Genomic DNA, 72,089 nt, shown 5'->3' with positions numbered 1-72,089 from the left:
TCAAGGGAAGGAATTTCGTGCTCACCCCCACCCTCTCCCACATTCCCACTGGCTGTTTGTATCACCTCTTCACAAGCAGAAAAGAAAAGGTCTTCATGTGTGATTCCTGCTCTCATCGCTGTGGGGTTAATCGGGTTCCTAGGTAGCTCCCAGCTCCATCTGCTCATGCTGCCTTCTCCCAGACTGGCGGGGAAACTCATACTGCTTTTCATCCTAACTCAAAGAGAATCTCCTGCAGAAACCTGTGCAGGCAGGGGACAGGGCCTCCTGGGATGTGAGCAGGTAGAAAAGCACAGGACGTCCTCGGGGACACCAGCATCCCCAGCACAGTGCCAGGAGTGCTCAGTAGGATGTAGTTCTCTTCTAGTCTGCTGAATTTGACCCAACTCCAACCCAAACTTCTCCGGAACAAAATGACCATCTCCTTGGTGCCTGAGATTGACCACAGGAAGTATGAGAGCTTTAAGGATACAGCCTCAGCCTGAACTGCCTGTGACTTCCGCTCAGTCCCTGCTGTGTCTCTTCCTCTCTTTCTTCTTGGCTCTTTCCAGTTTTCAGCCCTGTGAAGCGTACTTTTCAGGCCTTGGTTCTGCATTGCTTTCTGGACATCTTGCTGTTCCTGCCTCATTTTCCCTTATTAGCCCTTCGCCCTCTTGCCTCTTGTTTCTCTGGGTTTTCTTCCTCTGTCTTCTTGTCTCCTCTCCATCTTAATGTAAAAGAAGAACCAAAATGGCAAGGCTGGAGTAACGTTCAAGAATGTTAGCAACATGGACCACACAGCTTCTCAGTCACAGAACTACTGGCTGAACTGGGGATAGGGACACAAGGTTCTCTGCTTTTCCGAGTAATAAGGGGTGTGAAGAGAGAGAGAGAGAGAGAGAGAGAGAGAGAGAGAGAGAGAGAGAGAGAGAGAGAGAGAGAGAGAGAGAAGGGCACAAGAGCAGGTGCACGGCAAAGCCCTCAGCAGAGTCATGACTGGGGTTAGTTCATCAGTACAGAAGCCCCGTCTTTCCTTCACTAGTACAGCTCCATAAGACTATGCACACTGAGCGGGACAATAACACAGGCTCTGAAACTGAAGATTAACCTAGGTCTGCAGAAGGGCAGCGTTTCAGGAGCCGGTGCAGCACTCTGAGCTGGCCCTTACTGAACAACCCACAGAACACCAATAACAAAGCAGCCACTCCAGGACAAAGTGAAACTCCATACTTATGCCCGATCATGACAAAAACACAACACTGCCCAAAGCACGAAGATGTCCAAGCACCCCCTGTTGGACCAGCTCCCTCTTCCCGCCAGTTAAAGCCGCCACCTTACTCAGCCTTTCCTCCGTGCAGAGAATTATGGCGTCCAACCACAGGAATCTCCTGCTTCCTGAAAACCTCCAACCCCAGTTCCTCACTCCTTCCCCCAAATTACCATATAAGCCAAAATCCTGCCATAGGCCTGTCTTTCTGCTGCTGTAACTGAAAGCACAGCTATTTATTTGGTTTGTAGTTCTGAGCATGGAGCTAGCACAGCAGCATCTGGTAAGTGTCTTCTCATAAGGCCATGTCATGGCAGAGAGCACACCCTAGGGAGACAGAGAAGATGCTTACTTAAATTGTGTCTCCTTATTTGGGGGCAAGATCTCCCTTGCATCTTAGGGACACTTGGAATTGGCGGATCTGCCTCAGCCTCCTGAGTGCTGGCATTACAGGTGTGCACCACACACAGCTCTTTTCTTATAAAGCCACTAAAGCATCAATCCTAATTATCTCCCTAAGGACCCACCTCCAAGCATGACTTTAAGGATTGTCTTGAACATGTGAATTCTATCGTAGTAAGGTCCTTCCTAACTCCTTTCAACCTCTGCCATTGACCAATCTTCTCCACTTCAACTAGCAATAAAGAACTTGTTCAAACCAAGCTGTGCTCTGTTCTTTGGCTGGAGTTCAATAATAAGCTATGAATTTGTGTCCTCCCCAAAGTCTTGATGTTACTTAAGGGTGGGCAAAGAGGACCTCCCCCTTCAATGAGGAGAGCCAGTCCAGTTCTCCATGAGTAAAGGAATTTCTGTTTTCCATGTGCCCTTTCAGGGCTTTAATCCTAGACAGCTTCCAAGAAGCAAACATAACAAAGAAAGCCACCTCTAGCAACAAAAGAGTAACACTGTGACTTCTGGATCTAGCAAGAGAAACCCTAGCCCCACCTTAAGAAGCCTTCCTTAAGCAGAAAGAAAATCCATGCTTTAGATAAAGATGGATTTTTCTGCACATTAGAGAGATCTTTCTGCCTATTTGGAAGTGGGATGACCTCATACTCATGACCTCCTATTTGGAAGTGGGATGATCTCATAAGACTCTCTGGGAATCCTGGGACAGTTTTAAAGCATCTGCCATTGCTGCTTGCTTCTCTGCCTCAGCCCACCTCCAACCCAGAGCTGGCTGACAAGCTGATTGACACAGGTAGGCTATAGATTCCAGGGTGGGTGGGCAAGTGAGCAAACATGATCCTGTTTACCTCTGCGGCTCATTTTTCAAGTCTGGTTCGGCCTTGGTTCCAGAGTAGCAGCAGGCACTCTGTTCCCTGTCAAGACTGTCTTCAACTAACATGAAAGGAAAAGCTTGGAACCGACAAGAATGTACCAATCCATCAATGTTGGTGTTGGGTGACAGAAACCATGGCTGCCTTTCAGAACAACGTTCCCCTCAGATAATCCAGTTTCAGGAGGCTGACTGTCCATATGATATGCCGAAATCCATGTAATGAGTCTTCTCATATAGTAGTTGTACAACATGCTACTTCAAAAGGATGCATAATTGCTAGACAACAAATTAGTCACAAACCAAAATTGAAGATTGCTCTTAAATTATTCAAGATGCTGGGAAAATACATACACAAAACAGATCAATCAAAGGAATCAAATACATACCCTGCAGTTTTGAGATAATTAGGTGAGACAAATTCTGCAATTGAACACTGGCAAGTTTTCTTCCCACTGAGGGGTATCAGAAAACTTGGAAAAAATTAAATTGTGGCTTCATATCACAAAATGGAAGGCTGTACTGTGAGCATTGGATATCAGTAAACAGAATTACAAAGTTTAATAGAATCATAATGTAAACCTTAGAGAATCACCATCTTGAAAATAAAATAATGGTTATCTCCATATGTCATCTTATGCCTATCGGGGAGCCACTAACTGTTTCAAAGTTCTTACAGGTAGGACCAGCACCTGCAGAGGCTGGGGCAGAGCGGCAGCTTTGGTGTCCCCAATCCCTGTGGTCCACAGTTTAATCTAAGAAAACAGAGCAGCTGGCAGGTGTTGGGATGCAAAAAGAGCATTTTCCCTGTGCTCATTAAAAAGATACATTAATTAGGGTACCTGAGGTGCTTTAACAAACCCCAAATTTCCAGGGGATTACTGAAATGAAGTTTCTCACTTAAATAACAGTGGAAGTGTTGTGACAAGTGGGTAGACTTCTTCTGTCCACTGCAGCAGACTTCTGACTTTGTTGTGTAGAATCATTCTGCCCTGATCAATCCAGATCAATTAAATCATCCCTGGGGATGAGCTCTGAGTGAGGAGTGGCCCACTTGGAGCTCGTGGAACAAGAAAGAGGCAGAAGTATACCAATTCTTCAAAGCCCTGGCCCAGAGGTGGGCCTCCCTGCTCAGGGTCCATGGCCAAGAACTCAGATGCAAGTAGGGGCAGGTAACCACTGACGGCATTACCCCTCCCTGTCATATCCCCACCACACAGAAGCACTGATGAGTGATGTCTTAACAGAGCACATGCAAACGACTAAGGTAGAAATGAAAAAGGAGAAAAAAGACAAGGGTTAGGAGTGACAGAAGTGGAGAGATCCATGACAGTTGAAAAGCTGGGTATCACTCAGGTCCCTCACCTGGCTCCATCACTTACCTAGGAATATGAACTCCAAGGCCTGTACAGCCCTGTACAATTTATTCTTTCCTAGATATATGTCAGTTTTATTTGGTGGTTAGTTTGCATATTGAATATTCTCTCTCTCTCTCTCTCTCTCTCTCTCTCTCTCTCTCTCTCTCTCTCTGTGAGTGTGTGTGTGTGTGTGTGTGTGTGTGTGTGTGTGTCTGTTTATGTGTATGAGGATGCACATTGTGGGGATGCATATACACACATATATGTGTGCATATGAATGTCAAGAGTCAACTTCATTATTCCTCAGATTCTGTTTTTTGAGGCAGGGTCTCTCACTTGGTGATGAACTAAGTAGGGTAGGTTAGCTGAACAGCAAGACACAGGACCCATCTGTCTCCAGCTCTCCAACACTGGAATTACAAGTGCATGCCACCACGGTCAGCTTTTTCTTACATGGGTCCTGGGAATAAGACTCAGGCCCTCATTCTTCATGGCAAGCACTTTACTATCTGAGCTATTTCCTTGGGCCCAGAGGTCAAAATCAAGATCTTACTGAACAAACCATTGTTTCTGGAATTAACATCAAATAGAAAACCAAATACTGGCAGGCATTTGATCTTGCCAACTCACTTGAAGATCATGTTACAGAACCACGCACAACCATTTCCTCTCCCGAGCAAGTGAGAAGCACTGCTTTGGGGAGTCTTTGCTACTCCATACTGAAGCTACATATATGATCAGCAATCAGGGAACTGAGACCTTTAGGCACACACACACACACACACACACACACACACACACACACACACACCGCTGGTGGGCCCACAAACATGATGCCTCTAGTTAAAGCCGAGGAGAAGCTCATCTTTTATTTGTCTTCAATCCAGAATTACTTTTTACCAAATCAAAGTCAAACCAACAGCCTCTTCCCAATGTCATAGTATAGGAGAAAACCCAAAAATAGACCCAAACACAGTGTAGCTGAGTGCAACTGTTCAGGACAGGGTAGGAAAAGAAACCCTTCTGACAACTGAGTTCAGCAGGAAGCAGACAGTTCTGCTAAGCATGTTGAGGGACATCAGCCACCTTTAAATGCCATCAGCTACACTCTGGGCTGAAATGAACTTATAGCAAAAGCAGAGATGGACTGAAAATGTTCTACACATGCTAACAACAGCCAGGAGTGGTTGGATCAAGAACGGCAAAGACCACATGAGAAAAGATCAGCCAGATGAGGACAGTGTGAAGAAGGCCTTCCTCAGACTACAACTGAGACCACCCTTCAGCCACACTTTGCTAAAGGTTTCACCAAAAGGCCAACGATACAGTATGGTACATCGTATGGTAAGATACGATATGGTATGGTTAGTATGGTATGCTGTGGTGTGATACGGCATCAGAGTGATGTTTCTTCCAGAGTAAATGTACCATTGGTAGTACTGGGGGAAAGAGCAGGAGAGACAGCAGAAAAAGAGGGCAAAGAAGAAAAAGGAGAGGACAGAGGGATGGAAAGTGAGGGAACGATGACTGAAAAGGTTCAGTTCTAGGCCTCTGATAAATGTAACAGGCTCAGGCATGAAGAAGGCTTAGTGCAGGCTCTGAAAAAAAGTCATTTCTGTGACCTTGGACAAGTGCCTTATTTGTGGACTGTGTGCCTTCTTGTAAAATCAGAATGTTAGGCTAGAGGATCCTAAGAATCCGGCTCTGTGATAGTCTATTCAAAGCTAGATGTGATTATGAAATAAAATAATCTACAACAATCAACTGGGCATCCTCTAAGGGAGAACTTCTGAATCTCTAGTCATTTCTAAGTGACTGACACAAGGGTCTGGATGGCAGCTTTCTGCTTCACCTGCTCCTTTCCGGTTCTGCTAACCTCAGCCGGTCCTGCTTATCAAAGCTGCAGAGAAAAGAAAATGGGCTAAAATCCCATTATTTGGCTTTCCTTGCTTAATAAAGAGCAAATCTTAAGCAACAACATCTTAGTGTGTGCTACCAGGATCTGACAGCCATAATGTACTTCTCTGTCCTTGACGTGCAAAGAGCAGGCACAGAGTGACCATTTGTCCTTGGTCCCCACTGAGACATGCAAGAATTATACTAGTGATTTCCCAATAACTCAGATTTCATCTCTTGTCTTTTCATTTTCATAAATTTGTAGTTTCATTCTATTTATGCGTCTTCACGGTACACATAAGAAGACAGCACTCACTGTGTGAATGTGGTATCTTCAAACAGCAAGTTCAGTCAGTGTGCTCTGTGGAAGAACTCATCTCCCAGAACTTTATGAGTTCATAGATTTTGGGTATAGCCCCTCTTTTCTTAGGAATATTTCCAGTCCTTGATGTATACTGAGAAGTGGCCCAGAGCAACACAGGACAGCATTAAGCAGAGGCCTGTCCCTCACTACTCAAGTCTCCATTTGGTCATCAGGTGAGTGAGAATCAGCTTAGTAACCCTTGCAAGTAACCACAAAGATGTGGTCGCCTTCTTCACCTGCCATGCGTCTGACAGAGGGGCAGTGAGTCTCTCAATCCACATCCAAGAGCTTCTGTTTGCAGTAGATAGTGATTAACACAAAAAACCACAACTGGCCAAGTAACAGACTGTAGAATGCTCAACCCTAAAGGGAACACTGTACACACACACGCACACACACACACAACTCATTCATCATGGTAGAAGTGAATGTGGAATGAGTGTAAGAGTCAGGTGACCACAAGGACACATCTGGACAGAGCAGGGCAGCCACACATGTGAACTCACAGCAGCTGTGACAGTGTGCACAGCATCTATGCAAGCCGAAGCCAGACCAAATTCCAGCATGGAGGGCACACTGTTTCACTCCTAGCCTTGGAGCAGTTGGCAATAGTTAACTACCAAGAGAGGCAGCGTCAGTTTTCGTTAGTGCCACCCCTGGGGAGCTGACAACGCCCCGTGGAAGACCACACATCCAGGAATATTTTGAGCAGCGCAAATTGGTCTTGAACAGTTTTTAAAAGAAAAAGGACACAAAGTTGGATGGAGCTAGGAACAGGTGGTAGGGGTAAGCAGACTCAAAACACATACAAACTCTCAAAGAACTAATTTTAAAAAGAAAAGAAATTTTTTTTAAAGATTTGGCAGCCTAATGAATAAAAAATTTACTTCTTTCTCCTACAGCAATTGAAGTGCCCACGCTGACAACGCCTCTGCCATTTTCAGAAGACACATGCCAAGGGCTCTCTGGGAAATACGAACAGCTCACTGGGAAAGGAAAGAAACTCAGAGCGACCTACCAGGAAGGTTTTTATGAGATGAGCATAACAGTGTATATATTATTTCCACCCACTTTCCACTGGAGCTAATAACATAAGCATGGCTTACACCTAAATGCACAAAGGTCTCATTGTCCCATCACACCAACACTATTCACTACTCACTACAGAGTGAAAGTCTGCTTGGACATTACACAGTTGTAAGAATATGTCTATATGGCCATAGCAAAAAAGAACTGGGTTTGGGTTCAGCAAATCAGCCTTTACATCCAGTGCCTAGACCATTTCATTCATGCATTCACTGCACAAACATGTACTGAGCGTCTAGCCTGCCTGTGCTAGGCACCACATGAGAGACTGGACACAGAGCACTAAGCAAACAGCAGAAGTCCACAGCTTCACTGTGGGCTGAGAGACTAACAATAAACAGGAAAACAGATGGTGACAGAATATGAGAAACACTGCCTTGACCTCTCAGTGCCTCTACTTTCTCACAAATGGCTGTTGCATAATGCATACCTTAAAGGAATGTGAGCTTGCTTTGTTCTAGACCTAGAGGAAGTGGTATGTGTTCATTCCGCAACAAGTTGCTGAACCCTGGTCTTATGCCTGTGAGCCTACTAAGGCCTTTATTAACAAACCAAACAACCTTGTTACGAAGCGGCCTCACCTGGTGCCACAGATTAAATCATGTCTTCCAGAACAGATGAGTTGAAGTTCTGATCCCAAGAATCTTAAAAGGTGATTTTATGGAGGCAGAGTCTTTGCAGAAATATCCAAGGTGAAGTTAATAGAGCCAGCCCTAATCCTGTCTAGTTTCTCAAGTGGTATTCGTCAGAAAGGAGGAAAATATGGGGACAAACATGCACAAGGGAAGAAAGACATGAAGATGAAGGGAACATCAACAGGGCTGGGCAGATGGCTTAGCCCACTTTAAAAAGCCTGAGTTTAGAGGTGTGCGTTTGGAATCCCAACACTGGGGAGGTAAACGGGGGCAGGGGTCCCCTGGGATTTGCTGGTCAGCTCACCTGGCCTACTTGGCAAGTTCTAAGTCAGTGAAAGACCCTGTCCTCCCTACATACCCCAAAAAGGTGGGTGACACCAGAAAGGCTATCCCCTAGCCTCCACATGAACACACACACACACACACACACACACACACACACACACGATTCACCTATAGATTGGAGAATTGCAAAGACTGCTCTATAAAGCAGAGAGGACTAGGAGGATTAGAGAAGATTGCCCTTCTTCTAAGGTTTACAGAAGGAACAATCCCACCAGGACCTTGATCTCAGGCTTCAAGCCTCAGAAGCTATGAGAAGACAGTCAAGTTTCTACACTTAAGGCACCTGGCATGTGGCACTTGGCTAGGACAGCCTCAGCAATCCAATAGACATGAGAAGCAAGAGCTGGGGACACCACCAAGAATTCAGACAGCTCTGCAGCAGCGCCTCCTTTGATGGATCGACTCTAGGGTCCAAGGCCAACTGCTGAATGGAAAAACTGAAAATGAGGGCCATTTTCCATCCAATTCTCCTCATCTCGTTCTTCTCAGCAGTTGCTGGAAGAGAGAAGTCATAAAGTAGATACGATGCCATTATTAACATCATTATCAACAACTCACTTCTCCAGAGCTCAGTGAGAATTAGACTTTAATGTTCCTCACAGTGAGTGCAGGGTGCTGGCTACACCCAGCTAATGCAGGACGACAAAGCTGGTTAAGCCCTTGTGTGATTTATTTTTGCTCCTATGAGAAGCTGACACTTGATTCATTAAACTCCTCCCTTCACCACATTTCTAAATCATTGCTTTCCACTCTGATTCCATCTAGTTTTCATTTCCGAATTTCAGCTAGAATGGCTTTCATAATGAATTCTTTTTTTACCTGACAAGGCAAGTTAAAGCCTCCCCCTTCTGAGCATTTAAAAGGGAAATTCAGACCCTTTTTGTCAGGCTGTTTATCATAGATTGCAAATCCTCCAATCCATTTGCTTTGGAGAAGTTTGTCTTTCTATGACAGCCATATAAAGGGTTTTATTACAGGCCCTATTCATCGGTGCTGCTCTGCCCAAAGATAAAAAGGAATTCATTTTCTGGGTTTTCCTTGAATGTCAGCTCAATAGTTTGCTTCTATTATCAAAGTTCTTAACCAGAGAAGAATGGAGGGGAGGGAGAATTCAAGCTGGTACACAATATCAAGCTATAGTATGGAGTAACATAAAAATTGAAAATTCTAAAATAAAATCTGAATTTAAATGTAAATAACGTATAAAGACAAAAACACTATGGGTATTTAATAGCTCTTACTGGATTTACTTAAGATGCATAACCATACATGACTCTCCAATATCAAATTAATGTCAGCATTACTCCGTATAAACACCCCAACCTGTCCAGTATGCATTTCCATGAGCATCACCTGGGATTCACATAAGGAGCAGATGCCCTTTGGCAGGTCTAGGCAGAGCCTGCGACTGTACATTTCCAGCCAGATCACTGTGAGGATGCTACAAGTCAAAGACAACACACTGAGTAGCAAGGGGAGTAGCTAAAAAGGCCAGAGTGCATGCTCCCAGCCTTGGAAACACTAGCTTCACTTGAACCCTGAATACCAGTCTGGAAATCACATGAGACGCTGACATCCTGGTATCATACCAACCGTACTCACCCCTTGCATTCACCATGGGCAAAGCATGTTGGAAAGGCTGATGGAGGGTCTCTGGTTCTGACCTCAGCTATCTCCCAGGGCTCATGTAAGAGATGACTACATTTGGAAGGCTCCAGAATAAAGCTAAAGGAACTATATACAGAGAGAAAACCAAGAGATCTGTGCAGGGAAGAAAAGTCATAGCACCAAAGGCACATGTCTTATAGGCAGAAAAGACGGCAGAGGGGACCGGCACCAAGGCCACTGTTACAGTTCGCAATTTGGGACACATTAGGAGACTGTACCAGGTGTTAATGGGCTCTCCTCTCAAACCACAGATATTGACAGCAGAGCACAAACTGGGAACAGGTAGGCCCAGAGGCGCCCAGCAACAACTCAGTGGAAACGTGAACAGGGATGGAGATTATTCATTACACATCCAGAAGCTGAGCAGAGGAACTCCAGTTCCCAATCTGTAAAACTCGGGAGGTTTAAAGAGATTTAGAGCACACATGAGGTGCCGACGGTGAGATACGGATGAGTCATTGCAAGCCCGTCGCTGTGGCCAGGAAACAATGCAAACACAGACAGCTTAAAGTGTGAGTCAGCTTTCAGTCACAGACCCCTGTTCATAAACAAGCAAGGTGGTCAAGCCCCAGGCCCGAAAATCAGGTATTCTATAGAGAAAACAGGAGACGGGAGGGGAGAGCCATCTACTCACTGTCTGTGGCATAAAATCTGAGGAGCATTGTATAAGTTCAAGTCCAATAAACAATAAATAATAGAAATCACCTTCCCTGCTTCTTACCAAGCTAAAGACATATTCAATAATTTTGTTCTGTTTGTTTTTTGAGACAGGGTTTCTCTGTGTAGCCCTGGCTATCCTGTAACTCACTTTGTAGGCCAGGCTGGTCTCAAACTCACAGAGATCCACCTGCCTCTGCCTCCCGAGTGCTGGAATTAAAGGTGTGCCTCACCAAGCCTTTAATTTCTTTACTTTTATTATTGCAATTGTAATTATCTTATTTTTGTATTTTACATAATTTTTCTTTATACTTGAAAATTTCATATATAAAATTATTATTTTTATATCTACCCTCACATTTCTCCTCTCCAACTCTCCCTGTATTTCCTTCAACACATGCCACTTCCAATTTCATGCACACGCGTGCGCGCGCACACACACACACACACACACACACACACACACACACAAATACACATATTCCTGCCTCTATGTCCATAGGTATGTGCCATACACTACAGCATGTGTGTATGACAGACCTTACCTGGAGAGATGCTATACACACATTTATTCACTCCAGATAGGGAGCCCACCAAAGTGTAGATGCCACAAAAGTCCAATTTGGTGAACCAATGAGTTTTATTGAGGTTACTTACATGAGCAGAAATGACTCAAAGGCAGCTATATCACCAAAGCCCACCCCAGCATGGTGATGGCTCACAAACCTGAACACCTGACGCACACTGCACAGCCTGGAGGCAGCTCAACAAAGTTGGAGACTTTCTCCAAGTGACTTGGTTGGTCTAAACCTCTTCTAGGCGAAAGGTCTTTGCTTGTTTGAGAGTCACTCGGCAACCTTTATTGATTACTCTTGGGAGTGAATCTGATCAGTTTCAGGGACTTCCTGAAGCTAGCTATTTTGAGTTATTTACTTTCCATCTTTAAGAGCTTCCCTGCAAGATGAAATATTTCAGTCGGGGCGGGGGGGGGGGGGGCGCGGGCACTACACAGCATGGGTAACATACTAGAGGACATACTAGAAGAATGATTCTCCCTCCTCCAGCAACTGGCAACTGGCAACTGGCAATAGCTTCTTTGGAAGGGATGGGGTGGGAGAGTACCTCCCCACCTACACTGCCATTGTGGATGACTTGATCTTGTGCAGGCAACCACAGCTACTGTGAGTTCATGAGCATGATAGCCATGTCACCTCCAGAAAAGATTTCACAGCAGTCCTCTCTACCCTCCACCTTATACTCTTTCCCTGAACTTGGCCACATGGATCCAACATGTGGGCTTCCTTAAAGTCTTGAAGCTTTGCTTCTAGGGACTTATAAATTCCATTGTTTGCTCTTCTTCTTTCTAGATAGAGAACTATACTAGTAACAGAAATTGAGCATTATAGATTGTGATGTTTAATTTTAATTGCATTAGAGAGGCATACCTCTGGGTACTCTATGAGCATTTTTCCAGAGAGGATTAACTGAGTGAAAGTTGTGGGAAGAACTACCCTGAATGGTGGGAATGAATGGAAATAGATTGAGGTTCTAGCTTACATAAAAAGAGAAAAGGGAGAGAGACAACAGAAGACTAGCCTTTATCTCCCTGTTTCCAAATCAAGATATAAGCAGGCAGCTTCATGCTCCTGATGCCACAGTGAGAATCTACTTCCACATCCCTGCCTTCCTCTGATGGTAGATGATACCCTCAAATTCTGAGCCAAATAAGCATTTCCTTCCTTAAGCTGCTTCTCATGAGGTGTTTGGTCACATTAGCAAGATAAGTAACCAATACATTGATAAATCTAAAACCACCTCCTACTTCTTTATTATACTGAACAACCAAATGATCTCACTTGTCTTTCTACATTGCCCACAGTCAACAACTGAAGATTTTGCTATCATAGCTCTGGAGGGCTGTCATTAAGGCAATGATATGTTCAAAGTAGTGACAAGCTGGACCTTGCCAAAGGTGGTGTGGCCAGTAGTTGCATGGAAACTGTTAGGGTCCTGAAGAAATCCCACAAAAGACCATCATCCACGTATGCAACCAGCAAGAATGTTTATTATTTCAAGAAAGTTTACAGCATGCTAGGGTCGATCATCCCACACAAAGGCAAAATGGTAATGACCCTGGGAGAAGCTCACAGCCTCCTTTTAAGCATAGCCAAGGGGAGTTCATAAGGCAGTTAGGTAACTTTATCTACAAATGGCTTAAGCAAGTTGCAGTCACATTAGTACATTCTAATTAGCTAAGGCTGGCCGGGGCTGGTTAAAGCTACAGCTTTTTCATTTGGGGGTTGGCCTAGACAAGTCCCAGGCTTTGTCCTTATTTGGTTATCTACTGACTGTGGTTCGGGCCTGGCCTGGTACTCCATGTGCCAGCCCTCCTCATCCTTGCTGTCAGAGGTGTTTGAGATTGATTGTCCTTTGTTCATGGCTCCCTCAGAAACTGCTTGCTCAGTCTCGGGAAACTGAAATTGAGGTCTGATCTCTAAGAGAAGACTGAGCAGCCTGTTATGGGTTCTGCTCAGTCCTCTCAGAAACAGATCCACAACCTCATGACTACATCAAGATCATCCCTCTGGGTAACGGAACTTACATACTTTTGCATGATCAAAGTATTCCTCTAACCAGTTTGTGATACTCCAGGTTTAGCCTCTCCAAAGCCTGCACACACCCCTCCCTCATGTTTTTAGTCGATGTGGTGGCTCAGGGCCAGTTGCCACTTCACCACAGCCCCACTCCCAGAAACACTATTGTCACTATTGATGTCTGCCTCAACTGACTCATCTGTAAAATAGCTAAAGAAATATATAAATAATACATGAAGATTTAGCTCAATGCTTGGCATGTAGTAAGTGCATGCCTGCCCATACATACACACACAGAGACAGATACACAGGGATGGAGGAGAGGAAGAGGAAGAAGAAGAGAAGAGGAAGAGGGCATTTTTGAAAGCATTATTAACAATACAAAACATTTTTGAGTATCTGGATTTTTCCCCAGCTTCCAGTTCCTTACAGTTTATCTAAAGTATAAAGGCATCTACTTAAGTAAATGAAAAAGAGTTTTCTTTTGGTAGGGGTTGGGGGACTTTTTTTGTTTGACGTGTGCTTGCGTGCATGCTTGTGTGTGTGTGTGTGTGTGTGTGTGTGTGTGTGTGTGTGTGTGTGTGTGTGTGTGTGTATGTGTGTTGACACAAGGTCTCATATGAAGCTCTGGTTTTTCTGGAACTCGCTATCTCGCTATGTAGACCAGACTGCCCTTGACTCACAGAGATCCTCCTGCCTCTGCCTCCCAAGTGCTGGAATTAAAGGCGTGCTCCATCATGCTCAGCCCAAGTAAATGAAAGAGTTTTTTTTTTTAATTTATTTATTAATTGTGTATAGTGTTCTGCCTGCACACCAGAAGAGGGCACCAAATCTCATTACAGATGGTTGTGAGCCACCATGTGGTTGCTGGGAATTGAACTCAGGACCTCTGGCTGAGTAGTCAGTGCTCTTAACCTCTGAGCCATCTCCCCAGGCCCCAACATCTCTCCAGCCCCCAAATGAAAGAGTTTTAATAAGATAATTCCATCTCTTGCTTTTTATATACATAAACAGAAATTCTTTTCCAAAATTACCTAGCAGACTAAAGGCAAGCATTCTTTGAGCTTACCTTCCAGTGGGAAGCTGGCTTCTCATTGAAGGCTCAGTACCTCAATTGGAACATAAAATCATAACCAGAATCAAAGAACAGAAGAATGTCAATAATGAACCAAAAGGCAAGTAGCTGTGATAGAGAAGCAGGAGGAACAGGGTCAGAACATGAGGGATTGTTTCTCTGCTGTTTTAAAGGCAGATAATGTCCCTGACTGTACGGGACTACATAGGTCTGAGCCACAAAGAAAAGACAAAAAAAAAAAAAAGGAAGTTATAAAGGATCTTGAATAAGCCTCACCCATTTCTCAGCTCTGCTCACCTCCTGCACAGTGGTGGTGGGTCCTGAACAGAATAATTAGGTGGATAATCCTCTCCTCCAACTAATTAATTTCCTCCCACTGCCTTATCCACGTCAGCTTCCCCTTTTCCTTCTCTAGCCTGTAAACTTCTGCCTAAATAACCAATATGTGCACTTTTAAAAGGACAGTGACATGGGTATCAGACACTCCAGCAAGATTCTGGGAGACACATTTTGGTGGGAAGGTGGGGCCACTTCAAATCACATTTTGTGACAGTTTGTTTCATTATATATAAGAATGGGTTGGCTGGTTTTATTTTGTTTGTGTCCTTCAGGATACTCAGCATGGTCCCTTCATTTATGCAAATAAGGACTGAGTACCTACCATATGCCAGGCATGGTTAGGCTCCAGAGACCCAAAAAGAAAATCATACTCCAACTTTGAAAGCTGGGTACTGGTAAGCTAACTCAAAGAAGAAGACACAGAGAGAAAGAAAGACAGACAGGGAGACAACAAGAGCGGAGGAGGAAGAAGAGGAGGAGGAGGGGGAGGAGCAGCAGCAGCAGCCCTGATGTGGCAGCATTTGTCAAATTCCTGATGGCTGCCCATGACAAACAGTCCTGAACACACACCACCAGCTCTCACCAGCTTTCACCAGCTCCCACCAGCTCTCACCAGCTCTCACCAGCTCTCTCTCACCAGCTCCCACCAGCTCCCACCAGCTCTCACCAGCTCCCACCAGCTCCCACCAGCTCCCACCAGCTCTCTCTCACCAGCTCCCACCAGCTCCCACCAGCTCCCACCAGCTCCCACCAGTTCCCACCAGCTCCCACCAGCTCTCACCAGCTCTCTCTCACCAGCTCTCACCAGCTCTCACCAGCTCCCACCAGCTCCCACCAGCTCCCACCAGCTCCCACCAGCTCTCACCAGCTCTCACCAGCTCTCACCAGCTGAAGTGCCACGGCTCTGTTCAAACAGACCTCACAGTGTGGCAAGGGAGACAGGTTAACCTCCAGACTCCAGAAGCAAGCATGGAGTGCTACAGGACCACAGCGTGGGAGGCAAAGTCAGCCTTCATAGTGCCAAAGAGAAACCGTAATGTCCACCCACTGGAGCAGCGAGTTTCATTTTTACGATGTCCCTGAACAGAAGGCCATCTGAGGACAGACATTACTGTGTTTTCCTCACCATGTAGTGTTCAGTGGTCGTTCAGTCCACAACACAGATGCACGTTACAGGTCCTACACGGAGATTCTGAAAGACAGGACACTAAGATGAGAGGCTTGTCCCTTATTACTGGTGACTGCATGAGTGGTTCTCAGATTTCACAAGAGGAAACCTTGCCATGGCTAAGTACAGCCTGAAGACTCATTTCATCATTTTGACTTCTGTTTTAATTAACTATACATATGGCTGCTCACTCATTAGGGTCAGGCAGTCCAGCTGGGATGAGTCTTCCTGGCATCTGGGCTGAGTTAGGAAGTGCCTATGGGATTTGGAACTGTGACAAGAGGTCATGAAGGAGAAATTCAGGAAAGGTTACAAACTCAGGTGCCAAAAGCAAATTTGTTGGCTCCTCCAAAGTGAGACTAAAGAACAAACAGCTACAGAGAAATGTTCCAAGGTAACCAACCATCCACCCCAGTCCACAGCAGAGCTTGTGTAAGGGCTGTGTGAGCCGGCTTTAAGACGAGGCAACTGTCAACATAAGAACTCCAAAACAAACCGCTAAAATGCCAGGGACACAAAAGGACCACTGCACAAAGATGCAGTCACCCCGACAACCACTTTCGTTTGTTCAAACCCTAAACCTCATTTTTAATGCAAATTCCAAAAGGCACTCAGTAGAAAACAAGGTCATAACCAGATAGGCCACGTGGCCTTCCAGAAAAGACGCTTTCTTTCCAGTAAGAGTGTGTGCCATGTGCTTATTTAAAATTAAAAACTGAAGACATGCCTGCCAGTGCTCAAGACACCCAGCTTGTCTGGTTATTCTAGCTGTGAAAATCTATCAATTCACAATTAATAGTGTGTAGCCAAACAGGTGAGTCAAACTTCAGCTGACTGCCTGAAGCACCTGGGATGAACACACAGCTGGAAATAGAGGAGCAGGGGGGAGGAAGGGGGGAGGGCAGGAGGAAGGGGGGACAGGAGGAAGGGGGAACATGAGGAAGGGGGACAGGAGGAAGGGGGAACAGGAGGAAGGGGGACAGGAGGAAGGTGGGGGAACAGGAGGAAGGGGGAACAGGAGGAAGGGGAACAGGAGGAAGGGGGACAGGAGGAAGGGGGGACAGGAGGAAGGGGGAACAGGAGGAAGGGGGAACAGGAGGAAGGGGGAACAGGAGGAAGGGGAACAGGAGGAAGAGGGAACAGGAGGAAGGGGGAACAGGAGGAAGGGGAACAGGAGGAAGGGGGAACAGGAGGAAGGTGGGGGAACAGGAGGAAGGGGGACAGGAGGAAGGGGGACAGGAGGAAGGGGGAACAGGAGGAAGGTGGGGGAACAGGAGGAAGGGGAACAGGAGGAAGGGGGGACAGGAGGAAGGGGGAACAGGAGGAAGGGGGAACAGGAGGAAGGGGAACAGGAGGAAGGGGGGACAGGAGGAAGGGGAACAGGAGGAAGGGGGGACAGGAGGAAGGGGGAACAGGAGGAAGGGGGACAGGAGGAAGGGGGAACAAGAGGAAGGGGGAACAGGAGGAAGGGGGGACAGGAGGAAGGGGGGACAGGAGGAAGGGGGGACAGGAGGAAGGGGGGACAGGAGGAAGGGGGAACAGGAGGAAGGGGGGACAGGAGGAAGGGGGAACAGGAGGAAGGGGGAACAGGAGGAAGGGGGAACAGGAGGAAGGGGGAACAGGAGGAAGGGGGAACAGGAGGAAGGGGAACAGGAGGAAGGGGGACAGGAGGAAGGGGGAACAGGAGGAAGGGGGACAGGAGGAAGGGGGAACAAGAGAAAGGGGGAACAGGAGGAAGGGGGGACAGGAGGAAGGGGGGACAGGAGGAAGGGGGGACAGGAGGAAGGGGGAACAGGAGGAAGGGGGACAGGAGGAAGGGGGAACAAGAGAAAGGGGGAACAGGAGGAAGGGGGGACAGGAGGAAGGGGGGACAGGAGGAAGGGGGGACAGGAGGAAGGGGGGACAGGAGGAAGGGGGAACAGGAGGAAGGGGGAACAGGAGGAAGGGGGACAGGAGGAAGGGGGAACAGGAGGAAGGGGGAACAGGAGGAAGGGGGACAGGAGGAAGGGGGAACAGGAGGAAGGGGGACAGGAGGAAGGTGGGGGAACAGGAGGAAGGGGGAACAGGAGGAAGAGGGGACAGGAGGAGGGGGGGACAGGAGGAAGGGGGAACAGGAGGAAGGGGGAACAGGAGGAAGGGGGACAGGAGGAAGGGGGAACAGGAGGAAGGTGGGGGGAACAGGAGGAGGGGGGAACAGGAGGAGGGGGGGAACAGGAGGAAGGGGAACAGGAGGAAGGGGGAACAGGAGGAAGGTGGGGGAACAGGAGGAAGGGGGACAGGAGGAAGGGGGGACAGGAGGAAGGGGGACAGGAGGAAGGGGAACAGGAGGAAGGGGGACAGGAGGAAGGGGGAACAGGAGGAAGAGGGAACAGGAGGAAGGGGAACAGGAGGAAGGTGGGGGAACAGGAGGAAGGGGAACAGGAGGAAGGGGGAACAGGAGGAAGGGGGAACAGGAGGAAGGGGGGACAGGAGGAAGGGGGGACAGGAGGAAGGGGGAACAGGAGGAAGGGGGGACAGGAGGAAGGGGGACAGGAGGAAGGGGGACAGGAGGAAGGGGGAACAGGAGGAAGGGGGAACAGGAGGAAGGGGGACAGGAGGAAGGGGGAACAGGAGGAAGGGGGAACAGGAGGAAGGGGGACAGGAGGAAGGGGAACAGGAGGAAGGGGAACAGGAGGAAGGGGGAACAGGAGGAGGGGGGAACAGGAGGAAGGGGGAACAGGAGGAAGGGGGGACAGGAGGAAGGGGGACAGGAGGAAGGGGGACAGGAGGAAGGTGGGGGGAACAGGAGGAAGGGGGAACAGGAGGAAGGGGGAACAGGAGGAAGGGGAACAGGAGGAAGGGGGGACAGGAGGAAGGGGGAACAGGAGGAAGGGGGACAGGAGGAGGGGGGGACAGGAGGAAGGGGAACAGGAGGAAGGGGGACAGGAGGAAGGTGGGGGGAGGAGGAGGGGGGAACAGGAGGAGGGGGGACAGGAGGAAGGGGGACAGGAGGAAGGGGGAACAGGAGGAAGGGGGAACAGGAGGAAGGGGGAACAGGAGGAGGGGGAACAGGAGGAAGGGGGACAGGAGGAAGGGGGAACAGGAGGAAGGGGGGACGGGAGGAAGGGGGAACGGGAGGAAGGGGGAACAGGAGGAAGGGGGAACAGGAGGAGGGGGAACAGGAGGAAGGGGGGACAGGAGGAGGGGGAACAGGAGGAAGAGGGAACAGGAGGAAGAGGGAACAGGAGGAAGGGGGGACAGGAGGAAGAGGGAACAGGAGGAGGGGGAACAGGAGGAAGGGGGAACAGGAGGAAGGGGGACAGGAGGAAGGGGAACAGGAGGAAGGGGGAACAGGAGGAAGGTGGGGGAACAGGAGGAAGGGGGGAACAGGAGGAAGGGGGAACAGGAGGAAGGGGGACAGGAGGAAGGGGGACAGGAGGAAGGGGAACAGGAGGAAGGGGGAACAGGAGGAAGGTGGGGGAACAGGAGGAAGGGGGGAACAGGAGGAAGGGGGAACAGGAGGAAGGGGGAACATGAGGAAGAGGGACAGGAGGAAGGGGGAACAGGAGGAAGGGGGAACAGGAGGAAGGGGGGACAGGAGGAAGGGGGAACAGGAGGAAGGGGGACAGGAGGAAGGGGGACAGGAGGAAGGTGGGGGGAGGAAGGGGGAACAGGAGGAAGGGGGACAGGAGGAAGGGGGAACAGGAGGAAGGGGGACAGGAGGAAGGTGGGGGGAGGAGGAGGAAAACAGTAGTTGAATTTTTTAATAAATTATGTAAATCAGTAGGGAGGGTCCTCAAAAACCTGCAAATAATAGCCAGGCATGGTGGCATACACCTTTAATTCACAGCACTTGGGAGGCAAAGAGAGACAGATCTCTGAATTCAATGCCAGCTTGGTCTACAGAGTGAGCTCCAGAACAGCTGTGGCTACACAGAAATGATGTCTCAAAAAAAATATATTGAAAAAAAAAGAAAAGAAAACTCTGCAACTAGAGCTAGCTACACCACTTCTGGGAATACATACAAGACTCTAAGTTCACACACGGCAGAGACACCCGCACATCCGTGCTCACTGCTGCAGTATTCACAATAGCCAAGACACGGCACCCACCAGCCTACAGGTCCATCAAGAGATGAGTAAAGAAACGGAGTACATATACATAATGGGATTTTATGCAGACACACGAAAAACGGAATCATGACCTTTATAGGAAAAATGGATGCAATTAGAAACCATTATGTTAAGCAAAATAAACCAGACTAAAAAGATAAATACCACATTTTCTCTTATATGTAATCTAAATTTAAAATGCATGTGTGCATTCATATGTGTGTGTTTATAAGTCACAAAACCATAAAGGGGATGATGAGAGAGGAGAAAAAGATCTTCAAGGAGATGAAAGATAGGGTTATGAATCATAACCTTTTTATGCATCATAAAAAGGCAGAAAGGGGAGCTAACTGGAAGAAGAAGAAGGGAAAATGGCTGGGAGACACACAGGGAAACTCATTACTCTGCAAATCAACCTAAAAAATTAAAAAGTAAGTAAATAAAAAAGAAAATGGCATCCATGTAAGATACTAAACTAAGTTTGGCCTGAAGGGGATTTCATACTTGTGTCCATAACCATTGCAATTTAACTTAAAAAGCAAACTGACTGAACACCAGGAGCAGCGGTTGTGACAGTAACTGAGTTTTAACAGTCCTGGGTGGCCAAGGGAGCAGACGAGATTCCAATAAGGCAAAGACCACACTGCCGGCCAAGGCTTCCCTACAGCCCACGTGGGCTTTCTCACATTTCCTCAAAGCTGCCTGTCAGCTGTACAGGCAGACATTTCCTGAACCCATTCTCGTCCTGGGAGTTGCTCAATCCACAAACATTTCTCTGCTCAATTCAATTCTGCTGAATTTAATTTGTCAAAAGTCTAGTTTAAAACACGTGATTTATAGGTTAATTAGCTTGATAGTGGCAATTATTTCCCAGGATGTACGTCAAAATGCTAAATCATAAACCTGAAACATATACAATTTTTATTTGTCAATATATATTAATATTTATATATCCATAAAGATGAAAGAAGAAGTAAAAGAAATGGACAATACTGAAGAACATAACCTAAAAAATGAGACACAAGAAAAGACTTTAAAAATAACTGTGATTATGGAAGACTAGCTACTATCAAGTTTTTTTTATTCTTTTATTGAAATGAGCAATTCTTCACCAGTGGCTACCTACCCTTCCTCTCTCTTTTCAATAAAAATCTTTGTATAAACCCTTAAATTCCAACCACTATAGCATAAATACGTCATCCAACTGCTGCAGGGGCTGTGAGGGCATGTTCTTAGTGGCAGAAGCTCAGTGGTAACCAGCTATCTGATTTACCACACTCTTTAACATAGATAGTCACTAGCCCGAAGACCTTTGTAACATCCAGAATTTTCCCAAAATCATTAGCATTTTTCCTACTAAGCAATAGCATTAGCAGCGCTTATTGACTCATATTATTGTTTGCAGATAGCTATTTCAAAACATTCTTGAAGTTGTTTAGACAACAGATGCATTACTTTTCACTAAAAATTTTAAGAATAAAAATCAAAAGTATGTATGTAATTGAGAGATTATTATTCCAAAAATCTAGACTAAAGAATGTTATAATTAAGACCTAGATTTAGCCTTAGATTTTTCTAGTGAGAAAATAGAAAAGTTGGTCATTTTTATAAATCTCACTCATTAAAATAGAAACAAAGTTCATTCCCTGTTTGGCACTAAAAATCTTAAAGAAAATTACTGGAGAAACTGATACAAAGAATATTAAGCAATAATAATGATTAACTTTCAAAACCTTTCTAAAGATGCAAACAGGCTCTTTGTGTGAGCATTTCCATATTAAATGTCAAGGTTTCCATATTAAATGTGAAGTCACTTCTTCAGGGAAATGTAAATGATGTCCTCCAGATATGTGGTTTTTCTGTGGGTGGAATTTGATGTGGAGATAGGTTTCAGTCTTGGTACGTGCCTGACCCACATCCAGCAAATGCCTTTGCCAACAGCGTTGCAGCTGTTTTGGAGCCAGTTGGTCCTAACTGAAACATTCTCTGCTAGAGGGAGGAGGGAGGCTCCTAAGAATTAGGAAGTAAAGAAAACTTACAAGGCTCAGGGAGCACCTGAAAGCTACAAGATTCACAAGGCTCCTCCCCAACACTGTATAAACAGTAACAGTTGCTGGGAGGGAGACTCCAAAATCAGCCGAGCTGCCTGCAAGTTCTGAAGGCAGCTCCAGGGACACAGCCGTCCGGGGTTGTCACCTATGCTGGAGGGACCATATTTTGGTGATATGACTATGTGGGACTTACCTAGACTCCTGTATATAACCCCACAAACTCTGCTTTACTAAGCTGCACTTGAGAGGAACTGCTTCCTTTGTCTCTTGTCTGTGCCATATCTAAGGTGGATAAACATTTGCTCACTCTACCCAGGAAAAAGACACACAACCCTGAATGGTCAAAACTAATTGGACTGGAGGCAGTAACTTGACCACAATTAAAAAACTTATTATATAGTTAGAAGAGGAAAAATAGTATTTTTTTTTCTTCACCTAATGCAAGGTTCATAGCAAATTTCATTATTAGAAAAAAATAGATAAGCAAAAGTATACCAATATATCTAACAAGTTTTAACATGAAACAGGAACCTTCAAACACAAGGATCCAAGGAATGAAGAACAGTTTTTTTGGTTTGGTGAAGAGTAGAGAGTTTGGAAAAAATATAATTGGAATGCCAGGCATGGTGTGGTATGCTTGTAATTCTAACACTCAAAAGGCTAAAGTCTCAAGGTCACGAGTTTGAAGCCTGCCTGGAATATATCTTGAGATCCTATCTCAAAAAACACAAAACAACAGGGTCCATGCTGCAGCCGCCGCAGGCCATGTCTAGGTCCATGGTCCTATTGCAGCCTGGGGCTGTGTTGATGCCCATGGCCCATGTTACCACCAAAGGCCATATAGATGTCCCTGGTCTGTACTGCCACCTGAAGCCATGTTGATGGCCATGGGCCATGCTGCTGCCCTGGACCATGTTGATGTGAGTGGCCTGTGCTGGCACCTGAGACCATGTTGATGTCTGTGGTCTATACTGCCCCCAGAGACCATGCTGAGTTCCGTAGCACATAATGATGAGGTCCACTGGAGACCATGCGGATGTCCATGATCCATGCTCCCCCTGATTGTAACAAGCAAGGAAGCTATTTTTGTGGTAGTTTTCATGACTGCAGACTCAGGGTTGAGAAAGAGGGACATGGAAAGCTTCTGTGATAATACTCTACCCCACCCCACCACCCAAAAATAACAGCCTAGACAGAAAGCTGCTAAAAAGAACTCTTAAAAAAAGTTATGATAAGGATGCCGAAGTTAACTCTCCACAATTGATGGCCTCTTGTGAGGTACAGGTGGGGAAGGACTCAGTTTTCTTTAGGGGACTGGCCACTGGGAGTTTGACCATACTCCAATGAGTATGTGGGCAACACAAATTTAACTTAGTTTTTTTTTCTTCTTTTTCTTTTTGGGAGGGGGTCACAAGGGTTTGGGGGGCAGACCTGGGAAGACAAGGAAATGAGTGTGACTGGGTTTCATGATGTGAAATTCCCAAATAATTAATAAAAATATTCTGTAAAAAAAAAAATAAAATAAAATAAAAGGCCACTGTGAGCTTGTGAGTCAGTTCTCCACCGAGCTGCCAAAAGCTTTGTTTTCTGCCGTGCTCTCGATAAAACCCTGGTTCAAGTACAAAGAATGAACTCATAAAACTCATCACCGGAACAGCTTCGCAGTCTTCCTTCTCTTTCCAAATAAAGTACATTTAAAAGTTAAAGCCACACATAAAACAAGCACAAAGCAAAAGACAAGAGAGGACAGAAATACAGCGGGAGGTGGATGGACGCAGTCTAACGGGTGACTGGTGCAGCGGCGTGCCAGGGCCTGTTGTTTGGTCTTCTCCACATCCCTGTGCTTTGTAGATAAGCATACTCCTGCCTGGGGCGGGGGGTGGGGGGGGTGGGGGGGTGGGGGGGGGAGTGCTCTGGATGACCTGCTCCTCAGGAAGATCCGCTAGGTTCATGGCCTTCTTCAGAGGAGATGATAAGACATTAGGCTCTTCTCAAGTGTCAAGCTGCCACATTTGGAGATGGTGTGTCCTGAATCCCATCGTAGACCTTGACTTGAAAACATAAACCTGACCATTCCAGTTCTCTCCCTTCATTATTAAAACCAAGAAACTCTGAGGTGGGGCCAGTCAACTGTTGAAATAATAGAAAGGTCACGGAAAAATAGAACCCAGGATTCAAACTGCTCTGTGTGTAAAACAAAGAACAGAGTGAAAGCTATGAGATGCAGATCTAAGGCAAGCTACATGGAGAGAAAGGAGAGAAAGCTGAGGTCGGGGAGGCCTGCAGGGGGACTGAGCCACATCAGTTCCCAGGCTCAGAAATGAGAGCATGCTGCCACCTCCTGCTCTATGGGTCCTGCCCTTTCTTGTCTGGATCTTTGCTTTTCCCTGCTTCCCTGTATGTCTGTGCCCTTATGACAAATGGTACATTGCCCAAGATCGTTTTCTAAGTCATTCTGTTTATACCCAAAAAGGAAAATTCAAAATATGTCATTTGGGCCTAGGGAGGAAGCTGTCAGTAAGGTGCTTGCCTTTGCAAGCATTCAGAACTGAGTTTGATCCCCATCTTGATGACTCAGTGGTTAAGAGCACTTGTTGCTTTTGCAGAAAACCTGGGTTCAATTCTCAGCACCCACATGGTGGCTTATAGTCACCTATAACTGTAGGTGAAGGGACTCTAACACCCTCCTTGGGCTCTGGCACACATGTGGTGCTTATACACAGGTGCAGGCAAAACACTTATACATATGAAATAAAATAAACACATCTTCTATAAAGAAAGAAAACCCATGGTAGTTGCATTTCTTGTAATCTCAGTGATGGAGAAACGGAGCCAGGTAGTTCCCTGTGGCACACTGGCAATCCAGGCTGGACTACTTGGAAATTTTCAGGCCAATGAGAGACCTTGTCTCAGAAAAACAGAAAGGATGGACAGCACCTTGGAAACAACACCCAAGGTTGTTCTCTGGCCTCCACACACATGCCCACATTCGTACATACACATGTACATGTATACCCATATGAACACACATGCACCATATATAATAGATAATTTGTGTGTGTGATTTTATCCATGGAAAGTGCTTTTTATCTCTATGATAGATTAGTTTCAGGGATACATTTAACCAAATAGCATCCTCTTAGGTACCGGACAAACTAAAATCAATTAAATTCTACCTATTTTGTTGTTGTTGTTGTTGTTGTTGTTGTTGTTTTTGTTTGGTTTTTCATTTTTCGTGACAGGGTTTCTCTGTGTAGCTTTGCGCCTTTCCTGGATCTCCCTCTGTAGATCAATCTGGCCTTGAACTCACAAAGATCCTCCTGCCTCTGCCTCCCAAGGGCTGGGATTAAAGGCGAGCACCGCCACCGCCTGGCAAATTCTACCTATTTTTACCATGAAGTACAGACGAGGTATTTCTGACCTGAGAGAAATGTTAAGAGCAAACATGTGTTTCCAGCCATCCGTCTCTGTGGGGAAAGGAATATACTATACATTTCATGAACACCTACATTTAAGCTGGGTGCTTCTGGGCCAGGCTAGCTGGGATGAGGAGATGCACACGGGTTAGTCTTCAACCAATCAAGACATTTCATAGTGTACTTCATCTGAATATTGAAAACCAACCCCAAAAACATGGTTGTTGTTGTTTTTTAATTTGTGGAATCAATGGAAGAAAAACAGATGATAAAATTGTCTAACATTTTTGGGGAAGACAGACTGGGCTTAGATTTGCCAGCTGAGGAGCCCTGAACAAGCTTCTGTGACTTCGTTTCCTCATCTGTAACATGACATGAAGCAGACCACAGGGGAGGCGTTATTACCATCTCTCCTCCTGATAACGCATTACCATCCCTCCTTCTGATAAAGCATTCCATCCCTCCCTCCGATAACGCATCGCATCCCTCCTTCTGATAACACATTTCTGTCACTTCAGCCACCATCTGAAGACACTGTGCCAAGAGTCATCAAAAGAGAATCAAAAGGCAAAATATATTCACAGAAGTGGTCCACACTGCCATTGTGACTGAGGATATTTGGGTTTAAATTTGTGACTCTGAAAAACTAAAGTCCCAAGGGCTTGTCTCAGAGTAGATCGGCTTTATTTTCACAGTTAGGAGTCCAGTGGCCACTCAAAGGCCCAGCATTCTGTAGAAAAATACTTCTAAATCATATGTTTAAAACACAGCCAGGTGTGCTTAACACACCTCTAATCTCAGCATTCACACGGTAGTAGCAGGAGAATAGGAGTTCAAGGACAACCTGGGACATAGGGCAAGTTCAAGGCTAGGGAGATTACAAGAGGCCCTGACTCAAAAAGAAAAAAGAGAGAGTGAAAAAAGAGGGAGGGAGGGAGGGAGGGAGGGAGGGAGGGAGGGAGGAAAGGAGGGAGAGAGGGAGAAAGGGAGGGAGGGAGGGAGGGAGGGAGGGAGGGAGGGAGGGAGGGAGGGAGGGAGGGAGGGAGGGAGGGAAAGGAGGGTACAGACTACTAAGTGAACTAACAAGGCAATTTTTAAATTTTGGGTTTTATTATTTTTTCATTCATCATTAATACTGCTGCTATCACAAAAGCTTGCCTGATTCGACTGTCTCTAATTTCCCAAAATAAAGCCCCCATTGTGAACACCTGTAGCAGAATATCAACATCCCATCTATTCCTCATCCACCAGCTCATCACCACAGTATCTACAGCTCTGTGACTTCTGGCCTTTTGTAGAGGCCAAAGGCGAGTCCACCCTGTGTGTCAGAACAGAACAGCTGGGAGGAAGAACTCTTGGGAGTAGCTTTCAGCTAGACCGGAAGTCCTCAGGTCCCTCCCTCTCCAGCTACAACTCAAAGGCAAGAATTTTGTCCATCCTCTCAATTTTTTTCCGTGAACACACTCTTAATGGTTACTGAATTAATAATACTTCCTTCTCAGCTGCCTTGTTTTCTGAATACTATCCACTCCTTAGCATTCCCAAGAACACCCAGATAAACCCCTCGTCTGGGGCTGGCTCCCTAATGGGACCCGGATATTTGCAGAAACCTTTTCTCATGGAGCAATCTAAATTTGTTCAAGAGAATGATTAAAGCTCTCAACCAGCCTCTGTGCTGATTTTTCCTCTTCTTCCACACAGATTTGCCAAATTGTCAAGACATCTCCTCTGAGCCCAAGACCTTAAAAGCCTCCAGTGGATCCACAATGAAAACCCCAATGGGCTCCACAAGAGGCAGCTTTGCTTATCACGGGAACTGCACTGTCCTGAGAGACTATGATGGATCTCTGTGGCTGCCTTTCATCTTGGCTCCCTAGTACAAAGTGGCTGGGTCACCTTTGCTGAGGTATCAGTTTCCCATGGTGAACACCACCAGGCAATTAGGTTCTTGCTCTCTCTACAGATTTCAGCGGGGGAACATAAGCTCTATTTTTAACTGTGCAGGAAGGCATTGCCATGGTAACATAACTAACTCCAAGAGCAATTTGACTGATTGATGTTGTTGTGGGATGAGAGGACTGATGTGAGTGACAGGAGGGGGAAATTTCATGCAGCTTGATCACTTTGGGCCAAGTTTATAGATTTTGGTTATTAAACAGTAACAGCATGGAATAGCTACTATCGTATGCAAAGGGAACCATGTACCCCAAAACAAGATGATAAACTAATGAACTGACCACCAAGGAATGAGCTGGTCTCCTGATTTGAGAGATGTGTGTGTGTCATAAATGGAGATGAAAGAGTACATTTTTAGGCAGAGTGGAGCATTCAGACGCTTCACCCAGCAGGCAAGTGATGGCAATCATCCAACTACTCCATGCTCTGAGAACATTTCACTTTAACCCTCGTCTCACTTGAATTAATATCTCTCTTGAATTTCTCTGCCTACAGCCCAGACTCTATGTTCTTGCTCTGAGGAAGGTAAGGGGAAATCCAAGCAGGGAAGAAATGGACTATGATCCAAAGTAGATCCCATCTGACAGCAAAGGCACTTGGAAAGCCCTCTAGTTGCACAAGGAGAAAGTTCTAGAGGAATCATTCTCCAAATGGCCAGGTTCTGCTTTGGTCCCTGTAACCCTTCAAGGGATCTGCAGGTCAAAACTACATGCATAACCCTGCTAAGGTGTTGATGCCTTTTCCATGCTCTCAGAAAAGTACACTGGAGTGTTCTAGTGTCCAAGATCTCAAGAACGTTTGAATGCAAAAGGACACAACTTCTCCCACTAGACACGTGTGCCTAAATAGAGGCCACCTTTTATGACATCAGCTATCAATGAGAATCTCTGGGGGAACATAAAGCAATGCTACTTCTTAAAGTACTTTTTGTTTCAGAAAATCAAACTCTTTCATTTTAAAATATTGTTTTGTTGACATAGAATGAGTTTGTTATTTTTAAATGAATTCATAGATTCTCAAAGTTTTGTTTTTATTTACAACACAGTGAGCAAAATGGATACAACTTGCTAAGCAGAAGCTCTTTAGGATTCTATACAGTAATTTATCAGTGTTTAGAGGCCTGAACTGTTGCATCTCTCATTGCCATAACAAAATGCCTGACAGAGCACCTAAGGGAAGAAGAATTTGTTTTGGCTCACAGTTGGAGAGGGTTCAGTCCATCATTGTGTGGAAGCCAAGGCAAAGGTCCTGCTGGCGGGAGCATGTGGCTGAGACTCTTCGCATCTCAGCAGATCAAGCCCCTGCTGGAAGCAGAGCAATCCCCAAACCCTTCGTTTCACCCTGGTAGCCTAGAATCTGCCAGCAAATCCCCATATCCAAAAGGGTCAACAACCTCCCCACACAGCACCATTGTCTAGAGCAGCAGTTCTCAACCTGTGGGTCATTTTGAGGGGGTTAAATGACCCTTTCACAGGGGTCACCTAAGATTATCAGAAAACACAGATTTTTACATCACAATTCGTAACAGTAGCAAAATTACAGTTATGAGGTAGCAATGATAATAATTTTATGGTTGGAGGTCACCACAACATGAGGAACTGTATTAAAGGGTCACAGCATTAGGAAGATTTAGAGTCACCGCTCTAAAGAATAAGTGTTCAAACACATGAGCCTATGCACACCATTTCACATTCGAACTATAACAGGGTCCTAAGACCAAAATGTTCATACTCCATTTTATTACATTACATTATATTCAGAGTTGCAACTAAAACACATGACAAAGCTCCCTGAGAAAGGATTCAGAACCTAGAGCTCTGCAATGTTTAGCACATCAGCCCAAAGTGGGTTAGGAGGGAATGACACACTCCCCTACCTAACTTGAGGAGTGCCAGGAAGTTCTGTGACCCTCTAGAAGTTTCCAACTTACTCAGTACCATGATCAACTGGTTCAAGAGCAGTAGGGCAGCAGCAGCAGAAGCCAATTCCAAATAGAAAGAGCCAAGCTGACATTTCCATTTCTAGATGCCAATAGTAGCATGGGGTGTGAAGATTTTTTTCAGAAGCCAAAAAACCAGTGTATGAGGCCAAAAGTAAAGATAGTGTGGTGGTTTGAATGAGAATGGCCCCATTGGCTCATATATGTGAATGCTTAGTCATTACTTGAGAAGGATTGGGAGGTGTGGCTTTGTTGGAGGAAGTGTGTCACTGGGGGTGGGCTTTGAGGTTTCATAAGCCCAAGCCAGGCCCAGTATCACTCTCTCCTGCTTCTTCCACATCTGGATGTAGAATTCTCAGCTACTTCTCCAACACCATGCCTACCTGCATGCCGCCATGCTTCCTGTCGTGATGATAACGGACTAAATCTCTGAAGCTGTAAATTCTTTCTTTTATAACAGTTGCTGTGGTCATGATGTCTCTTCCAGCAGTAGAACACTGACTGAGAAAGACAGAAAGAGCAAAAATGAACCTGCAAACTGTAGTGCTCATCCCCCAGGAGGACCAGCTACTCAGCCAGTAACCAGCAACAACAGGGCCAGAGCTTCCCAGCAGGACTTAGAAGTCCTAAGAGACAGACACCCAGTTATGCTTCAGCCTTGTCCAGGCACCACCTTGAAACAGAGGAAGTAAAAGAAAGCACTTCAGAAAGCTCATAGAAGCCCCTTGAGGAAGTGTGAACCTTAAGCCAACTCTGTGGATTTTACTGTATGCTGTGAAAACAGTCTTGTTAGCCTTAAGCACATTTCAGGCATTCTTTTCAGGACAGTTGAAATCATTACTCAGGGTCATATGAGACCAACATCATTTATATACCTGAGCCATAGTGTTCACATTTTTACTTCAACTAAAAGTTCTTTTTTCTCTTATTTCTCTCTTGAAAGATTTTCTTTAGGGCCGGAGGGGTAGCACAGTGGTTAGGAGCACTGGCAATGCCCACAGTGGCTTGGGCCCTCCTTCATCGACCACTGATCAGGAAAATGCCCCCACAGACCCTCCTACTGGCCAGTCTGATGAAGGCATTTTCTTAATTGGGGTTCCCTCTTCTCAGGTGACCCTGGTTTCTGTCAAGCTGGCAAAAATCTAACCAGCACACATGGGTTCCAGGGATCGAACTCAGCGGTCTGGCGGGTGCCTTTACCCACTGAACCATCCTGCCAGCCCCTGAAGCCTTATCTAGTAGACAGCAAGCACATGAGGTGTCATCAAATAGCCTCCTTAGAGCAGAGCCAACCAGTTACGAGCAAGAGCTGTTTTCATCCCAACTCCTGCCCTCTCTCATCTATCCTTTGTAATGCATGCTTCTCCAGTACCCTGTTCTTCATGAGCCAATGACTATCAACAAGAAATGGAAATAATCACATACAACATTTACCTGGATTATCATCTAAGAAAAATGTAAAATGTGGATGTGCATCAATGTGAATGTGACATGTACATGTATGAGCATGCATGTAGGGGCCAGAGTTCACCCTGTTGTTCTCAGGAAGTTTCTGTCTTGTTTTTTGATACAGGGACTCTCACTGAAACTCACCATGTAGGTTAGGCTGCCTGTAAGCAAGCCTCCCCAACAGTGGGATTACACATGTATCATCATTCTTGGCTTTTTTATGCAGACTCTGACCTGAAACTTGGGTGCTGTGTGAGCACTTTACCAGCTGAATTCTCTCCAGACCTGTCTTTAATCAAATAGCCCTTAAGAGATAGTGTGCGGGTGCCTTGTGTGTCAGGCAGGCAAAAGATACCCAAGAAGCAGCCTAAGTCCACAGGCCCTCCTGGGGCCATGAGGTGCCTAGCCAAGGCTGGCCACTGGGTGTCAGTATGATGAGCAAGTGTATGGTGGTGAAGTCGGAGAGAAAGAGAGGTGGAATGGCCCTGTGCTGTGGTAAGAGGAGGTTCTGAAGAAGTGAGGGCTGTGAGGAATGGGCTGATGTTGGCAGCCTGCTTGCCATTCAGGACCTGACTGATATCCGGGTCTGGGCTACTGCCTAAGGCTATATCTGGGTCTGCTAGAGCGGGGGTCGATGTTGACGTCCATGACCCATACTGCCACCAAGGCCACGGGGATGCCCGAAATGTGGGCCACCACCTGTGGCCACTGTGGTGCCAATGGATCAGGCCACCACTGGAGCCATGTTGATCTGAATGGCCTGTGCTGCCACCCCGGGGGACATGATGACATCAGGCCTGGGTTGCTGTCCAGGGTCATGTCTGGGTCCATGCTCCTGCAGCAGCCAGGGTCTGTGTTGATGTCAAAGGCTTCAGTAACCACTGAAGGCCATGCAGATGACTGGGTTCTGGTCAAACACTTGAGTCCATGTTGATCTCCAAGAGTCATGCTTCCATTGGAGCTATGCTAATCCGGATGGCCTACACTGCCACCCAGAGCCACGGTGACCTCCGAGCCTGGGCTGCAGCAAGGGGCCATGCCTGGGCCTAAGGCCCTACCACAGCCAGGGTGGGTCTGAGTTGATGTCCATGGTTCCTGGTACCATTGACAGCCATGCTGATGCCTTGGGTCTGGGCTACCATCTGGGACCATGCTGGTGTCTGAGGGCTGTACTGCCACTGGGGCCATGGTGTCGTCTGGACCAGGACTGATGCCGAGGCAATGTCTGTGGTTCCTGATGCCATCGAAGGCCATGCCGATGCCAGGGGTCTGGGCCGTTGCCTAGGGCCATCCTGGTGTCGAGCAGCCATGCTGCCATGGTGACCATGCCAATCTGGGTGGCCTACACTGTCACCTGGGGCAATGGTGACATCTGAGCCTGGCCTTATGCCTGGGACCATGTCTGGATCCGTGGTCCTATCACAGTCGAGGTCTGAGATGTCCATGCTTGTGGTGCCACCAAAGGCCACACAGATGCCCAGGGTCAAGGCCACATCCTGTGACGATGTTGGTGTCCTAGGACTATGCTGTCACTGGGGCCATGGTGTCATCTGGGCCAGGGCTGCTGCCAAGGGCCATGTCTGGGTCCATGGCCCTACTGCAGCCAAGAATTGTGGTGATGTCCGTGGTTCCTGATACCATCAAAGGCCATGCCAATGCCAGTGGTCTGGGACTCCACCTGTGGTCATGATGGTGTCCAAGAACCTCGCTACCACAGGGGTCAGGCCAATCCCAGTGGCCCGTGAAGCCACATGGGGCCAGTCCCAGGCTGCTGCCATGGGCCATGTCTGAGTCTGTATCCTAATAGCAGCTGGAGTCTGGATTGATGTCAGTGGCTCATGTTGCCACAGGGGATCATAGGAACTGTGTGTGTTGAAATCCAAGGTCTGTGCTGAGCTAGCCCTGTCTCTCACTGGCTGCAGGACAGCTGGCCCTGCCCCTCACTGGACACTATAGCAGGAGAGCTGGCATTTGCCACCCCACCCCATGGGATAGCTGACCCCAGCACTCAGGAGAGATGGCCCCACCCCAATGGTCCAGATCGACCAGCTTAGCAACCACCCAGACCCACATCCCTGGCCTTGGGTTGGACCATGCTAACAGCTGCCCCATCTTTGACCTGCTGGAGTGGGAAAAGGGACTGCTCCTGCAGAATAGTAACCTCAGAGTCTCCCTGACTGGGGCAACAACAAGATATCTGAGAGGAGTTTGGATGAGGGCCCAGCCAGTGATGATGGTGGACCAGAAACCAGAGACCTGGAACCAGACCAAGACTCATTGCAATGAACATTTTGTGGGTGGGGCTGATTGGACAAAAGGGGTACACTGCATGAGACAGCAGCTCCCGATGCCGCTAGGATGAATGAAGAGGGGTTGGAAAGATGGAGGAGAGGTGGGGTTTCTTTCTTGGTTGTTTTGTTTTTAATTAACTTAGGGGCATACTCCAGGGGTGAGGGGTGGATATGGAGGGACTGGGAGGTGAGTGGGATTGGGGTGCACAATGTGAAATTTCCAGAGAATCAATAAAGAATTATGTTTAAAATTTTAAGAAGAGCTAGTGTGCTGATATCATGCTGAAGTCAAATAACTGCCAGAGTTACATTAGCTAGACCTCAGTTATCCTTAACTGAGCATTAGCTACGTACCACGCCACAACTAGGCACTTTTCAGTGTATCATCTCATTCAATTCTTAGCAAGAACCACGCATGACAGATTTTGTTAACTCTCTTTTCCAGATGAGGAGACTGAAACCCTAAGGGTTTAAATATACTTCCTTATGGAGTCACAGCCTGTAAATTGAAACTAACATCTGTTTGATTCTTCTATTCCTTACAAGGATCATATTTCACTGAAACATTACAGTCCCGCTGCTTGCGTGTAATTTGGAATTATTAGATTTTTTTTCATTTTGGTATAAACCTTTTCAGATTCCATTTGTCACCTCAGGCAGAAAACTGCCACATAGAGCTGATGCATCATCCCAGGAATGTGTTTCTTATATCAAAAGTAAAATCAATTTATCTGCTTTTATATTTCATGGGTGTCTTTCCTCCTCTTAAAGCTCTCCTGAGCAATGGGAGCATCTCAAGTGGCATTTTGCGAGCTAGTTTGCTTGGTGACCCAGCTGCTAACTTTGGCCTCTCTTCTCTTTCTTTTTTGTTTTCATTTTCATTTTGTTTTAAGAAAATAGTGAAACAGCTTAGCTATTAAACCATATATTGCTTCCAAGGTGCAAGTAACAGGAGGAATTTTACAGCTGGCTTTGACGGGAGCAGATAAGGGAAAACAAGTGTGCTGGTTTCTGCATTTGCCTGGCAAGCACTCCACTACCAGGCTCCGTATACGGGGACTCCACCACTCCACAGCTGGAGAACAGAAAGCGGTATGGAAGGGAAGAAGGACAAGTCTCTTACCAGGGGGCTGCTATTGTATTGGGGGCTTGGTGCTCTTCGACCCTTTGCCATGGGCTATCAGTGGGTTCACCAGAGACCTCTCCAGGGACCCCTCACACAACTTCCTTGACACCTGATGACCTCCAGTCAGCCACCGACCACCACTCTTGAGGTCCTGTTTCTGGCAGAGTCCTGGTTAGTTTTGTTGTTACTTGTCATACCTAGGAAGAGGAGACTTCAGTTAAGGAATTACCTCCATCATATTGGCCTTTGGACATGTCTGTGGGGCACTTTCTTGGTTGCTAATTGATTGGGTGGTACCATCCTGGACACAAAAGCTAGCTGAGGAAAAGATGGATCAAGATGGTAAGCAGCATTCCTCCTTGGCCTCAGTTTGGTTTCTGTTTCTAGGTTCCTGCTTTGAGTTCCTGTCTTGGCTTCCTATGATGATTAATTGGAACCTGTCAGCTGAAATAAACCTTTTCCTCCTCCAAGTTGCTTTTGATCATACTGTTGTATCATAACACTGTCAAAGCAAACTAAGGACAAGCCATCTCTCAAAAATCACGATATGAGCCAGGCGGTGGTGGCACACGCCTTTAATCCTAGCACTCGGGAGGCAGAGCCAGGTGGATCTCTGTGAGTTCGAGGCCAGCCTGGGCTACCAAGTGAGTCCCAGGAAAGGCACAAAGCTACACAGAGAAACCCTGTCTCGAAAAACCAAAAAAAAAAAAAAAAATCACGATATGATATGAGCCACACTGGTTCTACCGGAAATTAACATCTCTTCCTTCTACGAGCTAGCAGGGCATGCCACTTTTCCTTGTTCTGTTATCAGACCAGCTGGCTATCACAGTCCTCTGGATTACAGATGTTTTCAGGACCTCTAAAGTCCACAGCCCCAGAGCTATGATATCCCCAACTCAAGTCTTCTGTTCTATGAGGCTAATGTTATTAGTTGCTATCTAATAAGGATATTCTTTCAAGGTAGTGTCAGTTAGCCATTGCTATATAACAAATCAAGAGCTGCATGTTTAAATAAAACACCACTACTGAGGGTCACATGTCTATAAGTAAGACTGATTTCTTCACTTTGTCAGCTTGTCTAGGCCAGGTTAACAGACCTCAGCTGCCCTTGTAGATGCACATTCAGCCAAGTGTCAGGTCAGCTGACAGCTGGCTGGTCGAAGCATCCCACTCTCATAGGCAGCAGTGAACTGACACTTGATTGAGGTGGAGATGTGATGAGGCTGCGTGTTTCTCATCACTCAGTAGGCAAGCTGGGGCTTGATCACACAGCAGAAGCAAGAGTCCAAGGAACATGCATACAGGCCCATGAAGCCTCGACCTAACAGGAATGCAGCCATTTCCATCACAGTCTACTCAGAGCAAAGCAAATGCTTGATTCCGAGGATATTCAGAAACAAACTCCACCACTTCTGGGAGTTGCTGCATAGTCAAACTGCAAAAGTGCTTGGAAACAAGAAGGGAGGTGAAGTTGTGGGTACTTTTTTAGGATCAGTCTACTGCCGGTGTGGGCAATTCCCTGGTCTTTGGCTTTATAATTAGCTCTAGTTCACGTGAATTCCACTTAGTCCCAACTCTGTTAAGATATGAAGAGGTTCACATATAAGAAAAGCCCTCACTAACACTAGCCCTGTCTTGTTTCCTCGCCTTGCCCCTGTGCTGCTGAGACGCCTAAACTCACACAGCAGTTTGTTGCCTTCCTAACTCCCAACCACACATACATCCTGTCAAATTCCATCTTGTTATTTCAGAGAGTTTTCTTCATTCCCCTTGAATCCCTCAGAGTTATTGGTCAAACAGCCTGAGAAAACAATTCAAACCATTTCCTGTCAGAAAGTCCAGAAAACCTGGGTCCAGTCAAAACTGGATGTTCTTAAGTCAAACCAACAGTTCTCTTCACACACAGAAGAGCACTCAGATCTACAAGAAGGAATTCAAATCTGCATCCATACTCTTTGCAGTTTGCGGCAGGAACATCATGGTTCTCCTCATGCAGCACAGATGCACCGTGCCAAGTCAATCCTGCAGTCTTCTGCGGTTATATAACCATGAAATAATTCAGAAAGCAAAAAGGAAAGAGGAAAGCAAACAGCATGACAGTGAAAGAATAAATCAAAAGGACAATCCAGGAAAAGGAAAAATTGAAAGAAATTAGCCAGTGGCAAAATTTATTTTGGTGGGGTGTGTGGAACGTTGGAGTATGAGGGGGGAAAGAAGTGGGACAAATCCCTGGTGGATGCCTGGCCCTTTCTTTGGACTGGAAAAGCTATTGCCTATTTGGCAGATCTTTTTTAAAGGACTCTTCATTCCCATGCCAGCAGGGAGAAATTTAAAGGGTAAGGCTGACTGGTCAATTGAGAAGCTAGGCAATAGTTGAAAGCTTCCAGGGAGCCATTTCCACCTCCCTTCAAAGGGAATCAGTTACAATTCTGTCACCACAAAGATGCATCGTAAGACCCACAGCACACCTCACTGAAAGGCTTTTCCCCCAGCTCTGCTTCAAGCCTCCTAAAAACCAAAGCTGCTAGACTGGATCTTGGGGATTGTTCTGGTATACAAATACGAGGCGAGAAATCACATTAGATGTTTGGGAGCCTGGCTGGCTCCTGCTTCCACATCTTCTCCATATGGAAACCACAGTCTCCCATACTGTGTGAGAGCTTCTTTCATTAAAGCGTTCAGACCAAGGAAAGCTTTGTGCTCATAAGTAGGCTGAAGGGTTTTGAAATAAAACACAAAAAGACGAAAAATGAAAGCAAAAATCTGAAGTGTTACACATATGAGAGAATGGTTGATGGGAAAATTGTAATTGTTTCCAAATCTGTGAGATAATTGTGGTCTCAGAATTGCCAAGTAGTGTGAGATCTGATGTTGTTGGTTATTTTTTACTCTTTTGCTTTCTTGCTCTTTCATGTCTTTGTGGGGGGGGGGTACCATCCTGCTCCCAAATAAATCACACACAGATGTGTATTCTCACTTATAAATGCCCGGCCTTGCCTTGGCTTGTTTCTGGCCAGCTTTTCGTAACTTAAATTATTCCATTTACCTTTTGCCTCTGGGCTTTTCCTGTTCTTACTTCTGTATCTCTTATTTTCATGCTTACTCTGTGGGTGGCTGTGTGGCTGTGTGGCTGTGTGGCTGGCCCCTGATGTCCTCCTCCTTCTCTGGCTACTCTTCTTTTCCTCCTATAGTTCTCCTTCTGTTCTCCTCTCTGCCTGCCAGCCATGCCCATCCTTTCTCCTGCCTTGCTATTGGCCATTCAGTTCTTTATTGGACCAGCAGGTGTTCTAGACAGGCACAGTAACACAGCTTCACAGAGTTAAGTGAATGAAACATAAACATCTTTATGTCATTAAACAAATGTTCCACAGCATAAATAAATGTAACACATCTTTAAAAAGTATTCCACAACAATCTGAGGGAAGAGTTGGAGAGTGTGTTCTGGGAGACTTCCAGAATAAATTGCTATGAACTGGTGGCTTAAAATAAGAAAAATTTTTCTCTTCTAGTCCTAAAGACAAAACATCTAAATCAAGAGACTATTGAGTCCATGTTCACTCTGAAACCTTTGACAGGCCTGTCCTCACCTCTTCTAACTTCTAGTTGTTGCCAACAATCCTTAGTGCTCATTGGCTTGTGACAGAGAAACTGTCTCTGGCTGATCTTTGTGTGTCCTTCTTCCATAGATGTCTGTGTCTTTGTGTCCAAACTCCCCTTATTGAAAGTGCATACATTATGTTGAACTGAGAACCCACCCTAATCCAGTATGGTCTTGCCATAAGTTGATCACATTGGCAAAGACCCAATTCCCCAGGCTCCAGATAAATGTGAATTTCTGATGGACAGTATTCAACTTAGTATAGGAGTGAATAGTGTTCCACTAGCCTTTATGATGGGATAGCAGAAGGAAGAGAGGAAAACAGAAAAGGAGAAAGATTTTTTTTTAATATGGTGGTAAAAGATTGGGGTTTTGAACCAATGATATAATATCTCCATTGTACTGGACACTTGAGGAAAAATAAAAGAGGTCATGTTCTCTTTAGTAGTATTCACTGGGCCTGTGGACCTTATGAGAAAGGTTCACAAGTTGATGAGCAAACACCTTGAACAGCTATGTATACATCAGCATTTCTTGTATGTTCAGCTTATGCCTGACATGACAAAAAAAGTGAACAAATCAGACAAAAATCTAGTAGGCAGTAAAGGTAATAACTGAAATGTTTTAAGTAAAATGGAGTGGATCTGGTGAGAACAATACTGTGGATCAAGGAAGCAGGAAAGCAGAGCCCAGAGGGTGACACTTTGAGGTAGGGACATCTGCTGTCAGATCCTCACTGATGAGACAGCAGCTGCTCTGTGGTGACAAGTCCATAATGACACTTAAAAGAAAAGAGATACTCGAGGAATAAGTACCAAGGCTGTGGACAAAATCCATCTTGCCATTTTCCAGAACCAGCAACCAAACCATTATGGACAAAGTGGTAGGAGCTAAGGGTGAGACAGGGGGCAGAAACCAGACTAAGAAGAGCCTTGGGAGCCACCCAGCTGTGTGCCCCGAAAGCTGCAAAAACAACCGACCTGACAAGATATCCCATTGGTGCAACAGTGTCAGAAATGGAGTAACCAACTGCTGTGGGGTGATGCTTCTGCACACTGGTTTAATAAAATGCTGGTTGGCCATTAGCCAGGCAGGAAGTATAGGTGGAGCGAGCAGACTTAAGGAATGCTGGGAAGAGGAAGAACAGAGTCAGGAGTCGCCAGACAGACAGAAAGGAAGTAAGATGTGAAGGCAGAACTGAAAAAAGGTACCTAGCCACATGGCTAAACATAGCTAAGAATAGCATAAGAGCTAATCAGTAACAAGCCTGAGCTAATGGCCAAGTAGTTATAAATAATATTAAGCCTCTGTGTGATTATTTTATAAGCAGCTGTGGGACCTCGGTGCCGGCTGAAACCAGGCAAACTTCCAACTACAACCAACCACTTTCTGATTGCCTCAAAGGTCCACTATGAGATGGCTTGATGGGGAGGAAGAGGCAGAGAAAAAGAAGAGGAGGACTCGAAGCTGGTTGGAGGAAGGTGGAGGGAATCAAGGAGGAGTTGGAGCAAAGGAGATGAATGTATTATTAAAATACATTGTATGAAATTCTCATATAATTACTATGTGTCAGACTTGACTCTGAGTGATGTAATAAGCCACAGGTAGTACTAAGCAGAGTCACATGACCTGACTAGGATTTTAATCAGTTCATGGTGACTTGTATGTTAAGATTATATTTCCCCCTCACCTATCACCACTTGTAACAGATGAGAGAGCTGCCCCTCCCCCTTACCAACTACAGCACTCTGGAAAATGGGCCCTGCACCTCATCTGGACAGCACAATAAAGCTGACCCTGTAGGCAGAGGCACAGTGAGCTGATCCTGAGGGTGTGGATAGCTGGCCACATCCCACTTGTCTGACATGTGGTGGTGAGGGTGAGGGAAAGATTCCCTCCCCTTTCCCCTACCACCTGTGGTGTGCAAGGGAGCTAACACTCCCCCTTACCAGCTGCAGCGCTCTGGAAAATGGACCCTGCTCCTCGCCTGGGCAGCACAGTAGAGCTGACCCTACTAATGGGGGTGCTAGTGAACTGCCCAAGAACATGAGCATGGGAGATATGGCCCCACCATCATCTGTCACATGGTGGTATGGGCAGGAGAGAGACGCCCCACCCCTACCCCTCACCACCTGTGGCAGGTAAGACAGCTGGCCCTGAGGTCATAAGAGTGGGAGAGCTGTCACTGCTCCTCACTAGCTACAGCACTTAGGAGAGTGGCCCCTGCTCCTCGCCTGGGCAGCACAGTGGAGCTGGCCCTGATGGTGTAGGTGCGGGAGAGCTGACCCTGGGGGTGTGAAAGCTGGAGAACTGGCCCTGCCCTTTGCTCATCACTGCAAGGGGTGAAATAGCTGGGGTAATGCAGGAGAGCGCACCCTGGTGGTGAGGACGGGGGAGAGCCGGCCGGCTCACCAACCCTGCCACTACCCAGGCCCAGAACCAAGATTATGAGTTGGCCACCCCAACATCTGATCTGCTGGAGCATGTGAAGGGGCTGGTCCTGCAGACCCAAAGCTGCAGGATGGCCACGACAAAGAGCAACAACAGGATATCCAAGAGGAGTCCCAGTGAGGGCCCAGCATCGATAGTGTAGCAGAAGCCAGAGGCCTTGAACCAGACCAGTGACTCTGCAGTGAACACCTGAAAGTAAAGATGGATGGACAAAAGGGTTTACTGCATGACTCACTGTGCCACACTGCAGCTTCCATAAGGAGATTTTTTTTCCTTTTTTTTTCTTCTTCTTCCACTTTTTTCTCTTAAATTTTACTTTATTTGGGGGGGGGGAGGTTGCATGAGCAGAGGGAAAATACAAAGGGACAGGGAAATGAATGGGATGGAGATACATGATGTGAAGGACATAAAGAATAAATAAAAAGAAAGTTTTTTTTAAAAAAAGGATGTACTGAGGATGTCAGGCAGTGGTGGCGCACGCCTTTAATCCCAGCACTCAGGAGACAGAGACAGTCAGATCTCTGAGTTTGGGACCATTCTGGTCTACAGAGCAAGTCCCAGAACTGCCAAGGATACTAGAAACTCTGTCTCCAAAAACCAAAAGCATATATATGTATATATATGTAATACATGAATGGATGTATACATGTATATATACGTGTGTGTGTGTGTGTGTGTGTGTGTGTGTGTGTGTGTGTAAAGGGGGTGGAGAGAGCTAGAAGTTCATCTTGGTGACACACACCTTTAATCCCAGCACTCAGAAGGCAAAGGCAGGTAAATCTCTGTGAGTTCAATGCCAGTCTGATCTACACAGTGAGTTTTAGGACAGCCAGGACCTTATCTCAAAAAACAAATATTATATTAAGGGCTGTTGAGATGACAGTGAGTAAAAGCACTTGTCATACAAGCTTGATGACATGAGTTCAATCCCAGGTACCAAGAGCAGAAGGAGAGAACTGACTCCTGAATGTCATCTTCTGACTTTCACACATGTACTGTTGTACAAACACACACACACACACACAAAAGAAAAAACTAATTAAACAAATAAAATTACAGTTTGTGCTTGCATTGGAAGCATGTGTATAGAGAAGATTAGCATGGCCTCTGTGTGAGAATAACATCAAAATTTGTGAAGTTTTCCACAATTATCTTTTTAAAAAGGAAAAAAATGAGAATAGCAGAGATAGATGTACATATGCCAGTTAGAAAAATAATCCAAAATGAGAAGCAGATGATAGTGGTTTAATGATGTTAATAGTAAGAACAGTGGTGATAGTGATGATGGTCAAATTCTAGGTGTGTTTTGAAAGTAGAGCCACACAGTTTGCTAACAAATAGAATATGGAGAGAGAGGGGGAGAGAGAGAGGGATGGGGGGAAGGGAGGAATCACAGATTTTTAGACTGAACAATCATTTACTAAAGTGAAAAAAGAGAGACAAAATTAAGAGCCAGGGGAAATTAGAAATTTGATGTTGAATATTAGATTTTTATCAAAGCATAGGTATTAAATGTGTGTGGATCCAAAGTTCAAAGAATGAATCCATTGTCATGAAGAATGGAAAATATTGAAAGCTACAAGACTCATGACATCCACAACCTTGAGTTGCTCAGAATGTACAAAGGACCATTATATTTGCCTTGCAATTTTGTAAGGAAAGTCCTCTACAGCTAGGGACACCTTGATGCACATATAACTTTTTATGGTGGCCCAAGATGAAACTACATAGAATATGAGTACTGACAAAGTACTAAACTCTAGGCACCTCCATTGTTTAGAAGCAAGAAATGAAATGGAATGAACAAAGACTGAGAAGAAGAGGTAAGGTGTGCTGAAAATCAGGAGATTGTGGTAACTGAAGTTAGGAGACTTGGGGCTGCAGAAGCCAAGAGAAGACAGCCTTTCGTTAAAGAAGTAACCGACGGTGTCAATCGCTTCTGAAAAGTCACAGATGAAGAAAGCACAGGTTGATCTGGACAGTCCTGCCGTTACACACAAGGAGGCCGAGGCTCAACGCAGGCTCTATGTCTTAGAGAGCTGTCCTCAAACTTTTCCACAGCCTCCTCCAGGACTTGAAACTAGCATTCATGGACATCATAACAGAAAATGCAGCATTATGAGCCATAACCAACATTCAGTAACATTAAGGAAAAGTAGAATCAAAAATCAGTACTGTTTTACGCAAGTCATGGAGAGCCACAACAAAGCAACTACAGCTTTGCTATCTCTGTCTTGGAATAGGAAATAGGAAATTAGAAGTATCACTTTTAGTAATAAAAACCCTGAAGAGATCTGAATAGGAAGAAAAGGGTAGGTCATGGACACCATTGAGAATCTTTATACTATCAGTAATAATTAAATACATAATCAATTATCTAACTATTATCCTATATGTTCATAAGTAAATAACTAGAGCTCATATGGGCCTATGAATTTTGTGACATATCTTTTTTAAGTTTTTTAACTACATTTTATGTGTGTGTGTGTGTGTGTGTGTGTGTGTGTGTGTGTGTGTGTGTGTGTCACATGCTTGCAGAGATCAGAGGGCAACTTCCTAGAGCTGGTTCTTTCCTTCCATCGTGTGGGTCTCAGGGATCCAGCTCAAGTCATCAGGCTTTGCAGCAAGTATCTTTATACTTAGTCATCTCGCTGGCCTTATGGTACTTTTTTTTTTTTAGACAAGATCTTGCTATGTACCCCTGGCTGGCTTGGAACTCTCTGTGTAGACCAGGTTAGCCTCAAAGTTACAGAGATCCACTTGTTTCTCCCCCATAGGTGCTGGATTGCAAACACATAGCACCATGCCCCAGCCCTATGGTACATCTTTTAACCAAACTTTGAGAGGGGATGGGAACGCTGACAAAAGTGGAGGTGGTTTTCAGGTGGAGTTGGGCAGTTTATCCTTCCAGGAAGGCAAGCAGAGCACATGGACTCAGGTGCAGTGAGGCTGGACACTGTAATTGCTTCTGTTTGCTCAATTAAGATAAGCAACAGCAAGTAAGGGCTGAGGATTGCGGGAAAGGCAAGAACAACATGAAATTCCAAATAGAGAAGTAAAATTTTAAATGGACAAGGAATATACAAAGAGACTGCCAGCAAGAAAAAGACCTGCTTAAGGTTAGTAACCATTGGGATGGAGAGATGGCTCAAAGGTTAAGAGCACTGGCTGCTCTTCCAGAGGTTCTAAGTTCAATTCCCAGCAACCACATGGTGGCTCACAACCATCTGTAATGAGATCTGGTGCACTTTTCTGGCCTTCAGAGATACATTCAGGCAGAACACTCTATACATAATAAATAAATAGATTAAAAAAGAAGACAGGCGGTGGTGGCACATACCTTTAATGCCAGCACTTGAGAGAAAAAGGCAGGCAGATGTCTGTGAGTTCAAGGCCAGCCTGATCTACAGATCAAGTTCCAGGACAGGCTCCAAAGCTACACAGAGAAACCCTGTCTCAAAAAAAAACCAGAAAAAGAAAGAAAAAGTTAGCAACCATGCATTTAAAAGAGCTCTGGTCATGATTACGAGTGTTTTTCTTCAGGCATTTTGAAGTCAGACAGATACTAAACAAGGATTTTTCCAAGAAAGTATTTTGAAGGGAAACAAATAAGGAAACTAAGATGTACTGTATAAACAGGAGCCTGGTATAAATTGGAATGTGGACTCTAAGTAAGGAGGGAGATGAGGACATGGGGTTGGTAGATTATACATGTGGTGGTGCTGAAGATGTTTTGTCACTGAGCAAGAAGAAGGCTGCAAAGAGAATATGAGTGTGACAAGGCACACTTACTAGCAATGGTATGTTGGAGGACGACCTTGAACAGAAGGGTGGAAAACAAGGTCATTGGAGGCACGGAGCCAAGGAACTGCAAGGCAGGGGGTGACAGAACATCATTGATGTAGATATTAAAGACTTCTCAACTACTGCAAAAGGATGCATGCCTTATAGAAGGTATGGCCCATTAATAAATGATGGATAGCAGGAACAGAAGCTAGAAGATAAGAGAAATAGGGACTAAAATCTGGTTGGATTTCAAACATGAGGTTTGCAAAGGGAAGGGGGGGAAATGACCTAAAAGTGGCAACGAAAAATAAAGAGGACGCTAAGCCCATCTGTTGGCCACCATGGACACAGGGCGAGAGAGAGACAAGCAGAGAGGAGACAGAGCAAAAAGTGAAGGGAAATTTATTTCAGAAAAAAAGCTAGAGATACACAGTCATCTAATGGCCATGAGTCCCAGAGGGACAGTAGAAGAGATATGAGAATAGGAGGTGTGAAGGATGGGGACATTAGGTCAGAGAGGATGATACACAGAGCCTCATCAGCCTTCCAATCCTGAGGAACAGGGCTGGACTGAAGATGGAGGGAGGGGGGCTCCAGGGTGGTTCATTCTGAGAGTCTTCAGGCAGGAGCCGAGTCAAAGCTTTCAGTGTTATAGAGTGAGAGATGGGGGAAATCACAGCGTTCTTGGGACGTTCTCCACTGCAGCAGAAATGGTCGTCTGTGTTTCCTGAGCTCTTCCTTTTTCAGAGTTGGAAATCATACGCAATTTCAGTTATAGTTTTTGCTCCGCTGATTCTAAACTTTCTATTATAAAAACACATCCTCTTTATAATATTATTTTCCCTAATCCCAGAAACTTCCCATTCCTTCAGCAACCACATGAGTTTGTCATTTTAAAAATATAGACATTTTCTCCATCTGTTTTTAAAGGCATGAAGGAAGGCTATAGTACTTGCTATGTGACCACTGTAGGAAAGTATCCTATTGCTCATATAAGAGAAGCTCTCATATGTGTGAATCTATATTCTGGAATCATCACCAAGAAATCTAAATCTGAGTCTCCCCATGTAGTTACTGACAATTACTCCTAGAAATAACAGTGTTCCACCTACTTCCTATCTATGTTAAAAAGTTGAAATTCAAGACAGCATGAACCAGCACAAAATCAGAGGAGGCGATATTTTTTTCATTAAATCAATCTCAGAAAGGAGTCTGTAGTATCTATGTATCTATCTAAGTATGCTCAAGCTCTAGCAAAGATTATCCTATTCATTTGTGAGAAACCAGCAAAAGCTTATCCAAATTATCCTTAAAGCATTATGAGGCAGATTGTTAGTAATGTCAGGAGAAGCTAGTGTGCAGCCCCAGCCCTGTTCAACCAGAGAGAACACGATCTTCTCTGCAAATGGCAAGAAGGTGTTCTGTGTTGTCTTGTCCCTTGTGAATTTGTTCCCACCAAGACACCTCAGCAGCACTCCCATAAAATCCATTCCTTTATAACCAGCAGACTAGTCTCCTCTCCGGATTGCAAGAAAGTCTTCAAAATGGGTCATTTAGAGTAAAATGTGTTTCCTGAAAAAGAAATTGGGATGGCTGCATGGAGTGTTGAAAGCTTGCATTTATCCAAGGAACAGGAACTTCTTTTGGAGTTTCTTTCCCATAGAACAGTTGATTTTACTGCTACATTGAAAGAAAGAGAGAGGAGGGAAATGAAGGAGGGAGAAGGGAGGGAGGGAAGGAAGAAGGGAGGGAGGGAGGGAGGGAGGGAGGGAGGGAGGGAGGGAGGGAGGGAGGGAGAAGAAAGGGATTTAGCTTTCACCCAGCCCAGTATTCACTAGCCTTCCTGAGCTAACAGCCATGAACCCTCTATGTGTACCAGCCACCCATGATCCAGCAACAACCTCAGGCTGGGTGCCATCTTTAAAAAGACTAACCTGACCTCCAACCCCTTGTTGACTGTTAACCTAGACTCCTGATCCGTTCTGTTTTGGCGTTATGTCTAATTTGGAAGAACTCTGTTCTCAGTCAAGAGATTATTTTCAATATTTTATCTTTTAGGTTCTCTAAAACTCATAGGCTAACGTAATTAACCAGCAGGAGGATCAATGGGGCAAGAATAGATGCCCATCTGCCTAATGAGATTTGTATACTCAATTTTATCAGCATGTTGATTCCACCCTCACAGCAAGATGCCCCAAGTTCTTTCCATGGTATTTTTCTGTTCTCTTAGTCGGTAAAATTTTAAAGATTCAGAACATGGATCCCAGTGGCTTCCTCAGAAGACATTTCCTTCTCATACTTAAAAAGCTTCTGTTGCTCAGCATGGAGGCAGTCTTCTGGATGTTTCTTTTTGGACATCAGTAAACCATTTAACTCATCCTTGATGTTTATACTTCAGATACTTGTGACCAGCTTGTTATGCCTCCTCTTTGTCCTGTCTGACTCTGTTGTACATACACCTAACCAATTCTTGCCTTGCTTGCGCTGACCCTTACTCAGACCATGACAAATCAGGACCCAACTAGCTGTTACTTTTCTGGATTTTGTCTTTCAAGTTTTCTGGCCCTTAGTGAAGTATAATTGCATGGCTCTTTACTCCTGACCACCATACCTTAGCATCTATGTAGCTTACACATTGATGGGCCACATACAGACAAGGTGTCTTGGTGAGACTGATTCAGCTGGGTTGGCTCTGCTTCTCATAACTGTTACCCTCCTCCTAGGATCAGAGGGCAAGTCAGACACATTCCCCTCACAAGAGTGGCAGAATACCCTCCCAAAAAAACAAGACTCAACAATGATACATTTTTATATTGTGTCTACCTCTTTCTATTGACCAAAGGAAATCATAGCCAAACCCAAAGTCAAGGGACAAGGACATATATGTCCTTCCTCTCTGCCAGGTGAACTATAGAGTTACATGGCAAATGCCATGGATACCAAGCTAACATTTTCCATTTGGGCACTACCAAAACTATACTGTTGGTGTTTTTAGTAGTGCTGCTGATGTTTATCAGAATTTATGAGTCCTTCAAGGTAGCCTATTGAAGTTGACTTACAAAAGCTGTCTAGCAGAATGTATATAGAGCCTGTTTAGGAAAGAAACTTAACCCCTGCCCAACCCCAGAACCTGATCAAGATTGATTATAGAAACACTGAAAGCAACCAATGTCATTCTAAGCTATAGTAACTAAATAATAACTATAGACACTCTATTAGTCTGTTTCCTGTTGTTATAACAAAGTATCCTAGTCTAGGGACTTTATTAAGAAAAGAAGTTTAGTTAGCACACAGTTTAGAGTCTGAAAGTCTAACATTGAGTGGACTCATACACTTAATATCTAGTGCAGTCCTTACCAGGAATAGAATCCCAATGACACAACCATGTATAGGAGAGAAAGACAGAGAAGGAAGAAGAGAGATCACATGGCAAGACAGAACATCAGAGAGATTCAGGTGCCAGCCATGTTCTCATAAAAACGAACTCTCCACAAAATTAGAATTAATCTCACTGGGGTAGCATTCCCAATGACCTTGTCATCCTCGACGTAAGCAGCTAAGGACCTATGACAAATGGAAGGAGATAGAGGACAAGAGAAGCATGATGCTTCTATGAATGCTTCCTGCTGTTTTGAGAAATGTGAGGACCAAAACCAGAAATAAAATTAAATTTTATGATAAATAAATAAATATTTGCCCAAACAAGAATGAGAAGTGGAACAGAAAATGAGATATGCTTCAAGGAATTTATTGTCACTGTCTACAAAGTCATACTCAAAGGGCAGCAGGTGGGAGGGGATATTTGGAAACCCATTGTCACATTATCACATGAACAAGAAAGCTACTGCATAGACATTCTGATCTAGAGTGGTGCTGCCAGGAGAGCACCCAAGCCTTTCATTTGAAAGCTGTCAATGCCATCCCCTGGTACAAGCAGGTCATATGTGCTGGGTCCCAAATGGGACTGACACCCGGTTTGCTACCTGGGATCACTTGGCAGCCCAGGAGATCTTAAAGTCTGTTTCTCCTTCCTACATGTTCCTTTTTACTGGATGCTATCGCTCCTCTAACTATTCACTTCTTGTTACCATTAATTTGAATTATGTCTTTTGAATCAGTCTGTTTTTACCCTTTGCAGATCATGGTTAAACATTATTTAGTATGAGATCTGACTATAAAACAGAGTGAGTATTTTAACACAACATAACTTGTGTATATAAATGAGTGTTTTCACTTCAAAGTAGTCACTTTCTCCTAAGTTTGTATGCCCACAACAATGTAGAAGAGCATGCTCACAACTGCACAGCAGTGTAGATCATGCTCACAACTACACAGCAATGTAGACCATGCTTACAACTGCACAACAGTGTGGACCATGCTCACAACTGCACAGCAATGTAGACCATGTTCACAACTGCACAACAGTGTGGACCATGTTCACAACTGCACAACAATGTAGATCATGCTCACAACTGCACAACAGTGTAGTTCATGTTCACAACTGCACAACAATGTAGATCATGCTCACAACTGCACAACAGTGTAGATCATGTTCACAACTGCACAACAGTGTAGACCATGCTCACAACTGCACAACAGTGTGGACCATGCTCACAACTGCACAACAGTGTGGACCATGCTCACAACTGCACAACAGTGTGGACCATGCTCACAACTACACAACAGTGTGGACCATGCTCACAACTGCACAACAGTGTGGACCATGCTCACAACTGCACAACAGTGTAGATCATGCTCACAACTGTTCCACCGAGTGAAAGCCATGATGGTGCTTATTCTTGACTAGTTCATCCTTTAAAACCCAAATCTGGGCCTTGTCCTTCATGGGCTCTTCTGGTATCTGTTGTTTTCAATCCTGTAGTTTATAATCCAGTAGACTGTTTTCCGAGATGAATGCAAGAGCATTTCTTTCTACATACTGTTTCTTCCATCAACCCAGGGAAGATGTGATGGTTAAATTTCACTGTCAGCTTCACAGAATTTAGAGTTACCATGGAAACACATTTGTGGATGTGTCTCTGAGGGTGCTCCCAGAAAGTTTGATTGAGCAGGTAAGGAAGCCTCACTCTTAGTATGAGAAACACGGTCACATACACTAGAGTCTCAGAGTGAATTAAAAGAAAAAAAAAACTGATCACCAACATTCATCTCTCTCCACTTCACAGCTCTGTGGACCATGAGAAGCTGCCTGATGCTTCTGCTTCTATGAATCAAACCCTCCCTGCCTCGAGGTGCTGGACTCAGGTATTTTGTCATAGCAGTGAGAAAAGTAACTAACACAGCACGTCACTTCAGGATATTAGCACAGGCACAGCTGCTCTGAGAGTGAAGCCCTAATGAATCACTTTTCCCATACAGCCACTCTGGAAATCGGTATGAATGCACCTCAGAAAACAAACAATGTAACTACCAAATGATCCAGATGTACCACTGTGGAATAAATATATCCAAAAGACTGAGTCAAACATCAAGGGGAGGGGGTGGAGAGACGGCTCAGTAGCTGGAGCACTGGTTACCCTTCCAGAGGAGCAGGGTTTGATCACCAGCACCCACATGGTTGTTAACAACCCTCTGTAATTCCAGTTCCAGGGCATCTGATGCCCACCTCTCACCTTTGTTTAACTTTAAAAGGCAGCTAATAGGAGCTGTTTAATCCTTGAATTACTATGGACACTGAACTACTCAGTGCCAAACATCCACAGCTTCTGGAGAAGAAGAAGGGTAATGCAGACGGTAGACTCAAAAGCCAAAAATAAACTGCCAGAACTTAATCAAAGAAGTGACAATAATATGCAACTCCATCTCAAAAATGCTGTGGAATAGTGGCAAATAGCATGCTTCCTAATTTTTCTTCTTCTTCAAAAAAGGATTGTGTGTATGTATGTGTGGGTGCATGTGTGTGTATATATGCATATATATGTATGGTGTGTGTGTGTGTGTGTGTGTGTGTGTGTGTGTGTGTGTGTGTGTGTGTGTGTCTTCAGGTTTGGCCACTGCGCCATCTTACTGGCCAGTCTTTTTCCTTTTGACTGAAGTGTTATTACTGTCACTCGGCCCCCATCCCACGGTTGTCACTAGATGGGGAAGGAGAGATGCAGATAACTTCTTTCAGGTCACCGCCCTTCAGAGGAAATGCACCCAAGAACTGCATGAAAAGCACACCATCCTCACTGGATGTCTCTGGATAGCAGGGTCCCTCCACGGCTGATGCTACAGCTGGATGAGACCTGAGAATCTTAAAGACGGAGAATGCATGGGTTTTGCAAGTTGTAAGAAAGAGAGTTATCACAGCCAGGGGGTGGATTAAAGCAGATTACACTTCCCAATCCCACTGTTCTTATCACCTGACACTCTTCCCTTTGAGAACTAGGTTACGTCCTCTGTCTTTGGATGTGGGATAAACGTGGGTCTTAGATCTGACAGAAATAACTATACTCATAGATACAATTATCATCAGAGAGGCTTCCTCCAGCAGTTGATGGGAGCAGATGTAGAGACCCACAGCCAAACATTAGGTGGAGAGAGAATCCAAATTGGAGATCTCCACTGGGTCCCTCCCCTCAGAGCTTGGGAACCCCACAGAAAAGGGAGAGGAAGAACTGTAAGAGCCAGAGGGGTCAAGGACACCAGGAACATGGCTCACAGAATCAACTAAGCAGGGCCCATAGGGGCTCACAGAGACTGAAGTGGCTATCACGGAGCCTGCATGGATCTGCACCAGGTCCTCGGCAAATATGTTTTGATGCTTGGTGTTCTTGTGCAACTCCTAACAGTGGGTGCCCAGTAGGAGGAAAGGGGTCTCAAGAGCAGACAAAAGAGCCAGAAACTCCCCCACTCCTGACATGAGGGTTTGTGCCTAGTCATTATAACTTGTTATGCCATGTTCAACTGATATCCCTGAAAGGCCTGCTCTTCTATGAAGGGAAATAGAGGAGTGGACCTAGGGGAGAGAAGAAGTGGGGGGAGGGGACTGAACGGAGTGGAGGAAGGGGAAACTGTGGTCAGGATGTATTGTATGAGAGAAGAAAAAAATAACTGGAAGAAACAACACCACATAACTTCCAAAACATGTGACTAAGTTATAAAAGGCTACACACAGCTTCTACCTGGCTCTCAATGAAAACTGTCTCTCAAACCCAAACACCCTGCTATGAGGAAACTCAATCAGCCACAGGCAGAGGCCACGTGTGGGTGCTAGGTAACTAGTCCCAGATGAAATTGCAGCTGGTTGGCTATCATCTACCACAGACATGCAGCAAGTCAGCGCTATACAGATGTTGAGTCACCCCACCCTCAGTCTGCCCTGCTGAGACCCACTCATCCAGGCAAAGGTAAACGACTGTCCTTAGAGTCTTGGTGGATTTACTACCTACACCCCATGTCCACCGGCCTAAAATAAAGTTGTTGTTTCATGTCACTAAGTTTGAGGTGGATTGTTGCACAATCACAAAAACTGAACAACTATGAAATAACTGAAAAGGATGCCGATAAGGCCACAGACTCAAGTGAGCCCAGAGTTCAGTCCCACCTTCAACCTTACCAGCTTTGTGAGTTGAGGCACATCCCCTAGACAATGACGCCTGGTTTGTGAGTTGTTATGAGGAATTAACAGGCAGCATTATAAAGTGCAATGCAGAGCTATGACACACAGCAAACACTTGTTTCTATCTGCTCTGATTATTTTTTCAGCTGTGCCTTTATCACTGCAGTTACTATGGAAATTACATGAATGTGATTATCTCTACCATTAATCCAGGAAGGCCTTGTATCAGGACCTATATCTTGTACATCCACACAGCTTGTGGCCTAGCCCAGGTATTTAGTTCATTGTTTTAAATCTTAGATGAGAACTAGACAGAGAGCTCAGCACTTAGGAGCTCTGACTGCCCTTGCAGAACAGCTTAGTTCCCAGCACCCACATCTGGCATCTCATAACTACCTACAAGTACAGCTCCAAGGAATGTCAAGCCTTCTTCTGGCCTCCACCGGTACTGCACTCACATGATGCACACACCCACACATAAACACATACACACATAATTCAAAATAAACAGTCATTTGAAAGTTACTTTAAATCTCAGATAATAGATCATGCCCAAAATGTTTGGTAAATGACAAGACATTACAAAAGGTTACATATATTTATATCTGATTAACTTCTGATTTGATTCATGGTTACAAAGCAATTACATGGTTAAGAATTTTCATACATGTCAAAAGTCATCTTCTTAGCCACATGGTGAAGTAGTACTTTCATTTTACAAGTAAAGACACTGAGACTCCAGGAAGCTAAGAACAAGCTCCACATCCCTAGCAGGGTTCATCTACCCATGCTAACCCCAAAGGCCCTTCCCATTGCACTAGTAGGTTGAACTTCAAAACATCCCAAACATGAGCAAATTTTCATCAAAAAAGTAAAAAATCATACAGAGATCACATGAGGTCATCTATTTTGGTCATCATAAACTAAAATTGCAGCAGCCTGATTTTCATGTGAATTATAGAAATTCTTCTGGGCTGGAGAGATGGCTCAGAGGTTAAGAACACTGGCTGTTCTTCCAGAGGTCCTGAGTTCAATTCCCAGCACCCATATGGTGGCTCACAACAATCTGTAATGAGATCTGGCCTGCAGGAATATATGCAAACAGAACACTATATACATAATAAATAAATACATCTGAAAAAAAAAGAAAAAAATAAATTCTTCCAAGATAAGAATTTTGGCAATGTTTCTAACAGCGTCAGGTCACATGCACAAAGGGGAGGAGAAACACTTTCAGTGTAACGTGATAGTTGGACATGATGCTTTTACCTTTCAAGTATCTCTTCCATGATGCCTGGCCACAGGAGAGACACTGGACAGCCTATAAGAGCGGCTGAGAAGAAAGGTGTAAGACTCTGAGGACAGGACAGATTGTTGCCTCACTTCATATTCAGAGAGAATAATCATCCCATGAATGGCAAATCCTTCAAGAGAATATCTGAAAAATATTCAAAATTAAATTCTATGTAGGAGAGTAAAGAAAGAGATTCTAGACAATTGAAGCAACTCTTGTTTTTAATCACACACTATTTCCAACTTGAGAACTACTTGTACAATAAGCCTAAATATTTTTTCAGTAGTTTGAAGAAAAACATTATGACTATGTATAAAAAGGCAGGATTTCAATTTTCTAAGAAAATAATCCCTCTTCTCGAATAAAAAGGGTTTTAACAAGAAAACTTCTGTTCATAAAGTATTGGCCTCCAGATAATTGTGAAAAGCTAGAAATAAGTTTTAAGTATAATTTAATCATTATTTATTGACTCACTTGGCACGCATTTAAAGATGCTGAAGACAGGCACAAACCAAACTACTGGGAATGAAAAGCGCCCACTCTGCCAGACACTACTTAGCTCCTGTCTAACTAGGAGACAAATGCAGCAGGAATTGCTGAACATCATAAGGAAGGAAAGGAAATGGGAAGTGGTGGAGGATGTGTGCTAGATCATGTGGGAATGGGTCTGGACGTCTCCAAAGGCAACACTGAACTAAGAGCTGAGGAATGGTGTCCTGACTTCCAAGGGCTACAATCACAAATCATCACAAGTTGGTGATGTGGTGCAACAGATGCCTGTTCTGTAGCAGTTCTGGGAGGTTGGAAGTCAAATGTGAAGGCACTCAACAAGGCCGTTTCTTTGTGAGAGAAAGCTTCTTGCCTCTTTCCAGCTCCCAGGGGTGACTTCCAATCCTTGATGCTCCCTGGCTTGTAACTGTATCACTCCAGCCTCTTCCTTTGATGTTACATGGAGTTCATTCACAATCTGATTCTCTATCCCCATGAGGTGTGCACCTTCTCTCTCTGTCTCTGTCTCTCTGTCTCTGTCTCCGTCTCTCTGTCTCTCTCTGTGTCTCTCTGTCTCTCTCTGTGTCTCTGTGTCTCTCTATCTCTCTCTCTGTCTCTCTCTCTCTCCTTTCTCCTTTCCTCCCTTCCCTTCTCCCTTCCTTCCAATAAAACTTTCCAAGTGGATGCAGTGTCTGCGTGGTGTGAGTAACTTCCCATCATGCCCCCTTGACCACCACCCGCATGGCCTGTCTCCTTGGCTCGAACTTGCCAAGGCCTCTGGCACACCATTCCACAACAACCATATTCCAGGATGATCATGGCTCAATTATTATATCTGCGATGATTCTACTTTTGAAAAAAAAAAAAAAGATATGTGTTTAAGTCCCTACTCCTAGGACTTCAGGTCACCTTCTGAAGTCCTAGGAGTCAGGACTTAAACACATATCTTTTTAGGGGACCCAGTGTAACTCATTAAAGATGATAGGGCGGGATCAGTAAGACGGCTCATGGATAACAAAAGCACTTGCTTTTTTCCTGAGTTCAATCCTGAATCCATATAAATTGGAAGAATAAAACAACTGCACAAGGTTGTCCTCTGACCTCTACACATGTGCCTTGGCACGTATGCTCTCTCTCTCTCTCTTTCATGCGCGCGCACACACACACACACAGAATTGTGATGATGACGTTGACAGCAGTAATGACATTTATGATGGTGATGATGTGGTAGGGCAGAGGGAAAGGGCACAGGCCTTGTGGCAAATACATAGCATATCTGAGGACAACTGACTGTCCTGGGGTCTGCTTTCTTGACTTATCTTGCTGTTCTGATCTTTTATCAGGACAATTATTCAAAAACTATAATGATAGTGACCTTGAACAGAATTGGAGAGCGAGCCATAATGCTGACACTTTCCTGCCTGTTTCTGCAGTCCTCCTGGGTCTAGCCTTGCGGGAAGAACACAGAGATTTGTCTGGACACTATTGCTCTCACCAGCCACAACTGAAACAAAATTTAAAATAGTTTGCCCTTCACTCCTTCACATCCTGGGGGGATTGTGCATGTAGTTTGAAGTCTCAGAATAAATTACTAAACCAAGCCTAATTTTAAAAATTAAGCATAAACAAAAAAGAAAAACACCTTGATAGTCTCTTTTATTGTACAAACCTCCTTCCCAGAAGACTGCATCTCAATGAGCCCATGCCCGGTTTTTTTTTTTTTTTAAGCCAGCTCACATCCTGATGCTGCGGTCATTTGTTTCTTTGACTCCAGATCAACTACAAAACCAATTGTGAAACCACAAATAAAGATGCAAAGCAGAGGTTCCTGTAAACCCTTCTTATGACACTAAGATTGCGACAGATCCCAAAGGGCAGGGAAACTCTACAGTTTATGCTGCGCTGACTGAACAGTGCCAGGATGTTGAAGAAACCGTGCTCCAACTCTGAAGGGCTGGATCCAGTTTGGGACGGTTGACCTGGGAAGAGCAGAAAGGTTGAGGGTGTGTGTTGGGGTCCAGAATAAAGTTTACTTTGTAATAGGTTCTAGGAAACTTCATGGGACCCTGAGAACATCAAGTCTCCCCCCAGGTATCCTGGAATACAAGTTGCTTGAAATCCATCAAGTAAAACACTTGTCTCCGTCCACAAGTTTTATTGGACTTCTGGGAGCCCAGACACCTACGCAGCACCAGGGTTTGTTGTTGATATAAATTGAAAACTAAATTCTCCCCAGTATGTCACCTTGGTTGTACCTCAAAGCCTGGCTAATGCAATATGGAGCAGAAATGATGCACTTACTTCCCTCAAGCATCTCCTAGTCTGTTTATAACTTTCCTGGGAAAAAAAGCTCCTCGCATTATAAACAAGGAAGTTTCTTAGAACTGACTCGCACTATTAAGAGGCCAGTAAAAAATAGCTAGCCAGCAAGGAAGTAAGTGATACAATGCATCCAGGAAAAGCCCCGGGAGCCAAAAGACTTCGATTTCACTGTGGCTGCACTGACCAGGTGTATTTGACTAGGGGAGAGTAACCAGATGTGTTTGGGACTCAGTTTCACTGCCTTCAAATGGGCATATACCCTCTGTTCACGTACTTTACAAGGCTACTGTGAGAATGTGGTGAGTTGTTTGTGGGGAAACACTGAAAATGGGAAAGGGCCGGGAGTATTGAAGGTCTGATCACTGATTCCCCAGCATCTCTCCGAAACCTCTGGCTGCTGGACTCCGCCTCTTCAGTTTCCCAGGCCCAGTAAGCACAGCACCCTGGTCCCCAGGAGGTTACACACTGCCCTGCCCAGCCCCTCTCGCCTGGCCTGCTGTTGTGATAAAGTACTCAGGCCAAGGTAACAGGGAAAAGGGGGTTATTTTGGTTCCAGGACACAGTCCATCTGGGTAGGGAAGGCTTGGCAGCCGGAGTGGAGGCGCACCGTTTCCACAGTCCATCCGGGTAGTGAAGGCTTGGCAGCCAGAGTATGAGGCGCACCATTTCCACAGTCCATCCGGGTAGGGAAGGCTTGGCAGCCGGAGTGGAGGCGCACCGTTTCCACAGTCCATCCGGGTAGGGAAGGCTTGGCAGCCGGAGTGGAGGCGCACCGTTTCCACAGTCAAAAAGCAGAGGGAGAGGAAAGCTGCACTCAGCTCACCTCTTCCATTTTTACAGTCCAAAGTCTTCACCCAGGGAACAAGTTCCGTCCATGGTTAGGATGTGTGTTCCCTCATCAACAACCCATCAGCATAATGCCTCACAGACATTCTCGGGGCTAACCTTACAGCAAAATCTCTCATTGGTGTGCCTAGACGCTTGTATCCTAGATGATTCCAGATCCTCTCAAGCTGACAATCAGAACAACCTGTCACCACGGTGTATCTCAGTCCAGAGCCTGTCAACCTAACTAAACATAAGAATTACCAGAGTGATTTTCCTGTATTATCAATACCTAGGCCCCAGACCAAAAGCTTTCATTCAATTGGCCTGAGCAATCAGTGATTTAAGACTGTGAAAAGCACTGTGGGGACTCTAACTGGCAGCTACAAGTCTTTTCTAAACACTGTCTTGGAGGCTCATAATCTGAAGCCACAGGAATAGCCATGATTGAGCACTGACAGTGTACTACGTGTCCTGATTGGTATTTAACCACCAGCTCACTATGCCACATAGCCATCCTCCAGTGTAAGTGCTTTTACTAACCCATTGCATCAGTGGCTGATAGCCGTGAAGAAACACTGAGAAATCTGGCTTTAACAGAAGCAGGGGGTGATAGAGAAACTGGTCAAGCCAAAAACGCCTCTTAAGACTTGAATGCTTCCTGAGCCAGCACGGCGAGAGTGCCGCTCTTCCTGTAGTGCAAATGTATTGGTGGCCCTGGAATATATTAAAATTTTGGGTTTGATTTAATTTCATATTGTCTTCCATGTCTTATATCACTCTCATGTTTCATAATCAAAAAAAAAAGTATAATATGAAATTTAGAGGCAAGGGGTCTAGGAACTTCCAAATGTCTTTTCCTTCCCTCCCAAAGACCCACGGCAGTATTTACTGAGTTTTTTCTGAACTTGGTTAGAACAGAGTTCGTTCTCATGACTGGCGTGGGTTTTGCAGCTTCCTAACTCTGCTGACAAAGCCCCGGGTTTCCTCTGGGTGGCAGGGAGAACCTGGAGGGAAGAAGAATCAGAGCAGACCTGGGAGCTCTGGGGCCTCTCCATCACCTCTTTGCCAGGACCTTCAGCTTCCTTCTCTTTGTCCTCCTAACTGTATATAAATTTCAGTTTGAAGAATGACTTGTTCTTTTGTTTAAATGAAAGGTTTAGGCTGAGGGCATAATGGTGCATGATAAGTATTTTGAAAAATATCCCCAGTAGTGGGTAACTCTGCTGATGCAATAAGCCAATTCAAGCCAAATTAAAAGTCCAGATTTAATGAGCAAAGCATCCCTGGGTGATCTCAGGGGAAGAAGAGAAACCACGTGGAAGGTCTATGGACCAGACCTTAATAACCTATAGACTCGGTCTTGAGGCGCTCCAAGGGACAAGCCACTGCTTGGAAGGTTTTCTGAGGGTGGGGGTTGAAAGGAGAGGAGTGGGGCTGAGTTCCCAGCTGAACATCTGGGTGGGGTTTGGAATGGGGCCCAAGCCTGAGATTCCCAACAGTGTACACCTATTATGAAGGTAGAATCAGGAATTCAAGGCATCCTTGGCTACATAGAGAATTTAAGGCCAGCCTCAGCTACATGAGACTGTTTCAAAACAAAACAAATATATATATTATATATATTATAAATGCAGAAGTTTGAAAAACACTGCTACAATTAATAAGCTACAAATTAGACCCTACAAAAAATTGCCAACATTGAAGAATAGGGCTGCAACAAAATTTATACTGTTCTGAGTCAATCTGAATGACTCTAAAGGTACCACCGGTGAACTGTGTATGTGCAAAACAAGCCTTCATCATTGCTCTCCGTAGAAACTGCGGTGTTAGCTTAGACGTGGATTTGGAAGGAGTTGTCCAACCTCTGAACACACCCAGTGCTCCGAAGCCTTGCCCAGTCTCATGTCCTGTGCAGCAGGAGCGACAGTTCCCAGGATCCTTGGCCGCAGTGCCACAGGCTGCTCTGAGGAGGGGGAGGGAGCACAGTTTAATGATATCACATGATTTTTACTGTGATGCTTAAGGTGGAACCTTTAGTAGCATTCTAAAATAACATTTATGGCATTTTCTGATTACAAAAGTAATATTTTGATGGGCAACTAACTCTAGCCTACTGTTTGCTGCTCAGATCTCTGAAGCCAAGATTTACAAAGCTTCTTTTGTCAAATGGGAAGAACAGAAAGTTATAAGCAGAAAAACATTAATAAAACCTGTTACTTATAAAACTAATACATGTTGATAAAAGCAGAAGGGGGTGCATAAATTACTATTTCAGCAAAATGCTACTTTGCTATTGTGTACAGGAATGAGACTGAACTGTACAAATGCTACTGTTTTCTAACTTCAATAAGAACTCCCATGTAGACATAGACTCATGTCTACAGCTACATGGAGATATAGGCACACTGTACTTTAATTATTCTCCTACTGTTGACCTTTAAGATTATTTACTCTTTTGAGTTATGCTAACTAGCATGGTGATGGACATCTTTGAATATGAATCTTGGCCTGCACATCAGATCATTCCCTCTGCATAAGTAACAATAAGCATCAATAGCATAGTTCTGACAGCGTATTTTAATGAGATACCCCTTCTCAGTCTCCCCGTACCTCTAGCTATCCCACATTCATGTATTATTGGTGACCTTTCTTTGTTTGGTGCCGTTAGCAATTTCTGGCTATGCCTCTAGGCTTCTGTCCTATTTTGTTGTCAGTGATTCTTCTGAGGATTCTGTTTCCATCCAGTCATGTCAAGTGTGCTGACCATCAGATTAGAGCCCAAACCAGAGCAGCACTCTCCTTGCTGGTGTGTTCTATTAGCCTCTTGCATTCTATTATAATGCTTTAGAAGTCATTCCCCAGGATCTTTGAGGACTTGACTTGACTGTTACTTTCCTCTTCTTCTAATGCCCCTGTGTTCTCAAAGTATGTATTAAAATGAGTAGAAAGCAGCCTTCCTAACACAAGCCTGCACTTTGTGAACTCTGTCTTCTTCCATGGGAAATCCCTTATGCTTAGAGAGTATGGCTTTGTGTAATTCTTTTAAGTCAGAGAGGCTCACTGGGAAATGTGGCTGGAATTTGCACTCATTAGCATCCAAGCTGTAGTCAAAAACCTTTCTATATTCTGTGTTTAAGCAGCATAGGCCCAGAAAAACTATACCAGACATCAACCATGGCTAAATTAAATGGAGACAAATTTTAAAGTCTAGAAACATAAAGTTCTGAGCATGTCCAAGAGTCTTCATTTCTTAGGAATGTAACACTTTGGCACCTTTGACTGAAGATAGTCTGTTTAAGGGCATTTGTTCCAGAGTCTTGGAAAGTCCTGTGGGACTGCCACCACTTCCATTGCCCCAAAGCCACAGCAGCAGAAACGATTTTGTCACATGGGCTCCGTGAACTCTTTCTGTGAGGCAGGTAGTGGAGACGGTTCTGGACGATATCGATGTTTCTCCACTCTGCTATGCAGCCTGCGCAGAGTTCACCCCGATCCCCAACCCCCACTCTCCCACCTTTGTGTATTAAACACATCCGAGAAGGTTACATGAACTATCCCATGTAATAGAAACGGAGTCTATTTATAAGGCAGCCTTTCTCTTCATTCTATACACTCCACAGCATCCATTTTAATTTTAAAGATAATTATTAATGAAACTGACTGAGACTAATTTGTTCCAAATGCACCCAGATGATCAGGGTGACTGTTAAAATATTGAACTGCCACAGTGTCAACTAGTAAAGAACTATGCCTCATACTTAACACCAGACCCCTCTCTAGGAAACCATTCACCCCCAGTATCCAGCAACTAAAGAGTTAACATCCAGCACAGTGGAAGACTCTAGTTCCATAACATAGCATGGCTGGGTCAGGGTCCATTCCAACTGATGCTATATCTCAGAAGTGATAAATATTTTAATATCATCCTTAAATATTTCAGCTAATTTCAAAAAAAACATGGACTATGTGTTTATCATAGCTTTAGTCTCATTCTCTCATTTATTCTTATTTTCAATTCTTCAACAGATATTTATTAGGCTTCTTTCTATTCAGTGGTATTCAGAGAACAGTCATACCTCAAGAAAGATTATAATCTAGGGACAAAAATAACTAACAAAGTGTTTTAATACTGTGTGACGAATACTCCAGTGAGGCAAGTCGGTGTTGTGAGCTCAGAAGTGGAAGTTACAGGAACAGCCAACAGTGAAGAGGAAACTTTAGTGTCCTGTCTTCATAAGGCACATTCATGGTGGACCAGAAGTGTGGTACCAGGTCTGTACAAGCAAAGTCAGCCACCTACAGAACAGTCCAGAAGCCCAACAGAAGCAGTGACTACAGATAGAGTATAAAAAAGGTGAGAAGTTAGCCTTTCATAGCACACAATTGTGTTTAAGCTAAAGATAAGTTGAAGTTGGACATTTTCATTCCTGGGTATCTCAGAGGAACTGTGGTATCAAGCTATGCTTAAACTTGCCACAATTATAATGAAAATTGCATTACCAAGACTGCTCTGGAAGTCTACCAAGATTCCCCAGGCCAGCAGACACATTGGCTGTGAGTAAGGCAATGAGCGGGAAGGAGTCCATAGTCGCTTCCTAGGACAACAGGCCAATGGCTAACATATAATGGCAGGGAATTAGTAAATGTTGGATGAATAGACAGATGGATGGGTGGATGTGTGGATGGATGGGTGGATGGATGGATGGATGGATGGATGGATGGATGGATGGATGGATGGATGGACAGATAGACAGATGGATGGATGGAAGCCTATGAAGTTTGAAGAAGGGTTTAGAAAACATTCCCACCACTTCACATATGTCTCATCCATTGCTTCTTGCATCCTCACCCTGTTGGCTCTTCTGATTCCTGTGGCTGGGGGCCTAGAATTACCAATTCATCCAACTTTCTCCCTTGTGCTTCTGTGATTTTTAGCACTAAACCTGCATCCTCGGACACGGTTCCTCCCACTGCAGTCCCAGCAAACTAGAAAGGTTTGACGTCCTCCTCCTGAGCTTCTGAGAATGGGGAAATTCTGAAGACAACAGAACAGTCAGTTCAGTGGCAGGAAAGCATTTGGGGGCTGAGGTGGGTGTCCCAAAGCCTCATAAACTCTCATAAGTTTTTCAGATAAACAAGTTGGGAAAGGCATTCTAAGAAGGAACAGTGTAGACAAAGGTATGGGAGTAGAGGTCCAGTTGTAAGGTTGGACTTCTCAGAACTGAAAGGCAGGTGTCCTCATGTCCATCTGCAAGTTGAAGCTGCTGAAAAGAAACCCTTTCACCTCCAGTTACAGCGAGCTGGGCACTTGTCTTCCTCTCTGCTCCGGATAATCAAGAATTCCCAGCACTGCCCACTTATTCCAAGGGAGTGTGGTCTGGGTCCTTCTCGTTCTTGTTCTCACCCTACTAGTTCCTACTGCTACTGTGCATAAATAAGAAATTTGATGTGACTCAGCACTGCCACGGGCTGTTCCATGCAGCAAAAGGCTAGTTTGTTTTTGATCTACCGATTGCGTCTAAACACCTGACTCAGACCATGCCACCGTTCCCCTAGGACTCAAGCACTCAGCTGATGAAACACCTGGGTATTGTGGGAATACTGGGTTCATTTCTTCTAGATGCTTCTCTAACTCTGCTCCAAACACATGTTTTCCCTGTGGAAGCAGAAGCTCGCCAGCAGAACAACAGCCCAGTGGTCCTATTCATACATGGATGCTTGATCAGGGTACTTCAGGCAGCGGTATCCACTCACTGTGGCTTCCTTACCTACTCTGACAATCAAGTACTCACACTGTTCCTCTCTGAGTTCCTTTCTGTTAATGGCCCCACTTGAAGTAACTACTTGTCATCCCCAGTGTAGAACACCCTGGCTTTACATAAGAACTGTGATTCATTCCCTACAAAGCACCACCCCTGCCTTAATTCTTAAAAGAGTCACAGTTGTGTTCAGGTGTCACAGATCCAAGTGTCCCAGGGGCAGACCACTCCCCCAGCTAACAGCAATCCAACTAAGGATAACATATTGTGCCTTTGGAATATTTATTTGTTATTTTTCTATTGCTGTGATAAAATACCATAACCAAGGCAACTCACAGAAGGATTTGTTTGGCTTACGGTTCCAGAGGGATGAGGGTCTGTCACGGCAGGGAAGCTCAGCAGCAGTCAGACGTGGTGACTAACGCAGCAACCTAAGCTCGCATCTTAAACCACAAGCAGGAAGCAGAAAGAGCACATCGGGAATGGCACACTCCACTGACACACTTCCTCCAGCAAGGCCCTGCCTCCTGAGCCTCCCCAACAGCACCTCCAGCTGGGAACCAAGCATTCAAATGCCAGGGAAGCATATATCGCTCAAACCATGAGGTTGGTTCAGGCCCAGTATATAAACTAGTGATAGCCAATGAGATGCAAGATGACATCTAGCAGTGTCTCTGTGAACAGAATCGAAGATGTGGATTGTCCTGTATTCTCAGCTCTCGAGGTATTGCTGCAGCCATCTTGCTGTCAGTCTGAAGAATAGCAGAGGAGAGGGAAGAGCACCTGACCAGAATACAAGCCCAACGCTTTCATCCTGAAATAGACTATCTCTAGACACTTAACTGAAGGATGTGGAGAGTTTAAAAGTTTTAGACCTATTTCTTAGAACCAATTCCACTCAGCTAGTTCATTTGTAATCCATAAGAAAAAAGGGGGAAAAAAGTTTTGATAATCTGCCATGGCAAAAAAATACTTTAATAGCAATACTTTAATAGCAATACTTTTCTCTGATATTCTTAAACAATGTTCATTACTGGTATCAGTAAGATTTTTTAAAAAATATAAGAGGAAAAGGAGAACTAGAAATGAGTAAAATGGAAAAGTATAAGAGGTAAAGATCTTTGTGAGTCCTTCTCTCCCATTAAAAGCAGAATTCCTCACTTGAGATCTGTTCCGTAACTGAAAACCAGAGTTGAAAGCAAGAGCTGGCTTGCACAGGAAAAGTGGATACCAAAGAGGACTGAACCAATGAGGGACAGGGATAGTACACGTGGCTGTTGTGTGCAGTTGGTCACATGTTACAGAAACAAAGAAATGGAGCAGAATTATCATGAGTACTAACCACTGATATTGCCCATTAACTGTGGATATTGTTTTAGTTACTCGCTGTTGGATAAAATACCTGATGAAAAGGAACCTAAGTGGGGGAAGGTTTGTTTTGGAGCACAGTTTGAGAGGATGCAGTCCACCGTGGCAGAGAAGACACATGGCGGGAGCAGGAGGCAGCATCCACAGTCAGGAAACGGAGAGAGATGAACGCTGGTGCTCAGCTCGCCTCCCCCTCTTCCCTTTTATTCAGCTTGGGACCCCATCCATGACGTGGGAGTACCAACATTCAGGGTTCTTCCTAAGTTAAGTCACACATCAGTATGTGGTCCCTAAGTCATTCCAAATCCAGTCACGTTGACAATAAATATTGACCATCAGAGCTATTAAGGACCAGGACCATAAGATGTCTTTTGGGTATAAAATGGCAGTCTCATGATTGATAAGACAATTCTTCAAGCTACTTTTTCAGTGTGGTTAAGAATTGCTCTGAACCACCTGCACCCAGTTATCCAGGGCCTCTTTGAAGACAGTTGGCCAAGGAGAGAAGGAAAGTTCTTGAATGTTTCTGGGCTGCTGTTTCCTTGCTTCTAATTAGAGATCATATATCATCCAAAGGTCTCTGAAGACAATGGAAAATGTGGTGCCTGTCTCAAATTTTAAATTCTATTTCCTTTCTTTTTCCCTTCCTGACATGATTGAAAGGACTGCTATTTCCTTAGAATGTATGTGAAGTCTGTCTTCTGGTGAATAATTAGCACCTAAGGATCAGCACCTATTTGAGACTGCTGGGCTCTTCACACGGTGGCTAGGGGCACAGCTGAGATTCAGCTCAAGTCCCGCCAGCTCTTCAGAGCCAATGTTCCCCAAAGATGCCCATTTACAGCCTTAGAAACTATTCATCACATGAAAAGCAGCCAGTCTATATAGCAAGTTCCAGACAAGCTGGGATTACATAATAAGACACTATTTGATGAAAGGAAGAAAGAAAGATTGGTGAGAATGAGATTCATTTAAACAATATATTTTTAGGTAGATACTATAATAGGCATGAAACATTATCAGGTCAATATATAATCAATATGAGACCAAGAGCACTCTTAATTTATAATCTGACTTAGAAAATACATCATCCTACACTCCAGATTCTGCACCTAAAATTTTATTAGTTTGGTATTATTAGGGAGATATCAGCTTAAGTGCTACCCTTCCCAAGTAACATGCTGATTTTTTATTGTTGTTTTATTATGTGTATTGGTGTTTGACCTGCATGTTTGTGTCTGTACCATGCGCATATAGAGCCCATGGAGGCCACAAGAGGCCACCAGATCCCCGGAGCTGGAGTTACAGATAGTTGTGAGCCATCATGTGGTGCTGGGAATCAACTGAGTTTGGAAACCAAATCCAGGTCTTCTGGAAGAGTATCCAGTGCTCTTACCCACCGAGCCATCTAGACACTAACATCTGGATTTTTAACAGGTGTTGGAAAGAAAAACTCTCCCTTCCACTGATAACCACACACACACACACACACACACACACACACACATTTATATATTACATATTAATACATGGGGATGATTGAAGGGAAGAAAATACAGAGTTCTTCTAGAAAGGCAAGCAACTCAAAGGAACTGGACCAGCATTGAATGGAGAGCGAATAGCAGCAGAAGACACTGTTGAAGAAGCAGGTACCCCAGTCACAAAGGGGCTGATGTGTTCTGCACAGCACCTAGCATTGAGGCTTAGGACTGAGGCAAGCCCAGTACACATTTTAAGCAGGTACATGGCCAGACAGAATTCTCTGTCGATGAAAAGTTAGAAGTGACTGTGTGTCTTGTTTGGGCCATCTTAATGTTAATAAAAGTGACATGGGTCACCTCCCTGTGTACATTTAAGAACCAGTGAGTGCTCTGCCATCCCCTGATTCACTTCTAGACAATAACCAAGAATGTTAAGATTGTTCCTGAGTGGGTACCATGAACAGAGTGCCCTGAAGAGTGTCAGTGGCCTTGTTTGTCTTAGCCACTTTGATTCACAGGTTGTTTAATTGCTGCGATAAAGCCACAGGCCACTCTGACTGAGGTAGCAGGAGAATAGCAGTATTGGGTCTGTATTTTGTATAGTAATGAATGTCAATGCAAAGGACCCAGTAGAGGTAGGGGAGAAGTTAATTACAAGCAAGAAAACCAACAGGGAGAGATTGCAGCAGTCTGGGAAAGAGGTGATAAAGGCCTAAGTTAGAACAAGAAGAGTGTAGGTAAAGAAAATGATTTATAGTTGGCAAATGCTTCAACTGCAGACTCAACAACCCTTGTTGGTGACAAAATGTAGCTTGTAGATATTTAGTCATCTGTTTCTACAAACAAGTTACCTCCAAAACTTACCAAACTAGAGCAAAGACAAACATGTGCTTGTCTCATGGTGTGGAAGGTCTGCCAGTTCAGGCACATTAGCCGGTGGTTATCACTCAGCAGCTCTCATTAGTTGCCTGGCCAAGATGCTGAAGGTTGAGCTGGAAGTAACCCACTCATATGCTCAGGAACCAGTGACCCTGAAATGACCGGAGATAATCGGGAAAAATCAGAACTCATTACTACTTGTAATAATCTCATGGAGAATGGTACTATTAGGAGGTGTGGCCTTGTTGAAAGAAGGGTGTCACTGTAGGGGCAGGCTTTGAGGTCTCTTTTGTTTAAGCTTTGCTCAGTGTCACAGTTGACTTCCTGTTGCCTGCAAGTTGTAGGACTCTCAGCTACTTCTCCAGCACAATGTCTGCCACCACGCTTCCTGACATGATGATAATGGACTGAACCTCTGAAACTATAAGCCACCACCACAATTAAATGTTTTCCTTATAACAGTTGCCATGGTCATGGTGTCTCTTCACAGCCATAAAAACCTAACTGAGACACTACTTTAAAGTAATGGCTCTAGCCATGTTCTATCAGTACCCACTGAGCCTCTCTTATTCCTAGACATCCTGCCAGGAAACTACAAAGCATGCTCAGTAACAAAGCCATGAAGGACACTTCTGTGAGGATCCAACCCTACGGCTTTATTCACTCATTTAGTTGTTCATCTAATTCACACAGCAAATTTTCATTGAGTAAATGCTACAATCATTCAGTGCTAGGCACCTCGTCTAAGTCTTTCTGGAGTAGTGTCTGCTAATGTTTCTGTCCAATCATGATAGTTATTGTTATTATAATCTTCACAATAGTTGTGCAAAGCTGGCGGCATAGAAAGCATCCCTGAGAATCTGTGGAAAGTTATGTAGGTGTCCCTGATGTATTTTCCTACCATGGAAGGTGATTGTGACATTTCTCTAGCAGCAATTTCTCACAGCCATCACCAAGTTATTTCATCCTAAGGATTGAGCTCTCCATGCCCTTTACATGGGTCATGAGAGTGGGCGAAGCATTTGTCTTATTTCAGAGGGGAGATTCAGTCTTCCTGCATTGTCAATCATCTCCCAACTATAATTTAATAATCAGAATCCTGTAAGCACTCAGGAGGGTGATGGGCAAACGAATGCTGGGAGCACTGAGCCCTTATTTTCGTTCTGAAAACTTGATCTTGGTATCTACCACCTCTCAGCTTCTTACATAATCGGTTGCAACACATCGTGATGAAACAGGAACTACACAGGCGCTAACAAGGTGCCAGTTGCTGCCACGTGCAATTAGGAATAGTCCTGGCGACAAACGAGAAATCGAGATATCAGACTTTAGCTACAGCCTTCAAAGACCTTCTGGCTCAGTCAGTGCTTCCCTTACACTCGAATTCCATTCCCAGTACCTGCATAAAAGCCAGGCGTGGCACACATCTTGTAAGCCAGCTCTGGGACAGGCAGAAAGAGGCAGCTCTCAGGGCTCTCTGGCAAGCCTGTCGAGACAAAATAATGATACTCTCTCAAGACATAGGGTGGAGTGGCAGGACTGCGCATGCTCCAGCGAACAGCCCTGCGCTCCTGCACATGCAGACAGCACTAACTGGATCCGGGGTTATAAAAACAAAAGGAAAAAGGCATGAAGTTGGGAGGAGGGCATGCGGGAGTCTTGGAGGAGTTGAGGGAGTAAGGGTGGATATGATATGAGTTCATTGTATTCACGTATGAAATTACCAAGGACTGTATAATAAAAATATTGTTTTAAATGAATCAGGATGTCTGGCTCTAGAAATTTAAGGTCATCAAATACATCCTAGAATTTAAAAGAGTAGAGATCCATCTTACATAAAGGCCACGTTTCAAAGTCAGTATGCCAGAAGAAAATCAAGTGTAGCCAAAAAAAAATGTGAAGAGCAATAGAGAACACCAGACATTGACCTCTGGCATCTGCACACTCACGCACAGACATACAGAGAAGAATGAGAATAAAGATAAGAATGAGTAGGAGGTGGAGGAACAGATGACGAAGGAAAAGAACAAGAATTTGCCTGTGCTAGATTCTAGCAAGAAACCTAAAGCTATCTATGAACCCATCCAATAGTCTCCTTCAGTCTGGCCCTCACCAAAAAGTCCTTTATCTCCTTAGAATCTTACCTTCCTCCCAAACATCCTTAGGACTCCGCTAAATTGTCCATTGATACAAAGAATTACTAACACATTGCATTAATTTCCTTCTGTTATTATAGCAAATTACCATGAATATTAGTAGACATCAGTGTTTATAATAAATAGATTTACTCTATCACAGTTCTAAAGAGGAGAAGTAAGAAAACAACGCGTCTCCAGGGCCATTCTCTTCATGAAGACTCCAGAAAAGAATCCTTTCCTGCCTATTTCGGCTTCTGATGCTGCCAGCAAGGTCCAGCATTCCTTGGCTTGCAGCTACATCATTCCAGTTTCCATCTCCATCCTCATTCAAACAGCTGCTCTCCTTCCTCTGTGTGTGTGTGCCTGCCTACAGCTCCCTCCTCTCATAAAAGTTCCAGTCATGGGTTCACAGTCCACTCTAATCCAAGAAAGCCTCATCTTAATTTGATTGCATCCACAAACACCTCTTTCCAAACAAGGTCACATGCTCTGATGGCACTTTATGTCATTTCGGAAGACACAATTCAACCCACAGCCATCCTCAAATGTCAAGTGCTGTGCATCTGAAAACTCTTCCCAAATGGCATTATAAGCGGGGGTATTTTGCCTCCCTGGCCCTCTCTGTGAAGCTGGAATGATGTCCTCCTGTCTTCTTCGAAAGTTTGTGGCCACTTAAAGCAACCTCCTTCCTCTCCTCTTTCCATCACTCCTGTCTTTCCCTCGTTTTCTCCTCGTCTTTTTCCTCTTTCCCATCCTTCCCCCCACAAACACTAGTGACTATAATGGGATGGCCTTGAGAAAGGGCTATGGAAGACAGAAGAAAGTGAAGCAGACTGGGAGCATAGCTCAGTCGGCAGAGTGCTTGCCTGGCTTGCACAAAGCCATGGGTTCAATGCCCAGCGCTGCATAAATCCTGCATGTGCCTGTAATTCCAGCACTGGAGAGATGGAGGTAAGAAGATCAGAAATTCAAGATCATCCCTGGCTACACAGTGAGTTCAAGGCCAGCCTGGGGTGTGTGAGAAACTAATGAAGTAGGACTCCCACATTCAAACACAACAGTAGATAAAAATCACAATATAAAGCACAAGGAGGTAAATGCCATAAGAGAGTCACAGGGGCAGTGGCACCAAACAGAAAGGATAGCTACAAGACAGTGGAGCTCAGCTTTTTAAAACCTACCTAGGAGCTGGATTTTCAGAAAGAACTTTAGGAAGATTTCCCAGGTGTGCTATGAGAAAAGTCAGGGGAAGATGAACTCCCAGCACAGGCAAACATTTCTCTTTACTACAAAAACATCTTAGAAACTGTAACAGAAAAAAGATGGCACCCAAAAAAGCTCCAGAGCCCCTCAGCGGTCATGGTCGGTGCTCGTCATCTCTGAGTCGTGTTTCTAATGTGCTGTCTGTTTGTTTGTTTGTTGTTTGTATTTTTTATTTTTGAACTTTAATGGCCGTGCATTATTTTTAATGAAAAAAAAATTGTATTTTATATAAATTATTTAAGTATTTCACCTCCAAATTACTGTCACATAAAAGGAGGCAGCTAATCTTCTGAGATAAAGAATCCTAACTCAGCCCTGACTGCGTTTTGACAACATCGTGGAGACACCAGCCTTGGATGGTTCCCGGTCCTGGCTTCCTGGAGGTCCAGAGCCTGAGTTTTTCCTTTAGGTAAGCGTTGTCTGCCCTCTGCTGGCGACTCAAAGTCACAAAAGACAAGGGTTTGCCTTTCCTGTCTCCCAAGACAAAATGAAAAGACAAAAAAAAAAAAAAAAGTAAAATCCACCTTTAATTTTAAAGCATTAGTTACATTACTGCAACAGTTTCCACTTCCTTCTGCACATCCCACATCAGAGAGGAAAGACCGTGTGTTCACTGCCCTTCGTGGCCCTCAGCTGGGACTTCCAACCGTCACCCAGACTGGAGGAACAGCCTGGCTTCACTGGGAGCAGGGTGGGCTTTGTTGGGTGTGTATGGTGGGGCAGCAGGGGTCAGGTGACTACAGATTGGCTGGGGTCAGGATAGGGGGTTGCCATCAGGAAGCAATCAGATGAGTCTCTAACGTAAGTGCTTCCTTACGTTAGGACTGCATTCTCAGCCTCAACACTACTGGCCTAGAGTGGGCAGTGCTTGGTTATGGGGATGCCCTGTGCAGTGTGAGATATTTCCCAGCATCCCTGGCTTCTGTCCACCAGATATAAGTACCCCTCTTCCTCTCAGTGACGGCAACCAAACATATCTCTGGGCATTGCCAAATATCCCTCTACCACTGAGGGTGTGTGTGTGTGTGTGTGTGTGTGTGTGTGTGTGTGTGTGTACATGTGTGTATGTGTGTGTGCACATGTGCCTGTACATGGAGGACAGAAGAGTGCATCTATTTCCTCCTCTATCACTATACATTTGTTCTGCTGAAATAAGATGTCTCCCTGAACCTTGGCCTCACGTTTCCTCAGCAAGCCCCAGTGACCCTCCTGTTTCCGCTTACCTTCGAGCTGGGGTTACAGGTGTGCATAGGACACTTGATTATTACCTGGATTCTGGGCTCCCAACTTCCATCTTCATCTTGTACAGCAAGTACTTTTAATAACTGAACCAGCTCTACAGCCAGAGGGTTATCTTCAGACCTAGGCTCAATTCCTCTTAAACCATCAGTCTGCCGTTGTTGACGGCGGTGGCGGTTGATGTGGTGGTGGCAGCAGCTGTGTTCGGGATTCGGATTGCCTTGGGTTTCAGGAAAGCAAAACTGTGTCTCTGATGTTATATAGTGCACCCTGTCCCCTGTATCCCAGGCCGACTTCATAGTTGCCGTGAAGCCATGTTTTTGAACATCTGATCATTTTGCCTCCATCTTCTAAGTACTGGGGTTCAAGCATACCAACAGGATCTGTTTATGTGGTGTTGAAAATGCAACCCAGGGCTTCCTGCGTGGTAAGCAAGTACTCTCCCAGCTGAGCTACATCCCCAGCCTTGTGTTGTTTTTTGAGACACAATCTTACTGTGTAGCCAAGAGTGGCCTTGAACTTGCCATTTCCCTGCCTTGGCCTCCCCAGTACTAGTACAAGTGGGTGGCATCACACACATCGATCTTCTGGTGTGCAAATACGCACAATGGCAAGAACAAAGAGCTCTCCGTGTCCCCAGGTCAAATGACTCGGTTTCATCAACTGCAAAGAGCTGGCTGACATCAAACCTGTATCTAGGCTGGTGGCGTGGCTCATCAGGTCAAGACGCTTGCTGCCAAGCCCAACAATGTGAGTTTGCTCCCTGGATCCTGCATGGTGGAAGGAAAGAACCAACTCCTGTAAGTTGTCCTTTGATCTCCACAGACACACACACACACACACACACACACACACACTCACACACACACCACACACCAAAACAATCAACATATCTTTCAAGATCGTTGTTTGTGAAGTTAACCGAAACTTGTGAAGCAGCCATCATCACTATAAGGCAGGGTGCTGAGGGCCGTCACGGGGAACAACCAATGAGAGCCCTGAGAGCGGGTGGCAGGAAACATGGCAGGGACGACCTACAGATGTAAAATGGGTCATGAGGTTGGAATGAAGCACCTCAACCTTTCATTCTCTTTGAAAATAAATTTTTTAAAAAATTTTAAAAGCTCTGATAACTCCTCCTCCTCTTCTGTTACTCCTTTTGCTCTTTCTTTTCCATGACTCCTTCCTCCTTTTTCCTCTTTTTTCTTTTTCTTTTTTTTTTTTTTTTGCATTTATTTCAAAATTTGTTTGGGGCCAGGGCCAGGTACGGTGATACCCCCCTTTAACCCCAGCACTCGGGAGCCAGGGGCAGGCCGATCTCTGAGTCTGAGGCCCGCCTAATCTATGTGGTGAGTTCAGGCTGGCCAGGGCTGCATTATGATGAGACAGTCTCAAACATTTGTTTTCACTTGGTACCAAGAGTGGAGGTCCACAGCTATAACCCCCGAACTTGAGAGGCTGAGTTCAAGGGAGGCCTAGACTGTGTAATAAAAACTAGTTTCAGCAAAACAATTTCTTTTTTTTTTTTTTTGTTTGTTTGTTTGTTTGTTTGTTTTTCGAGACAGGGTTTCTCTGCGTAGTTTTGTGCCTTTCCTGG

The 72,089-nt window shown here is 44.9% G+C and overlaps 1 long non-coding RNA gene and 1 other non-coding gene across 2 annotated transcripts; one reads left to right on the top strand and one right to left on the bottom strand.

Moving 5' to 3' along the window:
* Positions 1 to 41,125: 41,125 nt before the first annotated feature.
* Positions 41,126 to 41,234, top strand: LOC121824587 (U6 spliceosomal RNA). The gene has a single exon (XR_006066514.2). It is a non-coding gene; the product is annotated as a U6 spliceosomal RNA (small nuclear RNA).
* Positions 41,235 to 57,455: 16,221 nt separating this feature from the next.
* LOC121824456 (uncharacterized) lies at positions 57,456 to 70,943 on the bottom strand. Its single transcript, XR_006066348.2, has 3 exons — positions 70,522 to 70,943; positions 65,838 to 66,004; positions 57,456 to 58,328 (listed from the first exon to the last, which is right to left on the bottom strand). It is a non-coding gene; the product is annotated as an uncharacterized LOC121824456 (long non-coding RNA).
* Positions 70,944 to 72,089: the final 1,146 nt, after the last annotated feature.

The sequence above is a fragment of the Peromyscus maniculatus genome, chromosome 20 (assembly GCF_049852395.1).
Source record: "Peromyscus maniculatus bairdii isolate BWxNUB_F1_BW_parent chromosome 20, HU_Pman_BW_mat_3.1, whole genome shotgun sequence".
Taxonomy (NCBI): domain Eukaryota; kingdom Metazoa; phylum Chordata; class Mammalia; order Rodentia; family Cricetidae; genus Peromyscus; species Peromyscus maniculatus.
Note: the sequence above shows the minus strand (reverse complement) of the source record. Positions and strands in the feature narration are given on the sequence as shown.